General features: G+C 41.2%; 3 protein-coding genes across 4 annotated transcripts; 2 read left to right on the forward strand and 1 right to left on the reverse strand.

Moving 5' to 3' along the window:
• The first annotated feature begins 250 nt into the window (after nucleotides 1-250).
• Nucleotides 251-32,241, forward strand: LOC143298687 (ATP-binding cassette sub-family E member 1-like). The gene is made up of 16 exons (XM_076611578.1): nucleotides 251-346; nucleotides 2,805-2,957; nucleotides 3,873-3,958; nucleotides 11,125-11,222; nucleotides 13,177-13,294; nucleotides 13,934-14,071; nucleotides 14,291-14,360; nucleotides 14,990-15,086; nucleotides 15,747-15,958; nucleotides 16,455-16,604; nucleotides 16,887-17,018; nucleotides 22,580-22,749; nucleotides 24,127-24,269; nucleotides 26,508-26,630; nucleotides 28,259-28,370; nucleotides 29,524-32,241. The coding sequence occupies exons 2-16, from the start codon at nucleotides 2,825-2,827 to the stop codon at nucleotides 29,569-29,571; spliced, it is 1,830 nt and encodes a 609-aa protein (XP_076467693.1). The 5' UTR covers nucleotides 251-346; nucleotides 2,805-2,824; the 3' UTR covers nucleotides 29,572-32,241.
• Nucleotides 32,242-35,246: 3,005 nt separating this feature from the next.
• On the reverse strand, nucleotides 35,247-46,885 carry LOC143298688 (placenta-specific gene 8 protein-like). Of its 2 annotated transcripts, none has more exons than XM_076611579.1 (5): nucleotides 46,734-46,885; nucleotides 44,606-44,707; nucleotides 40,728-40,968; nucleotides 40,004-40,143; nucleotides 35,247-38,712 (listed from the first exon to the last, which is right to left on the reverse strand). In XM_076611579.1, the coding sequence occupies exons 2-5, from the start codon at nucleotides 44,678-44,680 to the stop codon at nucleotides 38,602-38,604; spliced, it is 567 nt and encodes a 188-aa protein (XP_076467694.1). In that variant the 5' UTR covers nucleotides 44,681-44,707; nucleotides 46,734-46,885; the 3' UTR covers nucleotides 35,247-38,601. The 2 variants fall into 2 exon arrangements, with proteins under 2 accessions (XP_076467694.1, XP_076467695.1); XM_076611580.1 differs by having other exon boundaries at nucleotides 46,830-46,849.
• A 10,890-nt stretch (nucleotides 46,886-57,775) lies between these two features.
• LOC143298619 (monocarboxylate transporter 3-like) lies at nucleotides 57,776-69,909 on the forward strand. Its single transcript, XM_076611500.1, has 5 exons — nucleotides 57,776-58,067; nucleotides 65,075-65,218; nucleotides 67,157-67,303; nucleotides 68,301-69,140; nucleotides 69,767-69,909. Exons 1-5 carry the CDS (start codon nucleotides 57,776-57,778, stop codon nucleotides 69,907-69,909), a joined length of 1,566 nt encoding a protein of 521 aa, XP_076467615.1.
• The last annotated feature ends 2,180 nt before the right edge of the window (nucleotides 69,910-72,089 follow it).

The following is a 72,089-nucleotide window of genomic DNA, read 5'->3' on the forward strand; positions in this document are numbered from 1 at the left end:
GCCGCGTTCAGTGGAAGGTGCCATAGATTTTCCTTCCTGTTGTATTATTATTTTATGATTATGGTGATGATGATGATTATCATCATCATTATCATCATCATTACTATTATTATCAGCAGTAATAGTAGTAGTAGTAGTAGTAGTAGTAGTAGTAGTAGTAGTAGTAGTAGTAAAAGTATTATTAGCATTGGTATTCATTTGCTTTATTTGGGCATAATTCGTATAAACAGACGTTGTTAAGCCTTCCAATGTCTAGAGGGCGCTATGTTCCTCACTCACGTTGGGTGACCCAGAAGACAGAAGCGGTGGGAGCGGTCGGCAGCGGTTTTTCTGTCTTGAGTATTCAGTGAGTGTTGATGAAAATGATGGCGCAGAAATTTTGTTATGAGTGGTAAAAGCTAACAACACGAAATGAAATTATTTAACCACTGTTCGTTCTGTTTTTGACAAGTTTCAGTTATCATTATGTTCTGCCGGATGGATTTCCACGTGCCCCCACCGCCATGATGATCTCTACAGATGGGGGGGAAAAAGAAGAAAAAAAGTCTGGCCTGTAGCTTGCTTCAAAAAAAAGCAAAAGACAGCTAGGGCTTTTGCTAGCTACGGAGGGCAGTCAGAAAAAAAATACACCTTAGTGAAAGCTGATACATTGTTAAACTTGTCTAAGTGCTGTACTTAATTATGGCCATATGCCGTATCATAGCATGAGTAAAGACATCACTCTGCTCTTAGTCAGGCCTTGAGTGCATGCTTATATATTTGTGTGCTTATCAGAGTGGATTTCTTCTACAAAAGAAAGGGCGAGAGCTGGATTCAAATCCACCCCCTCACTGTCTCTTTATTGGTAGATGCACGTCTTGACCATTCTGCCAGCTTCCTTCATCAGTTCATGACTTTAGCGATTGCACAATCAATCAATAATCAAATCAAAAACACTTTATTAATCCACATGGAAATTAAGTTGTGCAATCACAGGCTCATTGTAAACACTGGCATAAAATCATGCGCAACATAAGAAGAGATTAAAACTAGTCAAATAAGAATTCCCAATAGCTGACGATATACTACACCCCCCCCCCCCCACACACACACACACACATACTCATGTTAAGACAATAGGGTATTGCACAACAATATTAACAAATGAAAACATCCAACAAAAAAAAGGGTATAAGATTACTAAAAATGACATGCGCGCACGCACGCACACACACCCACACAGCACACACATGCACACACACACACACACGTTAAGACCATAAGGTATTGTACAACAATACATAAATAAAAACATCAAGGGAATAAATCGTATATATAAGTAAAATGCACACACACACACACACACACACAAACAACGTATGCATGCACATAACATATGTCACGCCAATAAGATTAGAACATTAACATTAAGATACATGAAATCCAAGTAAAATAAGAAAATATTTAAAAATCACTTCCGATCACACACACACACAAATGCTTGCTTGCCCGTGCTCACCCGCTCACATGCACGCATAATGTCTGCTCCCATACACTCGTCTGCTGGTGAAGTTCAGGTGTTGCTGTGGCGAGGGGGCTTGGGGGGTGGGAGCGTTCACTTAGTGTATAGGATGTTTTGATTGTGTGCGCGAATGGCTGTAGGAATAAATGAATTAATGTATCGAGATGTTCTTGCGCGTGGAGCTCTAAACCTACCACTTATGTCTGACCTTCTGCTATTAATGTCATCATGTAGTGGGTGTCTTACGTCGGTCAAAATTGTTATTAGTCTGTCAGTCAGTTTTCTATTGTGCATGTCGCTAAAGGTGTCTTGTCTTATACCCACCACCCCACCCGCTTTCCTAATGACTTTTTCCAACCTGTCTTTGTCATGTTTGGTCAGGTTTCCACCAATCTAAAAAGAATATCTTTGTGGGTAGCAGATTTCAGCCATATCAGGAAGTATGGCAGTTGAAATCGGGCAGTGTGGTTTACAAGATATACATCTCGGGGTACATTTAGAAGGGTATGAGGTGATTTGATGCAAGCATGTAAGTTATAATGTTGATGACAATGACAAATCATGTTTCTTTAATCATTCACAAATTAACATTCTCACCTGTAATGGCTGCGACATGACAGGTACAAAACTGCTTAGAAATAAACAAAAGCAGTTTGGTGAATGAACCAAGTCTTTTGATGCTTGCTTTCAAGCCCTCCCCATTTCTCTGTAATACTTTTGTTGCCAATCCCTTTTTCTTCTTTTCCAGTCTGTATTTCATAGGAATTTTAAAAGTAAGACATGAGAAGTTACTTAGTTTTATTGAGCTGCTTTGTTACTCATAGACAATGTGATACAAGTTCTTTTTTGCAGTTGACAGCCTGGGATCACCAGTTGATCAACCCTGACAATTCAGAAAGTCAGTCTAAGAATGGAAAATGCTTACTTCAAGTTCTGGTCCTAGCTTTGAATAATTTGGTCTTGGTCCTTTAGCAATGAAGGGTTCCATTTCGTCCCAGTTTGGTTACAATCCAGTTTTAACAGCCCTTTGTTGGGATGCAGTGGTAATATGATGTCTCATGTAATGGAATAACTTGGGGAAAAAAAAGTTGATTCCATTAATTTCCAGTTGTACTGAGTACCAAACTTGGCCTTTATGGTACTGGGCCTAGCAGCATTATCCTGTTGGAACGTAATATCAGATTTCAACATGCTTAGGTATACACAGAATACAAGTTGCACATTGCATGTCTGTAGGAGAGAACTGATGTATTTTCACATTATTGATGAATCAGAATTGAAGTTTATGTTCTGTTCATTTCAGGAGAGTGAAGCAGACTCAACATGTCGAAGAGAAAAGACAAGAAGGATGATGCCAATGATGCCTTGACTCGTATCGCCATTGTCAGCAATGACAAGTGCAAACCAAAGCGATGTCGTCAAGAATGCAAGAAGTTTTGTCCTGTTGTTAGAATGGGTAATGATTAGTTTTTCACTTGTCTAAATATCATTTCAATCTGTTTTGCTCCCTCTCTATCTCCTCTGTAAAGCCTATGAGAGTGGAAATAGAAGAGAAGAAAAAAAGTTGAGCAACTTTGAGATAGTACCTAGATGAATCTATAAATCTAAATTTAGATCTTTTTGAATTTAAGAATATACTTTCTTGCTTTAGAAAGTGTCAGTTTCTATCCCTAAAATTGTCCTTGGGTATTAATTTTTAGTCTAAAGTTTTAGTAGAGTAATGGCCTAGAGGTAATGCGTCCACCTAGGAAGCGAGAGAATCTGAGCGCGCTGGTTCGAATCACGGCTCAGCCGCCGATATTTTCTCCCCCTCCACTTGACCTTGAGTGGTGGTCTGGACGCTAGTCATTCAGATAAGACGATAAACTGAGGTCCCGTGTGCAGCATGCACTTAGTGCATGTTAAGGAACCCACAGCAACAAAAGGGTTGTTTCTGGCAAAATTCTGTTGAAAAAAATCCACTTCCATAGAAAAACAAACAAAACTGCCCGCAGGAAAAAATACAAAAAAAAAAAAGAAAAAAAAAAAGGTTGTGTTGTAGTGTATCAACGCACTCTCCCTGGGGAGAGCAGCCTGAATTTCACACAGAGAAATCTGTTGTGATAAAAAGAAATAAAAATAATTATCTGGCCAAAAAAACAACAAAAAACAAAAAAAAAACATGATCCTTTTGGCTGAACACAGTGTCTTCGTTCTGAGCTTCTCAATAGTTTAACCAGTATGTATGGTACTGGTATATGAATATGTACTTAAGTTTATGTTGAGGTGGTTTTTTCCTTTGCTTTTTGATGTATATTGTGCGTTGTTTCAAGAATTTTGAAGTAGAATTTTGATAACTTTAGCTGTGTTCTCTGTGATTTTTTTTTTTCAGGAAAACTGTGCATTGAGGTTTCTCCTACTGACAAAATTGCCTTCATATCTGAGGAATTGTGCATTGGATGTGGTATATGTGCCAAGGTACTGTAAATGTTAATTTTATTTTTTCAGTTTTTGCTTAGGATTTTACATTGCTTTATAGCTCCATTGATATTGATCAGGATATGTAATTTACATGTTATGTTTTTTAGTTGGTGTTTAATTCACAAGCATGTTTTACATGGCAAACCTGTGTAAACAAGGTATATTGTGGAGTGGGAGATTGGGGAGACAACTTGTCATGTTTGGAAATACTCTGTTAACACTAGAGTTAAATTAAAAGTAAAAAAAAAAAAAAAAGTTCTTTTGATACAGTTCTACTGACTGTGGGAAGGACATGAAATGGTAGAACTTTCAACAATTTTAATTTTGCGATTTATGACTTTTTTGTGATCAAGGATTAGGAAGAGGGTCCATGTCAGCTGCAGACTAGCTGGTGGTGAGGGAAAGTGTCTTGGGCTGCCTTCTGTGATGTAATGGGTTTTCCTTCTCTTTGCCTTCAGGCAGGATCCGTTTGTCCTCGTAAGGGGTGACAGCTTGGCAGATGGTGTATTGCCAGGTGGTATGATCTATGGATAGAGTGGACCATTGTCACTGGTCATTGTGACAACAGGTGCTGAGGGATTTCTTTAACCCTTTCGCTGCCAGGAAAATAAGATTTAAGTGAAATCTATTTGCCAGGGTTTTTTCACAAAAAACGGGTATAAATTTTCAAAAAATTCTGTGCTCTTTGTTATTGGAGAAAGACCCATAAAAGTATATATTTTCTGAAAGGGAAATGAATAAAGAATACAAAACACATGATGTTTTCCCATTTTATGCATTTTAAGTGACATGCTGTTGTTTTGAAATCAGTGTTTTGTTTTTTGTCACATTTTCAACTTGTTCATTACAAACATTAGTCTGGTAATTTGCACAAAAATATCATTTTCTGGACAAATGGATATCTGCACACACAATATCATACTAGAACAACCACAATATAAAAAAAACTGAAAAAGAAATAGATGTATTGTGACTTCTGCAAGTGATAATATGGATGTGAGGCCACGCCCCCTCAGTCTCCATCCCCCTCCTCTTCACCCCTCTCACACCGTCACTTCATCAGACCGCGTTGGCTGAGTGCCAAGAAAATAGCTCATACGGTGCCCTGCTAAAAATTCGGTGACCTGTCGTCTGCTAGAGTTGAACAGCCTGCATCACTCACTGATAGTTGTATCTTGGCCACTCTCTTGATTGCTCCCTTTATTTTCTATCAAATCGTCCTATAAATGTTCACCACTGTCTTCTCCTTCGAATTTATGCTCCAATTCTTTCTGAGCATGAGCTAAAGAAAGTAATCTTGGTTGATTTAGTTCGCCACGAGCGCATGTCTTGAGCACGGAGTCAGTCCGACATTTTGTTGAGCGAGCGAGGAGAGGAGCCAGGCAAAGACTGCGGCCAGTAACCCAACCAAAATGTTCAAATAAAGGACTGCCTTATGACGCAGATGGTGTTTCTAGCTATGAATAGAATCCAGAAAGATTCCCCAAGCTAAAGCTACCAGCATTTTTGTCAACGAACTGAATGCAAAGCAGGGAAAAGTCAGAATATTTCGATGACGAGTTATCTCGTCATTGTGGCAGCGAAGCATACATGCTTGCCATGACGAGTTATCTCGTCATGCAGGCAGCCTAGGGGTTAAGGAGTCCTTAAATGTCTTTTTGGGTGACCCTCTGTCATGATGGCCAGTGGAGAGTTACCTTTGCAGATCAATCTTGGGCAGGCGGTGATCCTCCACCCTGGAGATATGCCCAGTCCAGTTCAGTTGTATCTTCAACAGCATTGCCTTATGCTGGTGACCTTGCTTGTTCATGGAATTTAGTGTTGGTGACAGAGTTGCTCCACCTGATTTTGAGGAAAGTGTGGAGGCAGTGTGGTGGAAATATTCAAGTTTGAAATATTTCCAGCTAACACATTCCTTGAAGACGGACCTATGGTCTGAAATGTTGAATACATCTTATCAGAAGTGAGTTTTATATTATAACCAACATTTTTTCATTTTTTTATAAACTTTCTCCATTTGTACTTTATGAAGCAGTCATCTTTCATTTTATCGTCCTGCCTTGAACAGTCTGCCAAAAGTGCTGTTTTTCTTTCAAATCTGTTGGTATGGCATCTGATGTTGTAGTGCATCCCAGATAGCTGAACTGGTCGACTGCTGTCTTTCTGTCTCACAAATGGCGATGTGAGGAAGATAGTATTTTGAGGTGTGGGCTGATGGAAAACTTGCATCTTTTCAGGCTGACTTCCAGTCCAAAGAGCGAGATGGCCTCTGTAAAGCAGGATGTTATGTGCTGTTGGGTTGTCTCTGTGTGTGAAAATTATAGCACTTTTATCTTGCATATTGATAAATGATGTCATTTTTACTTGAAATAGTAACATTCTGCTGGTTATAAAAGTTACATTGATGTTGCATTTAAATTGAAAATACATCTGTCAAGAGCAGCAAAATTCTAAAATTTAATGAGACATGAATCTTAATATACGATGGGATGTATCATTTTTCAACCAAATCTTCTACAACTCTTCTCCAAAATAATGAAGAAAAGGTCTTCATATAGAAAAACTGTTTTGTTTTCTTTAGTGTAAAAGCCTATACATCAGCTTGAGAGGTGACATTGTCAGTTGAAGCAGCATCCTATTGTAGGTTGGCTTTTTCCTCTCCCATTATGTCATTTTTATCGATCCGTGAACGCATTCGACGCGATCCGCGTTTTCTCAGCCCTGCCAGTCGGCAGTGTACGAGTCGACCTCCTCTATCTCATTACCCATACCCACAGTTGCACCAATGGAATGTGCCACAATCCCTTTGGGGAAACAACACCACAAAAAAAAAAAGAAAGCAGCTTGTTTTGGATCAGCATGTTAGACTGGGCCCTATGTGTGATGCGTCCATGGTGGCGGCCATGACATCGGATCACGCGACCCCCCACGCTGCATGCCTTGACCGTCTCGGATCCATTGGTGACCGAGGTGCGTAGGGATGCCCTCCCCTGGTGTAGGGAGGAAGGTGGACCACTAGGGGGACACGCTCGCCCATACATGTGCACGCCCCTCCTCCGATAGCCTGATCTAAGGGAGGCAACCCCTGCTTCGACACCCTTGCCGGTGACCACCGCAGTTTTTTTCCCTTGCACCGGCGCTGCTCCTCGCCTACAGTGCGGGTGCGTGCACAGTCCCACCAGGCTATGCAGTGATGACCCCATCTGCCACACTGCCGATTGCTGCTGCTTCCCATCCATGTTGGAGTGCCTCTTAATAACTTGATCCTGCCTCTCGGCAGTGCTTGGGCCAATCTGGTCTATCCCTTTATCCGTCAACACACAACAGCTGAATGTCGATCCTCTCGCAGTAGCTATTCGCGAGGTTGGACCGCCGTTCAGCTACAGGGGGATGCACATCCCATGGCAAGCCGATGGACTTGTCACCCCTCGTCCATGACACCTAACACTGGATTACGGCGCCGTCATGCCACATGCCCTGACCGTCTCGCGTCCGATGGCGACCGATTCGGGTTTGGATGCCCACGGCACTAAGGGACATTATAATGATTCCCCTTGCGGCCGTTTTCACCTGTGTCGGTTACGGTGGCATCGCACCACGGTCTCTCACACGCAGCATGACGCTCCTCCCTCTACAGCGAGGACACGTCACACCAGGGGATATGTGCTCTAAAGACACCATCCTTTTTGACGATTATCGGCGCCAAGGGAGGCAACTCTACATTTGTAACCTAGGCGGTTGAAGCTGTAGTTACTTTCGCGGACACAGCACATCACTCCTGCCCCCCGTGCTGCCCACCAACGATGTTTTCTTTTGGTTTCTCATTGGGTCCTGATGCCCATTCATGGACTTTACTCAACTTTGCATAGCAACTGCACCTTTCTTGCTGTTTCTCAGGCTATTGGCCACTGAACTTTGGGGTTCTTCATCCCCCCCACACTTGCACACAGTCAACCATCCCTATTACCATTCTCTTCTGGTTATACACAATAACAGGAAATAAATCACAATATTTTGAAACCCTTCTATTCTTTTTGATTTCTTAAAAAAAGAAGATGATAAAATAAAAATAAAAATATTGTGTGTGTGTATATATATATATATAGATAGATAGATAGATAGATAGATAGATAGATAGATATATACATATATATACCACATCTTGCTACATTTATACAGATTTCTATTTACATTTATAGATGTATACTTATCCCTCGGTATACACGCGTGTGCGCTTACGGGATAGGTTCATATGACTTTCATATTAACATGTACAATTTTATTTCTATCTCTATTCATTGACATCTATTCATTGAGATTCTCTGCATAGCAATATAGACACACTTGCAATTGTGTCATTCTATTCACATGCCCAGATCTCTGTGTCTACATTCTGGCACTTTATTCATATGCGTATGTACATCTCTTATATATAGGTGCATACACAGATTCCTTCCCATTACGGATTATGCACACTTACCCATTTACTTGGGTATATCTGTGCACGCTACACATTTGCTTATACAGCCGCTTATTTCTCGTGACTAGATCTCTTGTCATGTCATTAGCATATTCCTGACACCATCACTTGAGTTGATGGAAGTTTATAATCCCTTTGCACATATATGTATTCATTTTCATAAATTCATCCCAATCTTGCTTTTGGAGGACGACTGCACTCGCAGACAAAACTGCCTCATTCACACCTGAATGTATGCTCCTTCACATATCAGTAGTGGCTGGTCCCTAGGGACCCACACACACTCCCTTCTCACCCACAGGGCTAAGGATGCCCTCTCTTGGTGCATGGAGGGACAAGGCAACCCAACTCATTTGCCTACAACAATCACCCACAGGGCTAGAGATGCCCTGACCTGGTACAAGGAGGGATGAGGCAGTCCAAATTAGAGGTGCCACTCCGGACACACATGCCCTTCATTCTTTCCAAGTTTTAGTGGGCCCAAAAACTGCCCACTGGGCAGGAGACAATCACCCTAAGTCCATCTCTTCCACTCCTCACTAGTAGCAGAAGGCCTGGTTAATAATTGTTTTCCTCTACACTCGGGAGAATGGCATATTGACGAGGACGGATTCGTCTCACAAAGCACAACAAACCGTTCATTACCCACAGGGACCTTTCTGCCCACTCATACCGACAAGGCAGATGCTGCATTCAAGCACATTAGTTCGCCCCATCACCTTGCTTGAACAGAGATCCAGCATCGATGTCTCCAACAATTGGCGTTCGAAAGCACTTTCTGCACTTGGTCTTCCCTGCCCGATCCTTTCAGCCTCAACACACACCCACTGTTGTGGTTACAGATGGGCATTCCTTCTCAAGCACTGTCTTTCCAATGAGACACTTCCAGGGGTTTCTAGCCTAGGCAGGCTATCCCATCATGGAGCCCCAGCCTTCAGTCAAGGGCCTGTCAGAGGATGACTTTGTTGTCACTTCGGAAGCAAGCACCATGTCTTTCAGACACATGGTTGCACTACAAGAGCCTGTCAACTCCTTCCGGCTTCCTTACATTTCAGCATAACCTGCATGGTGGACACCTTCATCCCTCAAGCACACAGCAGCTGTTTCCTGATTTACCCATGCTGACTGGTGTCCTCCTGGGACCAGTATACGATAATCAGTCGTGTACGACAATGACCATCAGATCAGCAGAGCAGGCAACTGCTGTCCTGACTATTCGGGCTGGAATCTGATTATACAATTTATAGTAGTGTTTTGCCCAAGTTGCATCCCCAGTCCTTTGATCAAGAGGGCCTTTGGACTCGCCATTGGGACAGATCCCAAAGGCTAGTTAGCCCTCAAGGCTTAACACTAAGTCCCAGTGCAATTTGACTTCTTGTCTGAGAGACATAGTCCTTCATGAAAGACTAAGCTGCTAATAATTTCACTTTGCAATTCAGAAACCGCTGATAATACAGCTCTCACTTTTACTGTTGGCCATACTGAAAACGCATGTCAGATCAGTGATTTGATGTAAATGGCTAGTACAACACATCTACTGCTACTTTCCTCCATGCCCTCTCATGGAGGAGCTCTACAGATCTGGCTGTCACGCCTAAGGCAAGCCCAGCATGGTGGCCTACCTCGTCTCGTGCCACAGTTTCCTCTAAACACATATACCACTTCCACTATCAGCCCACAACTGATATGGAATCATCAGATCAAACCACATGTGCACCTCCTTGCATTGACGCTCATCCACGTTCAAGTGAGACAACCCTATAGGGTATGTGTTTCCTTCCCTTTGATTCGAAGGGCTGTCAGTAAAGTGTGGATTCAACACACCAACCCGATTTTCTTTGCGCTACATTTATCAGCACAGCTGTGGTCCACAGACCTTTCCCACAGTACAGCTGCGGACCTCGTCTTCTTTGCCCGTACCAATATCCTTAGGTGACACAGTACACTCTACCTTCATCGAATTCTACTTGAGGGACATCTATCACTTTAGGGATGATGGCTCAAGAGGCGTTGCCTCTGCAGTGGTCATACAACAGGCCATCGCAGTGCACTGGCGATAGAACAGAAGGATTGAGACTTGATGCCTCCTCAGCCAGAGTACATGAAGTCAGAGCATGGTCCTTTTCACTTCTGTGGTAGTTGCACAACAGGCCATTGCAGCACACAGACAGTAGAACAGGCGAGCCCTCCACCTTGTCGCGCTATTCTGCACTAGTTGGGTCGCGGTTAAGTATGTGTAATTAAAAGGAAATTTTCTATCTGAAATTACGTTTAAATAACATACTTACCGTGACCCAAATTTAAGACCCTGCCGTCCTCCCCGCTTCCTGTTCTCCCTGCTCGCTGCGCTGGTGATGGCATATTGCCGTCAAAAAAGAGGGCGCTAGCTAGCGGGACAAAGGGGAGGTTACCTACTTCCGGGAGGTTATCGGCCGTATTGCTTTCGTTTTCTCTGCATAGGCGGATAGTAGTTTGCACAGGACAGGAATGTCAGACCCCTGTCGGAGTCTGCACTAGTTGGGTCACGGTAAGTATGTTATTTAAACGTAATTTTAGATCGAAAATTTCCTTTTCATGCCTGAAGGACAGAACATATAACTACCACATTTTTTCAGCACCACTGCAGGTATTATCAGTATAGTATTTTCAAGTGTGTATAGAAAAATATGATTCTTGCTTGCAGAAATGTCCATTTGAGGCAATTTCCATCATTAACCTCCCTAGCAACTTGGAGAGGGAGACTACTCATCGCTACAGTGCCAACTCTTTCAAGCTGCACAGGTATTTGGCAAAAGACTTTTATCCTGCTTATGTATGCTGTGTTAAGAAGCCAGTGTTTGTTTCATTGACAGGTTTTCACCTTTCACAGTACATTGCCTATTGAAAACCATTTCCATGCTGAATTTCTTCTTCCCACAGTACAGTGCTTTGCCTTTAGAACTTCTTGGCAAAAAGCTGTACAGTGAAATCTGTTCAGAGAATCAGAAGTCTGCAGTTTCCTGAGTTAGCCCTGTCATGCTAATACAGCTGTTGTATGTGCACACACAGCTATAGGGTAGACTATACTATACAGATGTTATAGTACACAACATTTTGTTTTGGTGCTTTTCTTTAAATGATGAGATTTGTGGCCAGTGATAGTTTGAGATGACTGACTGTATTTTTTGCACAGACTGGCAGTGTCTTGTCCTGGAGGTCTTAGGGTCTCGGTAGTACTAATTCAGTGATGTCACAGTGCTATGTGATGTCACAGTATTGAGTAAGTTCACAGTGCTAAATGATGTCACAGTCATAAGTGATGTTTGTCATTGTTAGTGTGATGCAGTGTTCAGTTAGGTCTCTGTCTTAATTTTTCACAGTGCTAAGTGATGTCAGTGTTGAGTGATGTTACAGTGCTAAGTGATGTCAGTGTTGCGTCACAGCACCAAGTGGTGTCACAGTACTAAGTGATATAGTCTTGAGGGAGGTCAGTGTTATGGGATATCACTATGTTAATTGAGATGATTTTGTTAATAAAAAGTCTTAACCCTCAAAGTGCTGGATATAATAAAACATACAGAAATCATGCTTAAAACAAAGGGATAGTTTGCCTCCGCTACCTGTGCTCTGATTTGGGGCATTTGTATGCTTATCAGTAAGAATAAATAGGTAAACCTATACATTTTTGGAAAGTAGAGTGAATGAAGAATCAGATAAAAGTAAGAAAAAGACTGTACCTTGTAAGTAGTTGGAGATATTCCACAGGATATAAACAACAAATTTTGCACACTTGTTTTCCAAAAACGTCAACCACAATGTTTATAGGTATTTTCACATCTTTTACAGAGTCAAAATCTCAAAATTGGCATTAAACTGTGCAGAAAATGTTCTGGCTGCAGAATCATGATATGAATATAACTGAAACAATGGAATTATAAGCATTGTATTATTTGTTTGAGACATGCCCACCGACGCCATGCACGCGCACATCTACAATACTTTATGCAATCACAGGCAAAAACAGAAATAAATGTTTTCTTTTAGCTCATGTTGCTTTCAAAAGCAGCAAGAATGCTTTAAATCAAAATAATTTCCAGTTTTCTAGCTTGATTTGGTCAAGAAATCGCAATAGACCCATGCCTAACCCACTTTACCACCCCTCCCCACCCCCATCACCCACCCCCCCAGTTTTTGTGGCTGGACACACAAAACTGAATGAACAACAAGCAAGCCAGCATGCCCAAGTGTCAAAATAACAAAGCCGTTTTAGCCAGAATCCCTGTCAGCAAATGAATCATCACTAGTGACAAGGTCACTCATTTCCTGAGCTTTGTCAACTTCAGTGTCACTCATTGTTTACAAAAAATACGAAGATCTGGACTTATAAACTTGGTCGAAGTTTGTGCAAACACAAGCAGGGAGGCAGTAACACCAGAACGAGGCAGTTTTACGAAGGCTGCCGAGTATAGTCGGACCTTATGTAAACAGAGCCACGATCGTGGCCCATCACACTTTACCGGGAAAGCCACGATCGTGGCTCATCGCGCTCTCCGGGTTAAGGTAGGTACCATAGCCACATAATATGTAGTGTCATAAAGAGAGGTACCAAAAGGACATGGTGTGTGCAGTGTCATAAAGCAAGGTACCAAAGTGTCATACTGTGTACAGTGTTACAGTGTTGTAAAGTGAAGGTACTTAAGTGACATAGTATGTACAGTCTTAAAACGAGACACTAAAGCAGTTTACTGTTTGCCAGGCTGCCTACCCCTCGTCCTGGAGAAGTGCTGGGTCTTGTGGGCACCAATGGCATTGGGAAATCCACAGCCCTCAAAATCCTTGCCGGCAAACAAAAACCCAATCTTGGCAGATTTGCTGTGAGTGGTTTTGGCTTTTCAAGATTTGTGTGTGTGTAATTTGTTGTATTTGTAATGGTGGTGGTTGTCTGATTATGGATAATCTTTAGATGTTTGGAAATAATTAATGTAGAAGAGCAGAGAAAGTGTGAAGTGTGTGGATAGAAGATCCTTTCAGATTGGTGGGAATCCTGATACAGGGAGGTGCTTTAGTTGTCAAGGAATTCGTAACAACAGAGTGTGTTATGTACACTGATATATTGTGGCATAGTGTTCTGAACATAGCTTCAGGTGTTTCGATATGAGAAGTTATAACTGGGTGTGTGTATGTACACTGAGTATTGGTGTTGTGGACGTTGCTCAGGGTGTGATGAAATAATGATGCTGTGACAACAATGCATGAATGTGTATGCTGATAGAGGTGTTATGGACATTGCTTCAGGTGTTACTAAACAAGGAGCTATAACAACAGGGTATATGGTGTATATGTACAATGATAAAAGGAGGTTTTGTGGACATTGCTTCACGTGTTATGAAATAAAGATGCTTTGACAAGAATGCGTGTGTATGTACGTTGATAAATGAAAGTGATTTGTTGATGACATTGCTTGAGGTGTTAAAAAATGAGAAGCTGTAACAGCAGGGTGTGTATATGTTCAGGATCCCCCAGACTGGACAGAAATCCTGGCATACTTCAGGGGCTCTGAGCTGCAGAATTTCTTCACCAAGATTCTGGAAGACGACCTGAAAGCTCTGATCAAGCCACAATATGTGGACCAGATTCCAAAGGCTGTCAAGGTTTGTCTTGTCAGACAATTTTGTTGTGGTTATCATAATGTTAGATTTCTTGTCTGGTCCTCAAAGTGACATAGAGCTGTGAACAGTGTGTTGTGACAGTGACATGGGATGTGTAAACAATGTGTTAGTGACATGCAGTCATGAAGACTGTTTTTACAGTGATGTGGGATGTGTGTTACAGTGACATGGGAAGTATGAATAATGTGCTTTGTGTTTCAGGGCTCAGTGCAGGTATTGCTGGACAAGAAGGACGAGCTGAAGAACCAGCATGCTGTCTGTGAGCAGCTGGGTATGTGGCCTGATTACACTATATCAGGATATGAACAGGGATTGATTACAACAACACACAGTGATTTTGACACACTGGCACTGACTGATTGCGCTGAATGTACAATCAAATACACTGACTGCAGACTGTTGCATCCCACACAGAACAATTGGCAGGTCTGGTGAATGAGCATAGGTGTATGGTGTGACTGTCTTTCTTATATTAGACATGATGAGTGTATAACATTGATAATATAGTGTGTAACTCCATGTCATCCTTACAGACCTGATGAATCTATGAACATAGAGTATGTGTGGTGTGACTCCGTGTCTTCTTTACATATCAGACATAATGAGTATGTGAATGTAGAAGATGTGTGGTTTGACTTCATGTTTTAATTACCTTACAGACATGATGTATGTGTGAATATGAGAGAATGTGTGGCATGACTCCATGTCTTCATTACATTATACACTTTATAAATGTGAACATGGAGAATGTGGTGTGACTCCCATGTCATCATTCCATTGGACTTCCTAGATGTGTGAATGTCAAGGGTTTGTGTGGCTCCATGTCTTCATTACATTACAGACATGGGCATGTGGATATTGAGGACGTGTGGAGTGAGACATTTGTGCTTTCTATTACAGACTTGATGAATGTGAAGGGCACAAATGTGGAAGACCTGTCTGGAGGAGAGCTGCAGAGATTTGCCATCGCTATTGTCTGTATTCAGAAGGCTGACATGTAAGTTTTTATTTTATACTTCCACTTTGAAATATTGCCTGTATTTCTTTCATTTATTATTTTTTAAAGTATTTGTGTTATTAAAAAAAAAAAAGAGAGAGAAAGATACTACATTGCACAAGGCAAGCTCTGAAATGCAATGACTTTGAAAGAAGCCTTTTGCCCTCGTGCCAAATTATACTTAGGGGCATGTGTACCTGACCCGTTCTGGATAGTTGTGTCTTCTGTTCTGTGTCCAGGATGGTTGTATATTAAAAGAAGCGCTCTATCCCTACCCTCTTTTCAGATTCATGTTTGATTAGCTGTTTTATTCAGATTGATATTAGATGAGCTGTTGTTGTATTGTCCAGCTTGTTTGGTGACCATTGTATTTTCCAGAATTGTGTATGATTAGCTGTAGTCATATTGTCCAGATTTATGTTTGATGAGCTGATGTATTGTCCATATTCATGTTTGATGAGCTGATGTATTGTCCAGATTCATGTTTTAATGCAGTTTTATTGTTAGATTCATATTTGAGATATATTGTCCAGGCTCATGTTGGATGAGCTGTTGTATTGTCCAGGTTCATGTTTGATAAGGCATGGTTGTATTGTCCAGATTGTTTGAGGTGTCGAATTGTCCAGATTAAAAATGATGAGCTGTCATTGTATTGTCCAGATTCATGTTTGATGAGCCGTCCTCTTACCTGGACGTGAAGCAACGTCTGCGTGCTGCCCAGATGATCCGCAGTCTGATCCGTCCTGACAACTACATCATTGTGGTGGAGCATGATCTGTCAGTGTTGGACTATCTGTCTGACTTCATCTGCTGTCTGTATGGGGTGCCTGGGGCCTACGGTGTCGTCACCATGCCCTTCAGCGTCAGGGAAGGTCTGTATTCACTATACATTGACTTCACACCACTACACTGATCACTGGGCACACCAGCCCCATCTCCACACTGAACTGTGCACAGTGGGCAGATAATCACTGACTACCACAGCACCACACTGAAGTTATCAATGGGCAGATAATATATTGCACCCTAAAATGCATATTCTGTACAACTGTTAGCCATGCGAAATTTGGCCAAGCAGAGCAAACCGATAAGCCTAGTTTGCATCTGTTTGACATGTTAAGTATATGTATCACCAAACATGGAGTATAATGCAAACTCATCCTTTCTATACAATCCAGATTTTATGAACAACAGTCAAAACTGTTCGAACTATACCCCCCCCCCAAAAAAAAATGGAATGAAAATTGCTGTTGATTAGATTTTGATGTAATGGTCATGCTACAGTTTACACCTGAAGAGTTGACCGTTGTTAGCATGATCCAAGGATTTGTTTTCACTGATGTGTGTTGTGTTTGTTGTCTGTTTCAGGAATCAACATCTTCTTGGATGGCTTTGTGCCCACCGAGAATCTGCGATTCCGCGAGACAGCCTTGACCTTCAAGGTGGCTGAAACAGCCCTGGAGGAGGAAGTGAAGAGAATGTGTCGCTATGAGTACCCTCGGATGATGAAACAAATGGGTGAGTCAGCACATTGTCAGTACCCCAAGATCATGAAAAAAGTGAAAGTGAAAATTATATATTATGTTGAGCTAAAGTACAAGTGAATTATTGAATATGGAGTGAAAGTGAGATGTTTAGACATATGTATATATAATTTGTATGTTGAGTTAAAGTCAAATACTGTATAAAGTATACACTGTTTATTCTTCTTTGTTTTGATGATTCTAGAATCTGTAATGGTCTGTATATGTGCGTGCAGTGAAGTGATTGGGGTTAGTGATGGTTTGCGTGTGTGTGCAGGCAAGTTCAGGTTGACTGTGAATCCCGGTGAATTCACGGATTCTGAAATCATCGTGATGCTGGGGGAGAATGGCACTGGTAAAACCACATTCATCAAAATGCTGGCTGGGAAACTGGAGCCTGACGAAGGAGGTAGGTTCACATCGTGTACCACTGTGTTACATTGTCAATGATGTCAAATTATATGCAGACTGGATACATGGACTGTGAATATAGTGGTTGATGTGTGTAGGTCGTACTAGCTGGCTTCATGGATTGTGTCTGAAGGCCCAAGAAAAGGCGAGAAGAAATTTGTGAAACCTCACTGTTGAGATTGTTAGTTTGCTTAAAAAAAAAAAAAATATATATATATAAATCTGCAGGGATGCAGATACTGGAAATCTGGTCATGCAGGGATGCAGATACTGGAAATCTGGTCTTCAGATGTTTGTTAGATAAGGGATTAGTGAGTTTTCTGATTTTCAGATTTGATTTAAATGATCAACCTTATAACTTGTAAGATGTATTATTAGTCATTTGTGAACATCTTTACCTGTGACATTGGTCCTTAAGTTGTGATGATCACTTTTCTTTGTGATAAGACTCCACGTATGGTGAGGATGATTATTAATTGAATTTGCGGGAAAGTCGGTGATTAAACATTTTGCTGTTCACATTCTTGAACAGACTTTGAAGAAAACACATGTATGAGATTTTCCTGCATCGTCATTTGAAGACACAATACTCAGTAGAAGTTGACACTTAGCTGACACTGTGTTCCTAAACTTGTAACATGGTGTCCACATCTGGATTTAGTGTTTGTCCCCATATATGTAATATGATGCACAAGAGGGTGGGCAGGGCCTGGATTGTTCCCCCACACACACCCCTCCCCTCCCACCAGGCACATTTCTGCTGTCAGTGATTAAATCTGTTGTCTGCCCTAAACAGCTGCCGTTCTGGCCATATTATTTAGTGGCAGTAAGGGATGGTAGGAACTGTAGGAAGTATGGGTGCTCAGAAACTGTTGGGGATTGTTGTCACTGGGAGGTATTTAGTCAGTGTCTTTGTCACTGGGTGCAGTCCGTGCTGATCAGTTGTGAGCACATCATTGGATGGAGTGAAGTGTTAGTGCCACACAGGTTGAGATATTTTAGATTTATCTCCTCTCTTCCTAAAGAAGTTTTACATTATGAACTTGGAACACCTATAAGTAGATTTCTGAGTGGCTCCTGTTGCTCCAAATGGGATTACTCCAAACTTTTTTCTTTCTTTCTTGGAAAAGAAAACATGGTTTGGGCATTGTGGGAAAGTCAGTGATTAAACATTATTGCTGTTCACATTCTTGAACAGACTTTGAAGATGACTGATGTATGAGATTTTCCTGCATAACCATTTGAAGATACACATTTCAGTAGAAGCTGACGCTTAGCTGAGATTTTGTTTGTTTCCACATGTTAGGTAGTGTATACATGCAGACACATTGTTTATTTCCACACATGTAACATGATGTACAGCATGGTGGGCAGGACATGATGTAGTTCCACCTTTCAGCACAGTCCTACTGTAATTGAATCTGTTGTCCATGCTAAACAATCCGTTGCTGTTCTGACTAAATTGTTTGAGTGATGTTTGGGGAGATGAGAAGGGATGATAGGAACTTGAAGTATGGATATTCTGAAACTGTTGGGGAATGGTGTCAATTGTCAGTGGAAGGTTGTCAGTGGGAGGTATTTGGTCAGTGTCTTTGTCACTGGGTGCAGTCCTTGCTGACTGATTGTGAGCACATCAAATTCTATGTGCCGCTGATGACTGAGATAAATGAGATTTGAACCTTTTTGTTTGTTAAAGAAAAGAAATGAAAACGAACATGGTTTGGGCATTGTGGGAAAGTCAATGATTAAACATTATTGCTGTTCACATTCTGGAACAGACTTTGAAGATCATACATGTATGAGCTTTCCCTGCATTGCACAATCCATTGCTGTTCTGACTAAATTGTTTGAGTGATGTTTGGGGAGATGAGAAGGGATGATAGGAACTTGAAGTATGGATGCTCTGAAACTGTTGGGGAATGGTGTCAATTGTCAGTGGAAGGTTGTCAGTGGGAGGTATTTGGTCAGTGTCTTTGTCACTGGGTGCAGTCCTTGCTGACTGATTGTGAGCACATCATTTCTATGTGCCGCTGATGACTGAGATAAATGAGATTTGAACCTTTTTGTTTGTTAAAGAAAAGAAATGAAAACGAACATGGTTTGGGCATTGTGGGAAAGTCAATGATTAAACATTATTGCTGTTCACATTCTGGAACAGACTTTGAAGATCATACATGTATGAGCTTTCCCTGCATTGCCATTTGAAGAAACAAAATTATATCCAATCACTTTGTGGGGATATAAGAAAAAACCCAAAAAACTTGAGGGGGGCTGCACACGAAAACGGGTTTGGTGTAGATCAGTCAAGCTTCTTTCTGACACAGGGCTGTATTTAGGGACAGGATAATAGGAGATATATTCCCTTTTTACAGACATGGGACTTTTGTTACAACATGGTAAGTGGAGGTATATTCCCGTTTTACTGATGTAGTTATGACAGGGTAATAGGTATATTTACGTTTTTGTTTTGTTTTTTTACTGACATGGGGCTTTTATGACAGGGAAATGGGAAGTATTTTCCTTTTTTTTTTACTGACATGTCTGTTATAGCAAGGTAATAGGTATGTTCTCTTTTCACTGATATGGGGCTGTAGTTATGTCAGGGTAATAGGACATATTCCTTTTTTTACTGACATGTCTTGACAGGGAAATAGGATATATTCTCTTTTTTTTCTCTTTTTTTTAATATGTTTTTGTTATAGCAAGGTCATAGGTATTTTCTCTTTTTACTGACATTAGGTAAGACCACTCATTTTTTTCATTTGAAATATAATTGGCTATTGCTTATCTCATATTGAAGGCAATAAGGAAAGAACACATGCAAAATTTCTTATCAGTATCTCCAATAGTTTTCTGAGATACCCCAGTTTGAATATTTTGTATATGTGCGTGTTGCATCATTTTGCGATACAAATGGATTTTTAGACATGCCATGTGTCCACGCTATGTATCTGACAATGCTTGGACTGATTTTACATCATTTTCATATTACTGTCAAACAGAAAAGACAAAAACATTGAGTGTATAACAATCCAAATCATTTTTATTCATCAGCAATATCACCTAAAATGTGTCAAAATCACACGCAAAATGAGACAAAAAGCCAATTTTACACCCCTGCCAAAGTCTAGGAAATTTCCAAATGTGCCTGAAAATTCTTTCAGACGCATAACTCACTACTTAGAGTTTCTTGATTTTTTTTTTTTTTTTTTGCAAGAACTACAATCTTCACAAACAAAAAGTGTAGACTTATAACTGCAATTTGTGAAGTGAAAGTCAGTGCTCGAGTGTTACACAAAATCACACCACAGGCATATCATTGCATCTCCACTTCTAATTGGCCAACAGAGATGTATCTGACTTAACCAACTATCATGCATACAAAGTAATGTCATGCATTGTTTCTGACAAATTGAATTATTCTCACTACCCTACCCAACCCTGCCACCAGACTCTCTCTCCAGCTCTTGCCTTTCTTTCCCAAATACACCAACTTGATGTAAAATTTCACTATTTCATGAACCTTCTCACCTGTTATGAGTAACAGTTGCATATATGTCTGAAATATACCTAAATATATTAAAAAGAAACTTATGCTGACTTCCACTTCCTGGATTTCTCGACAACTACATCAAACTCCTTCACACACCTTGTTCTCCCATTGGTGCTGAACATGTCCCAAGTTCCAGGCCAAGACAAATTTTTAATAATTTGGATCACAATCAACTGTATCTGGCCATTTGAATGCATTCTTGTCTCCCCAGCTGGTCATGAATGCTATTGTGGCTATTCAAGGACTTCCCCAACGTAAAATTTGTCATTATAAAAAAACAGCCACTTTTTCTCCTTGCTGTGTGAAGTGTCCAGGCTGTATGTCCTTTGCGCTGGTGTCAGTGGAATCTTGAGCAAAGTCCCTGCAGCAACACTCTGTTGGTGGGCTAAAGGTCTGGCAGCTTCATAGGATGTCCTCTTCCTGATGGGACCAGATTTGATTCCATCCTCTCCAGAATGTCATCATCATCTAAGTAAAAAAAAAAAAAAAAAAGAAAGAAAGAAAGAAAGAAAAAAAAGAAAAGGAAAAAAGTGGGATGTCCATGTGCTTTACCAATGACTTTTTATGACTGACTTTATAATCATGACTTAAAAATTTTAATTCAAAATGCCTTTTATATTTGTGTGTGTGCACATGGATTTTTACAACACAAGCATTTGAGCAAATGTGTGTGTGTGTGTGTGTGAAGTTCTCTTTTATATATTCATTTATGTATTTGTTTAATATCATTTTTTATCATGATCATTATTAATTTCTTTTTACCTTTTTCAGGTCTCCTTATTTTCTTTGTCATTTAATTTTCATTTCAGTGGTCAGGTTTTCTGTGTGCAGTGTGTGTGTGTGTTTGTGTTTTTTTCATTGTTTTCTCAATGAATACAAACCAAAAGAAGTCTAACGTAGTCCAGAAAAGTAATCCAGCAATCATATAAATATCTAATGAGTGGAACTACCAGGATGTTTAAGTATTAGGAATGAATATTGTCAAGCAATCTTTGAAAATCGGATGTACCGCACTGACCCAATTTCATGGCGCCTTCGTTTGGAAATGAGGCCAAGCAAGTGACTGAAAACCCCCCTTTCCTAAGCCGCATACAATCGTAATGATATATATTATCATCAAACATCATCACTAAATGAGAAATCTGTTGATCTTACCGAGATATGCGTTGATCTTGCTGTAAATATCATAAATCTCCCCCATTGTTTGTGCCTACATGTGCTTCGTCGTATGCTCAACTGTGTCCGCCTTCGTGAGTGAAGACAGTGGAAGTGACCTGATGGGGTTGTTGTATGCAAATTAGAATCTTGCATCATAGGCAAAACTCGGCGATAAACGGAATGTAGGTTTGAGTTCATGAAAAAATGAGCTTTCCAGTGATGTTTAGTAGTTTTTTGTACGATGTCGGGGAGATTTTTTATGGTGTTCTGAAAATTTGGACATTTTTCTAACTCAAATTACACCGAATGATTGAAACATCAAAATTTTCCTTGCACCATTGGTTAGCGCGTGGTTTCGTCTTTCCAGTGGTATGCATTATTGATAGGTTGACCGAGTTACCTGACTGGCGAATGGAGAGTGAACAGAACATGTGCAGACTTCGACCTGCTGGCCTTAGGCGGTGTGAGGCGCCGGGAGCGTTGCGATTCGACTTTTTGCTATCATGTTTAACGCTCCATAACTTTTCATATATCATTCTTTCAAGCAAATCAACACAAGAAATGGGAAGCTGAAGAGTCAAACTTTTGATTGACATTATTTTTTTAATTATTAAATGTTTTTCATTGTAAAATTACGATGGAAAAATCAGCAATTTTGTCAGTTTTGGTCACACTTTCTCGGCCAGCTAGGCCTGTGGTCCTACCTACTGACATGGGGCTGGAGTAATACTAACAGGAGGTGTGTTCCTTTTTTTTTTTTTTTTTTTTTTTAACTGACAAGGGGCTGTAGGGTAATGTGTGACCATACAGTTTTATATAACATAGTTAACCACAGGATGTATGTGCAGGCCCCACACCAGTGCTGAACGTCAGCTACAAGCCCCAGAAGATCAGCCCCAAACACCAGGGCACAGTGCGCCAGTTACTGCACGAGAGGATCCGTGACGCTTACATACATCCCCAGTTTGTCACTGATGTGGTCAAGCCTCTGCAGATTGAAAACATCATGGACCAAGAAGTCAGTGGCTTTGTGATTTCCTCTCCTTATGATGGAAATATGTATGTTTTTTTCCGAGCTATTTTGTGTCAGAGACTGTCACTACATGTGTTTGTGGGGAAAACTTGTAATATATATATCCCGAGCTGCTTTGTGTCAGAATGTTACTACATGTGTTTTTATAGGGGAAACTTGCTGCATATTTCCTTTTTGTTTCTAAGGAAAACTCTAGCTTTCATGAGCTACTTTGTGTCAGCAAATGTCACTGCATGTGTGTTTTGGGGGAAAATCTGATAGGTATTTCCTTAGATATTTTGCATCGGAGAACGTCACCAAATGTGTTTGTGGGAAAAATCTGCTGTGTATTTCTTGAGCTATTTTGCATCAGAGAATGTCACTACATGTTTTTGTGGGGGAAACTGGCATTGTATTTCCTGAGCTATTTTGCGTCAGAGAATATTACTAGATGTGCGTTTGAGTGAGAGGAAGACTTGGTGTGTATTATTTCCTGTCTGTAGTGGGAGTGATGGCCCAGAGGTATCGTGACTGCCTAGGAAGCGAGAGAAACTTAGCGCGCTGGTTTGAATCGCGGCTCAGTCGCCGATATTTTCTCCCCATACATAAGACCTTCAGTGGTGGTCTGGGTGCTAGTCATTCGGTTGAGATGCACTTAGCACACGTTAAAGAACCCACGGCAACCAAAGGGTTGTTCCTGGCAAAATTCTGTAGAAAAATCAGCTTTAATTACACATACTTAACTGTGACTCACTAGTGCTGCCTTTATGCCATTTTTATCGATCCGCAAATGCCCTCGACGTGATCCGCGTTTTCTCGGCCCTGCCAGTCAGCAGTGCACAAGTCGACCTCCTGTCTCTTTACCCATACCCACAGTTGCACCAATGGAATGTGCCACAATCCCTTGGGGGAAATAACACCATTTCCTTTCGATAGGAAAAACATATAAAACTGCATGCAGGAAAAAAAGAAAAAATATGGGTGGCGCTGTAGTGTAGCAACGTGCTCTCCTTTGGGTGAGCATCCCGAATTTAACACAGAGAAATCAGTTGTGATAAAAAGAAAAACATATACAAAACTGGCAGTGTATTTTTTTGTGTTGGTTGGGAAAGCTTGCTGTGTATTTCCTGTGTTTGTTGGGAAAGCTTGCTGTGTATTTCCTGTGTTTGTTGGGAATGCTTGCTGTGTATTTCTTGTGTTTGTTGGGGAAAGCTTGCTGTGTATTTCCTGTGTTTGTCGGGAATGCTTGCTGTGTATTTCTTCTGTTTGATGGGAAAGCTTGCTGTGTATTTCTTGTGTTTGATGGGGAAAGCTTGCTGCGTATTACCTGTGTGTTTGTAGGGAAAAATTGTGTCTATACCAAGCTGTGTCTGTGCACGCCAGGTTCAGAACCTGTCTGGAGGAGAACTGCAGCGTGTGGCTTTGACCCTGTGTCTTGGGAAGCCAGCAGATGTCTACCTCATTGATGAACCCTCTGCTTACCTGGACTCTGAGCAGCGTCTGCACGCTGCCAAGGTCATCAAAAGGTCAGTGTTTTATAAAGGGAAAGAGATGGTGATGATGGTGAAGGGTTTTGTTTTAGGAGGGAGGGAGTTTATCTGTTATCTTTATTTATATATATTTTTGAGGGAGTGTCTGGGTTTGTTCCAGTGTACCTTTTAGTTTTATAAAGGGAAAGAGATGGTGATGATGGTGAAGGGTTTTGTTTTAGGAGGGAGGGAGTTTATCTGTTATCTTTATTTATATATATTTTTGAGGGAGTGTCTGGGTTTGTTCCAGTGTACCTTTTATTTACCTGTGTGCTAGCTGAATCGGTAGCGTAAGCATCACTGACTTGAAGTTGTGTACCTTGTGTAATGGAGAGAGTTACCACTCTTTACTATTTGTTAATTATATATATATATATATATATTTTTTTTTTTTATACTGGAGGGGTGGTGGGTTGTTGAGCAGTGTAGTTTTTCAGAGGAAAGATATAGGTCCACAATGGCTTGTCTTGTCCTGTGATGAGACTCTGTCATGCACCACTCTGATTCCTTTATGAGGAGGGACCGACATCACCACACTTTGTTTCTGAGGACAGCCATGGACTGTTATTTTGATTTGAAAGAATTTCTGTCGTGCTTCATTCATGGTTTAATGCATGGTGATACTTGATGTAGGACTGTTGAAAGATGGCAGCACTGAGTAAAGATGATAGTGTTTTTTTGTTAACTTCATACTAGACAGTTCATGTCTTGTGTATTCTTGGTTTGATACACCATAATGATGCAGACTGTTGAAAGGTGGCAGCACTGAGTAAAGATGCACTGTATCTTTTGTAACAGTTAACACTGGGCAGTTTCTTGGTGAATGATTTTGTTTTGGGAGGGAGATTTTTTTGTAGATTTACATATCTTTTTTTATGAAAGAGGTGGGGAGTGTGTGGAAGCACTGGGGCGTGGGGGGGGGGGGGGGTAGTAGTTCAGCAGTGTAGTTTTTCAGAGGAAGGATATATGTCCACAGTGGCTTGGCCTGTCCTGTGATGAGACTCTGTCATGCACCACTCTGATTCTTTCATGAGGAGAGACAGACATCACCACACTTTGTTTCTGAGGACAGCCAAGGACTGCACATTTTGACTTTAAAAGAATTTCTATGGAATATTGGGAAAGATTGGCACCCCATCCCTGAATGTGTGTGTGTGAACCTCCAGAATACAGTCAGCCAGACATGTAGAAGGGAAAGGTTGTTTGGGCGATCACCACATGGCAATGCGTGGCTGATGGACCATTCTAGGAAACTGTGAAGACAGAATGTCTGCCTCATTCCCCAATAGTCTTGTCTGTTTTTAGCTGGCAATGCTTCAGCTTCTGGCATCCTTGTACGTGATAGGGAGTTGTTTTGCATCATTCATGGTTTTGATACATCATGATTATTATTGTTGGACCATTGAATGATGGCAGCACTGGTTAAAGGTATTCAGTATCTTTTGTTACAGTAAACACTTGGTAGTTCATATCTTGCTTCATTCATGGTTCAGTGCATGTTGGTTCTTGATGTAGGACTTTTGAAAGATGGCAGCACTGAGTGAAGATGCTGTGTTTTTTGTTACAGTTAATACTGGACAGTTCATGTCTTGTGTATTCTTGGTTTCATACACCATAATACTTGATGTAGACTGTTGAAAGGTGGCAGCATTGAGTGAAGATGCTCTTTATCTTTTGTAACAGATAACAATGAGCAGTTTCTTTGTGAATGATTTTGTTATGGGAGGGAGGTTTTTGTGGATTAAAAAAATTATGAAGGAGGGAGGGGAGTGTGTGGAAGCACTGGAGGGGTGTGAGTAGTTGTTGAGCAGTGTTGTTTTTCAGAATGATATAGGTCTACAATGGCTTGTCCTGTCCTGTGATGAGACTCTGTCATGCACCACTCTGATTCCTTCATGGGGAGAGACAGACATCACCACACTTTGTTTCTGAGGACAGCCAAGGACTGCACATTTTGACTATAAAAGAATTTCTGTGCAGTATTAGGAGGAAAGATTAGCAACACTTCTTTTTCTGGAGGGATGTAGAGTGGGGGAGACATTGTGCCCCTTTAGACATTACTTTTGGTGTCTGGTGAAAAGCACAGTGATCAGACTGGCATTGTTATTGTGAAAAATAAAATCATTTGAAATAAAAACTGTGGAAAAGCAAGAGTTCTGACCTGGTCACATCCTCCTCTGCCCTGTGGTGAACTGATTGGTAGACTAGTGCTAAATATTGTATGTGCATGTGCAGGTTTGTTCTGCATGCCAAGAAGACTGCCTTCATTGTGGAGCACGACTTCATCATGGCCACCTACCTGGCTGACCGTGTGGTGGTCTTTGAGGGGGAGCCATCTATCAACACCAAGGCCAACTCGTGAGTCGTCACAGACCTTTCCACCTGCACAGTGCAGCACTCATCATGCACACAACTTTGACCTTCACAGTGCAACACTCGTCATGCACACACCTTTCACCTTGACACACGACACCAGTCATGCACACAGCTTTCAACTTGACAGTGCAATGCTCATGAAAGCACTATATTCAAGTAACTAAAATCAGATTGTGATTAAGAATGATCATCAATGATTAAAAACAAAACAAAAACCAATCGATCAGTGAGATTGAATTGGTGTAAAAGGAGGATACTTGGCCTGTGGCATAGTGTTAACATACGTATCGGCCAATGGGAGTTTGTTTTGGTGGTTCGTCAGTGCAAGCCAGTGATTAGACATTGCCACAGACACATGATGTTGAGAGAATTTTCCCGAACATGAGGCTTGCTTTGCTATACTTGGCATGGAAGGAGAGATTGTTTTGTACACCTGTGGAAATGGACTGTAATGATTCTGTTCATTTTTTTTTGTAGGGAGGGAGGGTTTATATACTTTGTTTGGCTATAGACTGTAATGATTCTGTTAACTTCTTTATGGGGAGTCGATATTTGTACACCTTGTATTGTAATAGACTGCAATGATTCTGTGAAGTCCTTTGTGGGAGAGGTGTGTTAAACACCTTCTTCTGTGGTAAAAGACTGTAATGACTGATCAGTTGTTTGTGGGGAAGGTGTGTTTATACACCTTGGGTAATAAAAGACAATGAATCTGTTCAGTTCTTTGTGGGGAGGGAGCTAAGTACATCTTGTGTTAAACAGATTGTAATGATTCTGTTCAGTTCTGGACAGGACTGAGACTCCAGTTTGGGGTTTACAGCAAGTGTTTTAATGGGTCATCAGTGCAAGCCAGTGATTAGACATGACCACAGACACATGATGTTGAGAGAATTTTCCCGAACATGAGGCTTGCACAGTTGTACTTGGCAGTGGTAGGAAGTGTATGACAGAAACTTGGGTTTTTGGATGTGAGAAAAAGGTTTGAATCAGTTGATGCAGTTTTACACATCTGTGTGCAATGAATCCTTTTTTTTTTCTTTTTAATTTTGATTTTTACAATTTCATCATTTATCAGTGCACCTTACAACTGAAAATATCCCCTCTCCGTTGACCGTTTGGAATGCCATCATGTTCCTTTGAGCAGTGTTCAAGAAGCATTCTAGGCTTTTGTTGTGAAGTATCCAAGGTGGAAAGTCACAACAGAGATCAGAAATGGCTGAAATGGTGATAGATATTACTGTAACATTTTTCTGGATATTATAAAGTTACATGTCTTTTGTGGAAATATCCCAGAACACAACTTTCAGTTTGACAAGTAAGTAATCTGGAATGGTTTTCATGCTTTGATAAAAAAGTATTTCTTGCTTCAGAATTGATGCAGAACACTCCACACCCCATGGCAATAGCATTTAGTATGTTCTGTTCAGACCCCTGATGCCCCTTTATCTTGTTCCTCTGGTAAACAGTTGGTGAATCAGGCTGTGGTTTGGGAACACTAGAACAATTTCAGCTGAAAGTGGGATGTGTGTGTGTCAGTGCTGAATGACATGAAATAAAGATGTATGTGTCGTTGCTGAATGGCATAATATGTCATGAATGTGTATGTTCAGGCCCAGGTCACTGCTGAATGGCATGAACCAGTTCCTGGAGTCCTTGGACATCACCTTCCGTCGTGACCCCAACAACTTCAGACCTCGCATTAACAAGCTGAACTCTGTCAAGGTGAGTCCTGGACAGCTGTCAGCAGACACTGTCATCACGTAAGGATGACTGACACTAGGACTGACCACAGACTGCAGGAAGACCAGGGCAGGACAGTTGTGGGCAGGCTATGAACAGCTGGATGGGTCATCAGTGCAAGCCAGTGATTAGACATGACCACAGACATATGATGCTGAGAGAATTTTCCCGAACATGAGGCTTGCACTGTTGTAATGATTCTGTCCAGTTCTTTGTGGGGAGGGAGTGTTTGCACACCTTTTGAGGTTATTTACTGTAATGATTCTGTCAAGTTCCTTGTGGGGAAGGACTATTTTTCCATCTTGAGTAGTTATAGACACTAATGATTCTGTTCAATTTGTGGGGAGGTTGAGTTTTTACAGACATGACAGAAATATATGAATCGACGGAAATAAAAATGTTTAGGGAATAGGTTGAACCAGTGGAATTTAAAATATGTTGGGAATAGGATGAACCAATGGAATTAGAAATGTTTTGGGAATAGGATTAGCCGAGATGGAATTGGAAGAACTGGGGAGGCATAGGTATTGAACTGACAGAGAAACAGACTTGGGAGGTTTTCAGGCAAACAGACAAGTGAACATGATTCCATTTACCTGACTTTCATTGTTTTATTGAAATTTCAGAAGTGGATTTGGTAGAGAAAAACATGTAAGTCAAATGCCTGATAATTACGTTATCAGCTTCTCCAAATTTCGAAGTAGTAATCATAAGCTGGAAATAAACAAGGAGACAAAAAGGAATACCATGCGAGTTGCGGCTTTGTAAGGCTTGTTACATGTCTGTGATTGGGGATGAGTTCCATTTTATAATGGAATGTCTCAATTATGATCAATTGCTAAATAGATATGTTTCTAAAAAAAATATTTGTCTCCAAAATCGGTTTTTAATTTTTGTAATATGATCAAAGGAGGAAAAAATGTCATTTTAGCTGTAAGAAAGATGATTAGATTTGCAAATGTTGCCTAGCTACACTTTTGGAGTTAAAAGACATTTGCGTTTTCCCAACTTTATGTGACATTGTTGTGCATTTAGAAATATCTTTGTTCTGGGCATGAAAACATTATTTTGTAGTAATCCTGCATACTCCAATAAGAGTGAAAGGATAATTAAAACTTGAAACGTGTGTGTGCAGGACACAGAGCAGAAGAAATCAGGGAACTTCTTCTTTTTAGAAGACTGAGGTTGTCCCAGTGGTGGTACAGAGAGCAGTGCTTGTGCTGGCCAGGGCTGGAGCAGGCACGGAAACGGACGCTGACACACACTCCCATCCTAGTGTGTCACACACCTCAGACACGCCATCCCACTCTGGTGTGTCAGGCCCCCTGCTGTGTGATGGAAGCAGACATCAGTATCCCCCGCTGGTCCTCTCACAGGAGACCTTCACATTGGACTTTGCTGGACCCCTGTCGGTTGGCTACTTCAGACAAATGCTGCCGACCCTTGTGAACCCCCATGTCAAACAGCTGCCGACCTCTGTGACCCCCCATGTTGAACATCTGTTGACCCTGGTGATGCCCCAGCAGGCTGTTGGTCACTCCAGTGCTGGTCCTGTCACTGTGCCCCTCAGGGCAGTTTGGATGAATGGCAACAGTTCACCTCCACAGGCAAATCTTTCTGGGTTTCTTAAGCAGTCAAGTGGTGTATCCCTGGTAGTTTTGACAGGTGTCACTGTGGCTATAATTAACCTCCCACTCCGTTTCCATCCTGGCAGTAATATCGCCCTCTGTTTCCATGATGGCAATAACATCGCCCCCTGTTTCCATGCCTTGCAATGTATGTGTGGCTGTGTCATCTGCTGCATTGTGTCTCTGTCCATCTTACAGTGTGAACCTGTCGCACATCCTGATTCCTGTAATGCCCTTCTCTCCAGCTGGATGTTGACTCTTATGTCACTGTACATACTCTACATCATTGTCCTCTTTTCTCATGGTTAGCTTTCATTCACTAATTAATGATTAGAAAATCTTCAGATATCCTGTATCCTGCTCGCATTTCACATAATATACAGTACACGTTTCTTCTTCTTCACCCTTCACTCTTTTAAAGAGTCACTGGGGAGCCGCACTGGAGAATTGTTCACTGTATTCAAGGTCAGTCTGTTGTATGTAAACACCAGGGTCTCTACAAATAGTGTACACATTGACCCCTTTCTTTTCTGTTTAAAAAAAAAAAAAAAAAAAATCCATACTTCAGTGAGTGATAACTTGATCATGTCAGGGTGTGGCCCTCACTTTGAAGAAAGATTTGCCTGAAGGTGACTTTGCCATCATCACTGACACAACCCTAACCCTGTTTGTGTTGGGGGGGGGGGGGGGGGGCAAACAGCAACAGCAGCCTGGAGTCATCAGTGGCAGGATGTGGGGAGGGGAGGCGGTCAGCAGCTTGCTCCATGAAGAGGCGTGCCGTTTTCTGTGGTCATTGTCACCTGACCACAACAGCGGCCTGAAACCCTTATGTGCCGGAGATAAGACTTCATTATTCATTGCTTTCTGCATGATATGGGCACTTGAGGTGTCAGGTGGTGTGGGTGGTCGAATGTCAGTTGGGTGGTCAAAGTTCAGATGGGTGGGCAGAGGTTAGGTGGTCAAGTGGTGTGGGTGATCGGTGGTCAGATTGTGTGGGTGGTGAGAGATCAGGTAGTGTGGTAAGAGGTGGCATGGGTGGTGAGAGGTCAGGTGGGTTGTCAGGCGTCAGGTGGGGTGGGAGGTTTCAGGACAGGTCAGGTGGGAGGTCAGGTCAGGTGGGTGGATTGGAGAACAGTGGTTCTGTCTTACAGCCAGCATCTTTCATCACCAGTGGGATGACTGCAGTTTGACAGCTTGAGTCCTCAGCGGAGTGAATGCTGTCAGATGTGCTGTGTGTGTTAATGGGTGTGGTTTGTGACCACAGCTACATGCCATGCCTGGTGATGCTGGCATGGAGTTGGGGACAGCTGCACACAACACAGGGCATGGCCCAAGATCACAGGTGATAAGCTGGTGTGATTCATGGAGGCAGGGAACATCAAAAGAAGTCATAATGGCAGAGGTTGTTCCTTTGTTCCGTAATGCTGTTGTTGGGCATTATTTATCATTATACCACACCTTTCCTTTCTTTGCTGCCATTTTTATTCAGCTTAAATAGTTTTGTTACTTCTGATGTAAAGGATCATGTTCTGTATTTGTTGTATTGATTGTAAGTTCATTTGTAGGGACATAACATTGTGTTCAGTATTTGTTGTATTCATTGTGAGTATATTTGTAGGGACATACAAGAGTGTGTTCTGTATCTGTAGATCATTTGTAGGGACAAAAATTACTGTTTATTTGTAGTTAATTTGTTGGGATTGGGACAAAAAGGGTGGTGTTCATTATTGGCAATAAGTTCAGTTGCAGATAGTGTTTGTCTCTGTGGTGCCTTAACTGTCCTGTGGCTGGTTCTGTCAGGGTCTGGAGGTTTACACACTGAGTTAACTGACCAGTGCACCGTGCAAGTAAAAATCTGGGTGAATAGTGTTGACATTCATTAGATTAGCTGCTTATTATTTAAGTAAAGAGGAATATTGAAACAAAATATAATATAGTTTCATCAAGTTGTTTCATTTTTGTTGGTACTTTATCTTATTCAATTATTTCATTTGGGGGGAAAAAAGCATTAATACTGAAGGGCCAAAGTAGTGGCAGGAAATCACCTTTGCTTTGAGCAGAGAAAGGCCTTACTGAGTGCTCACTGCAGATTTTCCACATTTTCATTTCTGCTGAAAAAGTAGGGTTTTTGAATTTTTCATTGGCATTTGGTGGTTCTGTGGATATATTAATTATTTGCCATTGATCTTGCTGGTGAGAAGGGCATTAAAAGCACAGGTTCCGAATATATGAGTGTTGTTCAGAATGAGTGATGTCTGAAAGTGGGTGTGGCCTTTGCCAGGCCTTCTGCTGAGGACTGCTTGCACATGATGTCATTACCTTAACCTGAACTGCAGCAGTTGTCACAACAGACTGAACAGGCTCTGTATGGTGCTTGGGGAAGCTGGTGTGCATGAAAATTGACGTGTGGGTACACATGCACCCTTGTGTCAGTTTCCTTCAAGGGAATATTGGTAATGCTGCACGATGGATGTACTGGATATGGAAGATTGTTATTTTAATCATTAAATTAAGTGAAATAAAACATAACAGTGAATGATTTTCAGTGACAGTGGGTAGCAGGATATATAAAGGGGAATGGTCAATTGTGGAGAGATGTGACCAAAGGAACTGAATGCAGCCAAGTACCTGGATATCTTTATTAGATCCAAACAATTGCATCAAGAAAAATTCCATAACAAACCTGGAAAATAAAACAAAAGAAGGCATGTTGTGGCAAGATCTGTAGACATTTTTGGCAAGGGCTGGAAATATCTGCCCTATAGACTTGATTTCTGTGTTCACTATTGCATCATGACCTTAGGTCAGTGGTCAACCATACAGAACATACAACATAACCTAATTTGTTGAATTCCTGGTCCCAGATGTATCCAAGGTTCAAAACATTCATGGACCAGTAATTAGTAACTTACTGAAGATAAGCCATGCCACACATATCTGAGCCTTACTCAAACTGATCAATCCCCAATGCTTACACCAAATTTCAGGTATTAATCCTGACCATTGTGCAGTTTAACATGGTTAAGTAAACAAACATGGTCCAGTAAGTATTTAAACCAAAATGAGGCACCCTACCCACATTCTTGTCCTTTTTTTGGACAAACATCATACAGGAGCAAAAAGCACCGGTTTATTTTCAGAATTTTAAGAACTATACACTGCAAACGAGAAAATTAAGTAGAAACCACCAGTTGTACCAACACCATATTTGTAGCCAAAAACTGGAAGGCATCAAGTCAAACAACACTCCAGTGTCTTGTGGGGCTAACACCAAACTGTCCAGTTTGCATGAATGACATTCAGTTCACATCAAACGCACTGCTGTCCAGTTTAACATGGACACACCTGAATGTCATGGTGTGACACTTCACACAAAACTTCGCTGAAGTGAACATGGACACACCTCATTGACCTGGAGTAAACACTGTTCACACCAAACACCAGTGTTCAATTTAACATGGACACACTGTTGTGTGCAGTTGGACACCAACCCTGACAGATATGACTTAATTACCATTCCAGGGAAGGGAGGGGGTGAGAGACCTTAAAACAAGTCAACAACTCCAATACCAGAAGACTGGTTTCAGTCCGACTGAAAAACATGCTCCTCACAGCTGGGTACAAGTGGCCCCAGGTAACAAGGGATGAGTGAGCTAATCATGACAATGATGTGGGTATTACTATCAGCACCAGGTAATGGAGATGACCCAAGACAATAATGTGGGTATTAATATCAACCCCAGATAATGGGGTTGAGGGAGATAACCCATAGGAATGATGTGCGTTTTACTAACAGCCCCAGGTGATGGGAATGAATGAGATGACCCATGACAATGATGTGGGTACTGATATCGGCCCCAGGTAATTGGAATGAGGGAGATGACCCATGATAACAATGGGTATAACTATCAGCCCCCGGTAATGGGAGTGAGGGAGACGACCCATGACAATGATGTGGGTACTGATGTTAGCCCCAGGTAATGGGGAATGAGGGAGATGGCCCATGATAACAATGTGGGTTTTACTATCAGCCCCAGGTAATGGGGAGATAATGACCCATGACAATGATGTGGGTTTTACTATAAGCTCCAGGTAATGAAGATGACCCATGACAATGATGAGGGTCTTACTATCAGCCCCAGGTAATGGAGATGACCCAAGACAATGTGGGTATTTCTGTCAGCCCCAGGTAATGGTGATGAGAGATGACCCATGACAATGATGAGGGTCTTACTATCAGCCCCAGGTAATGGAGATGACCCAAGACAATGTGGGTATTTCTGTCAGCCCCAGGTAATGGGGATGAAGGAGATGAATCATGACAATGATGAGGGTCTTACTATCAGCCCCAGGTTATGGAGATGACATGACAATGATGTGAATACTAATATCAACCCCACAACAATGTGGGTAACAGCCCCAGGTAATGGGAATGTGGGAGATGACTCATGATAACGATGAGGGTTTTACTATCAGCCCCAGGTACAGGGGATGAGGGATAATGACAATGATGAGGGTTTTACTATCAGCCCCAGGTAATCGAGACGACCCAAGACAATGTTGTGGGTATTTTTGTCAGCCCCATGTAATGGGGATGAAGGAGGACTCGTGACAATGATGTGGGTATTACTATCAGCCTCAGGTAATGGAGATGACCCATGATAATGATATGAATACTAATATCAACCCCAAAACAATGTGGGTAACAGCTCCAGGTAATGGGGATGAGGGAGATGACCCATAACGATGTGGGTTTTACTATCAGCACCAGGTAAAGGGAATGAGATGACCCATGACAATGATGAGGGTCTTACTATCAGGCCCAGGTAATGGAGATGACCCAAGACAATGTGGGTATTTCTGTCAGCCCCAGGTAATGGGGATGAAGGAGATGAATCATGACAATGATGAGGGTCTTACTATCAGCCCCAGGTTATGGAGATGACATGACAATGATGTGAATACTAATATCAACCCCACAACAATGTGGGTAACAGCCCCAGGTAATGGGAATGTGGGAGATGACTCATGATAACGATGAGGGTTTTACTATCAGCCCCAGGTACAGTGGATGAGGGATAATGACAATGATGAGGGTTTTACTATCAGCCCCAGGTAATCGAGACGACCCAAGACAATGTTGTGGGTATTTTTGTCAGCCCCATGTAATGGGGATGAAGGAGGACTCGTGACAATGATGTGGGTATTACTATCAGCCTCAGGTAATGGAGATGACCCATGATAATGATATGAATACTAATATCAACCCCAAAACAATGTGGGTAACAGCTCCAGGTAATGGGGATGAGGGAGATGACCCATAACGATGTGGGTTTTACTATCAGCACCAGGTAAAGGGAATGAGAGATAATAACCCATGACAATGATGTGTGGGTTTTACTACCAGCCCCAGGTAATGAGGATGAGGGAGATGACCCATGACAATGATGAGGGTTTTACTATCAGCCCTATGTAATGGGGATGAAGGCGATGAATCATGACAATGATGTGGGTATTAATATCAGCCCCATATAATGGGGATGAAGGAGATGAATCATGACAATGATGTGGGTATTACTATCAGCCCCAGGTAATGGGGATGAGGGAGGTGACCCATGACAATGTGGTACCAATTTTGTTCACCACAGCTGTATCTGCCAATTCATTGTCTCTGACATGGCACTATTCCAATGGAAAAGTTCTTCAACAATCCAACAGACAATTAAACCAATTACAAAGAAATAAGTATTTTCACAATACCATAAGTATATAATTAAAAAAACACCAAAAAAACCACACAAAACCACCCCAAATTAATAAAAGAAGAAAACAAGCACAAGCAAATGTAGAGACGAGAAAAGTGGTCAAATTGAAACTGGTCATCATCTTAGCATTATTATCTCAGATATAGTATTATCTTGGATATTCTTGTAAAAGTTGTATTCACCGGCATTTACATATGAATGAAAACGATTTGTTGTGTACATGGTCAGAACATCAACATGTTGTGAAGAAACACTGTATTGTTAAAACAAGGAAGCAGCTTAAGCATGGTCAGTGGAATGTAAACAAAACAAAAACACTTTACATTTATCTGCACTGCTGATGTTTGTGTGGTGTTTGGGGGGAGAGGGTGTGCCTGTGGGGGAAAGAGAGATGGTGCACAGGCATTGGGCAGGTTATGTGTGTAGATGAATGTCTGTAGATATTGTAATGCACATCACAAACTTGCTGAATTTGTGCTGGGCGCCGGAATCACCAGAGTTATGTGATGTAAAAAGCAACACTGACCAAAATCACAAGATATGTGTCCACAGGGAAGTATTCTTTCACACACCACACTACACATTCCCAATCTTTTTCTGTTTTTTTGAGAACAGGACATTTATCATTTTTATGACTGAGGACGGAAGGCTGCAGTTTTGACAGATCATTATGATTAATTCAGATAATTATTGTAATGCAGATCAGTATTGTTATATAATCAGGATCTTTTTTGACTGCCACATGATCAAATGATCCACATCCAGAACAAAGGACATGGTCACGGCTGCTCAGCCGAGCACAAAATCCGGCTCTTTAGTTAGCCGAGCAGCGTCTAGCGTCTTAGGTCAAAAATTTTTTAATGCCAGACTTTCCCACCGCACTCTGTACTGACCGGCACATTCGCCGCGGTATTTCTGGCCCCGCGCGCCAAACTGGGACACTGCCTTCTTTGTTTCACTCGGCCCCGCGGCCCCTGCCCCGCTTTTCCCACCTTTTCACAGCATCCACACATTTCCTGCAGCGATTACAGAAAGTTGAATTATTGCTATTCCTGCTTGTATTATTGGAGTGCAGTTTGATTTGATTTACACAATTTCATTATTTTATCAACATCATCATTTCATTTTTTTTTTTTTTTTTTACCTTAAAAATCTTCGTCTTTCTCGTGGAATGAAGGGTAAGGCAGTGCCATAAGCCGACAGACACTCACCCCGCTCTCCATCCCCCTGCTGCTCGCACTCACCATTATACAGTGTGTTCATTTAAACGTTTGTTGTGCTGCCAAGAAAAATCGCACAACTCAAAAGGTAAGCTGATCTGCATGCAGGCATGCTATATATTCTGTGTGTATTTACGATGTTACTGTTCTAAACGCCTGTTTTCTTAGAGAGGGATTTAAACTTAACGATTTTTGCGATCATGTTTCTGCTTATCCTTCTCTTCTCTTTCTTCATTTATGTTTCAGCCGTTGCCGCAACAACCGCTATGTAAGAAAACATATTGTGTTTGGAGTCAATGGAAAGCTTATTTTGTGTTCTTTTTAGAAAACCACTTCTTTAGTCGTTATTTCCGATCCATCCGAGGAGATGATGCGCGAAAAAACAAAGCAGATTTACCGCCGAACAAGCGTACAGCGAGTGCCGCTGGCGCGGCCTGTTTGTCAGCCACGTTTATTTATATCCATGCCCTACTTCCTGGGTTCACGAACTTTCGCAGGGCCAACTAAAGTGCCAGCACTGAACACCCGTGTGGTGAAATGAAGATCTGATGACATTACTTCAAGGTGAACACATCTATATCACTACTTTCACTGTGAATACAGCTATGACGCTAATTCAACTGTGAATACAGCTATGACACTAATTTAACTGTGAATACAACTATGACACTAATTCCACTGAGAATATATCTGTGCCACTCCTTTCACTGTGCATACATGTTACTACTTTCACTGTGAATTCTGCTTTGTCACTCCTTTTAGTGTAAATACATCTTTGTCACTACTTTCACTGAGAATACATCTGTCACTACTTTCACGGTTTATATATGATATCACTTCCACTGTGAACAAATCTTTCATCATGAATACATATATGTCACTCTTTTAACTGTGTACACACTAATTTTACTGAATAAAGCTGTGATACTGATTTCATTCTGAATACAATTATGACACTGATTTCATTGTGAATACACACTATGACTCTAATTTTCTTGTGAATATTACTGGTACATGGAAACAACATCAAACACTGAAATACAGAACAATAGTTTCAGTTTCAAGGAGGTGTCCTAGCACTTGGACTGACTGATCCATATACACTACATACCACCGGAAAAAATAACAATATCAATAAATCTGGTTTCCATTTTGTCAGCACATCTTTCAACAAAGTCATCATGTGTATCCTGGTTACAACAGATGAATGTTTTGGTTACTGATAACAATCATGCACCAGACACTTCCAATGGAGACGCTTCTACGAGGACATTTTCTATTAGGGCATTTCTGTAAAAACATTTCTGTGATTTTCTATGTGGAAATTTCTATAAGGACACTTCCATCAGGCCATTTCTATGACATTCCATTGAGAAATGAGAACATTTCTGAATGAACATTTCTATGAAGATTTTCATAAGAGACATTCCTGTAAGGATATTTCAATCAGGCCATTTCTCTAAGGACAGTACTAAAAGGACATTTCTATGAGGACATTTTATGTCAGGATATTTCTGTACAACTTTTCTTAAGGACATTACTGTGAGTTTTTTTTCATGATGGTGACGGCCGTGTCAGAGAAGTGCAGTGACGCTGTAATTTACTGGACAGGGTGGAAGGACTGTCGGATGAACTTGAGTTCCCGTGACATCTGACACATGACGCAGTGTCCACACCAACACGACATGCAGCAATCGTCCATCACTGAGCCCTGTACACACACACACATCATGATATGAAAAGTGCCTTGCATATTCACACACACACACACACACACACAGACATAAACAGTGGCCTGTACAAACAAAAATGCACACACACACATCATGATGTGGATGTCACAGATAACACATCTATTTATTCATACTGTCATCAGCGAACAAGTGATGGAGTGTGCATGGGATAACTGTCAGTTGTTCTTGGTTTATTACCAGAGAGGGTTTGCAGGCCCAATTTCATGGTGGACCTTTTGTAGCATGTCAAGAGCAGCCCACCATCGTAACTAACTTTTCTGTGTGTGCACTGCCATTGTTCGGACAACTTTTCAACAGAGTATATTGATGGCACAGATGTGACAAGAAACACGCTCAAAATAAACATAGAAGACTTAAGAAAATAATGCGTGAAATCATAAAACCAACCATACTTGTAAACTAGCAAAAATAGTCACAGAAAATGTTCAAAATCTTTTCATCAGAAGAGCGATTTCCACGACAAAATGTTAGCCTTTCCGTGACCTGGAAAAAATAGGAAATGGAGACAAGCATGCACACACACTTCTCGCTAAAAATAAACGGGGAATCTCAACGAAAATCAGACGAAAGTAGGTCTGCAAGCCCTCCTTTTCACCAAATCCTGTAACCTCACCCAAGAACCAAATGGGTATCTATTTAAGAGCTGAGTTTCTGTGGATCTTCTGTCCATCTAGAAGAGTACACGATTGAGTATTTCTGATTCCCATTCTTTCTCATTGACCAGCGAATCATCATTTTTAGAGTAGGTGGGAGATGTACTGCTTTACTATTTGTTAGTGGGTTAGGAGGGGAAAAGGGTGACGGAGGGGCTAACCCACTTTCCTTTTTCCCTTGACTGAGAGTGTGTGATAGTTGTATTTTCAAAGAAAGGTGCTGCTTTTAATTTGTTCCCCAGTTACCAAGTTCTTCCATGGCACAAGAGCAATGTGAGGCTGTCCTGCCTCTGCTTCCCATTGACTGTCCATGGTTCTGGAGGCAGCATTAGAGTTTTATGCACATCAAGGTGTGTATGTGTGTGTATGTGTATGTTCATATGTGTGTGTGTGTGTGTGTGTGTGTGTGTGTGTGTGTGTATTCATGTGTGTGTGTGTGCATGTTCATGTGTGTGTGTGTGTGTGTGTGTGTGTGCATGTTCATGTTTGTGTGTGTGTGTGTACATGTTCACATGTGTGTGTGTGTGTGTGTGTGTGTGTGTGTGTGTGTGTGTGTGTGTGTGTGTGTGTGTGTATGCATATGTGTGTGACTGACCTGAATGTTATTTTCAGCTCTCAGCTTGGTGCGCAGAACGTTGAGCCATCCTGGCACACAGCATGGCACACACGCCGACTCCCCCATATCAATGGAGATCTGACAAGCCAGGATCATAGGGCAGAACATGCCCAGCAGGCCTGTCAACACAACATGGGTCTGAATACTATTGACATGTGAACACAGCGTGTGTTTGATTACTGTGAACACAGCATGTGTTTGATTACTGTGAACACAGCATGAGTCTGATTACTGTGAACACAGCATGGGTCTGATTACTGTGAACACAGCATGGGTCTGATTACTGTGAACACAGCATGGGTCTGATTATTGTGAACACAGCATGGGTCTGATTACTGTGAACACAGCATGGGTCTGATTACTGTGAACACAGCATGGGTCTGAATGCTGTAAACACATAACTGGTCTGATTATCTGTCAACACATCTGGGGTCTGATTACCTATCAACACATGTTTGGTCTGATTACCTGTCAACACATCAAGGGTCTGATTACCTGTCAACATATTAACACAGGATGGGGGTCTGCTTACCTGTCAATACAACATTGATCTAACTACCTGTCAACATAACATGGCTCTGATTAATGTAAACATGTCAAAACACCATGGGTCTGATTAACTGTCAACAAAACACTGGTCTGATTAACTGTCAACACTCCATGGACAACACAACCCAACTCAAAGCCATCCACACACACTCACAGGAGCCCATGTCATCACAGCAGGAGCAGACAGAGGAGGCCCAGTCGCGTGGCCCAGTCACTATGGGGGCGGGTTGGTTGACGATGACAGTGGTGGTGTTTTGGGTAACGGCAGGGGTCCCCACCTGACCCATGGGCAATGTGGAGCCCGGGTAATATGGGTGGGGGGTCATGGCGTAACTGGGGGGAGCAGAGGCAGCCCCGGCATAGGGCTGCTGGGTCATGGGGTGGCCTGGAAATGGCTGGGGACACAGACACATGTGTACACACATGCACAGACAGACACACACATGTCTGTGAAAGGTGGGGACACACAAACATCTGTGAAAGGTGTGGGACACACAAACATCTGTGAAAGGTGGGGACAAAGGTGGGGACAAACACACACACACACGTCTGTGAAAGGTGGGGACATTCAGAGAAATGGCTGTGGAAGGTGGACCCACCCACCCACACATAGCTGAGAAAGGTGGACACACACACACACACACACACGTGTACACACACACACACACAGAGAAATGGCTGTGAAAGGTAGGGATGCACACACACAGGATCAGGACACACACACACACACACATGTGCACGCACACACATGTGCAATGAAGGGACATACACAGACAAAGGCCTGAGAACGATGGACTGGGAGGATTATGTGTTTACAAACTAATAGATATCAGTACTGGGAGGAGAGTGTCTTAACTAATTTATAGTTATCTGTACCGGGAAGGGGGAGAGGGTGTAATCCAAACTGCTGTTATCTGTACTGAAAGGAGGATGTTTTAACCAAACTGTAGTTATCTGTACTGGGAAGAGGGTGTGTTAACCAAATTGTAGTTATCTGTACTGGGAGGAGGGTGTGTTAACTAAATTATAGTTATCTGTACTCCTCAATTGTAGTTATATGTAATGGGAGGAGGGTGTGTTAACCAAACTGTAGTTATCTGTACTGGGCGGAGGGTGTGTTAACCAAATTATAGTTACCTGTACTGGGAGGAGGGTGTGTTAACCAAATTGTAGTTATCTGTACTGGGCGGAGGGTGTGTTAACCAAATTATAGTTACCTGTACTGGGAGGAGGGTGTGTTAACCAAATTGTAGTTATCTGTACTGGGAGGATGGTGTGTTAACCAAATTGTAGTAATCTGTACTGGGAGGAGGGTTTGTTAACCCATTTAGTAATATGAACTGAGAGGAGGATGTATTATCCAATTTATAGTTATCTGTAATGGGAGGATATATTAGTAAATTTACAGTTATCTATACTTGGAGAAGGGTGTGTTAATAAATCTATTGTTGAGGGTGTGTTAATCAATATATTGTTATCTGTAATGGGAGGAGTGTGTGTTTATAACTTCATAGTTATCTAAACTGTAAGGAAGGTGTGTTAACAATTTTCTAAATATCTGCTCTGGGCGGAGGGTGTGTTAACAAATCTGTAGTTATCTGCACTAGGAGAAGTTTATGTTAATAAATGTACAGTCATCTGTATTGGAAGGAGGGTATGTTAATAAATATATATTTATCTGTACTGTGTGTTAATAAATGTACTATCAACTGTACTGGAAGCAGGCTGTGTTAATAAATGTATTGTCATCTGTAGTGGGAGGAGGGTGGGTTAACCAATTTATAGTTCTCTGTACTGGGAATAGGGTGTGTTAACCACTCAGGATGCATGGACCTGACAAAACTGAGACATCTGTGACTAGATGGGAGGTAAGGTGGGGAATCATACAGTATATCATACATCAAACAAACAATCAAACATCCAGCAACACATCATACAATTCAACATACAACATATCACATAATAAATCAAATAAACCATCATACAATAATAAAACAACACAACATACAATATCTACAATAGATTATGCAATACATCATATAATAAATCATTTATACAGTATACACTACATCAAACAACACATCATCCAATACATCACACAATACATCAAACTGTGCATCACACACCTGAAAATACATCAAACGATTCATCTTTATTGTATGAAACAATACTCTGTACATTAAGTAATCCATGAAAGAATGCACCATATAATGCATCAGATGCTCAATACTTCATCCGGGTCACCATACAGTACATGATACACCAAACAATACAAATATAACAAACAACACAAAATACAACAAGAGAGGCAAGGCCTTCAATACTCACTTGTTATACACACATTAAAAAAAAAGAAAAAAAAGAAGAAAAACAAAACAAAAAAAGAAATCTGATTTTATAAAAATGAAAAAAATCCTTGAAATGTTTTCTGTATTTGATATCACAGAGCTTCAGTCTAAAAAACAACAACCCCCCCAAAAAAAAACAACAACAACAACAACAACAACAAAAAACAAAACAAAACAAAACAAAAAAAACCCCACACAACAACAAAAAACAACAACACATAAAGCAGATTCAAACAAAGCATGTTTGGGTCAGAGGAAACAGTCTTAAACACAGTGCTAACCTGCGTCTACAAATGACATTAAACAATAATATTACATCATGTTGTTTTTTTATGGAGTGATAAATTGGTTACTGTATTCAAGGTGTTAACACCATTTAACCATGTTATTTTGGTATATCTCACTTGCAGGCATTTAACAAATTCTTAAAAGTCTGTGAAAAAGGAGAAATTGCCATTGCCTCAAGCGCAGGACAACATGAAGCCATTTTCTCTAGATCTGCAGAGATCCCTGTTCGACAGGCTTTGTTACACTTGGAAACCACAACACGGTCCATTCAATTCCTCTTTTATGTACATTCTAGTTAAATCAGTATCCACTTTCAAACATTCATATGCAGTAAACATGTTGATGATATAGTAAGTGTCATCATATGTGTTCTGTCCAGAACTTGTATTTCTTTTCTTTTAATTGCGAACAAGAAAAAAAGAGATCTGCACAGATCAGCCTACAAGGCTGACCAAAACTCAGTGAAACAGTCAATTCAATTTTTCTTTTATGTTCATTCTAGTTAATTCAGTACCCACATTACAATATTCACATTCAGTAAACACTTCTATGGTGTAGTTAGTGTAACTGCATGTGTTTTGCCCAAAATTTGAATTTCTTTGCTTTTAATTGCAAACAAGAAAAATGAGGTCGTGCCTTCTTCTTATCAAGCATAGCCTACATTCCGGAAATTGGGAAGCATATATATGGTATATAATATGGTGTTTTCAAATTCCAGAACAAACCTCAATGAAATAAATCATTAATAATCCGGAAATAAGGCTTAATTCGGGAGACTTACAAACTTTTATTGGTGTAACTCTGAAGATTTTTTTCCTACTATGTTTAAGTTAAATTTGGTATTGACAGACAAAGTATTTCCAGAGAAAATGGCAATTTTGAAGTTTACCACAGACAGACAGACACAGACAACCGAATACCAAGTTATAACATAGACTCACTTTGTTAACACAAGCGAGTCAAAAATCAAAACATTATACAATACAACAATATAATAATATACAACAAGCAAAATATCATTCAATACAAAAATCAATACATCTTACATTATTTCAAACAGAACATCATAAAACAAAATACTTCATACAATACACCATACAATAATTTAAACATAATATAATACATCAAACAATATATCATTCATCAAACAGTAAACCACATTAAACAATATACCATAAAATACATAAAACACATAATTATATCAAACAATACATAATTCATCAAACAATACACCATACATTTAAGAATACACCAGTCACCACAGAAGACATTATACTTTAAACAATACAGCCTACAATAATCAAACAATACATTGGCTCAGTGTCTGTTAAAGGGGGAGGGAGACATAGAAGGGAAGGGGGGAAAAGGGTTGGAAGAGAAGAGGAGAATCACACACCTGTTGCACAGTGGAGCTGTCTGTTTCTGGCACCAGCATTTCCTCATCACTATCCATTCTTTTGTTGGCTGCCATGGTTTTTGCTTTCACACGGGTTTGCTCCTGACAAACATAGTGCATATATATATATATATATATATATATATATATATACATATCTTAAGATACATGTGTATGTGTGTGTGTGTGTGTGTGCAGGTGCACTGAACAAGCCCCCACCCTTTTTCTTTAATCACTCATTTATATATTAATTTACTATTTTGTTACGTATTTATATCTACATGTATTTTCCTTTCTCTGGGTTCTTTCGTTCCTGTAACATGTGGCTGGCTCTCAAAATTTGGTTTCATTTCGCTTCCCCAAGGATCATCACTGGAACTGGACATATCCACATATACACTACACATTATCTGCTAAACAGATGCCTGACCAGCAGCATAATCCAATGCGCTTTGTCAGGCCTTGAGTGCATGCATATATCTGTGTACTTGTCAGAGTGGATTGCTTCCACAGAATTTGCCAGAGTACAACACCTTTGTTGCCATGGGTTCTTTTTTAGCGCACAAAGTGTGTGCTGCACATGGGACCTTCCTCTCATTCGAATGACTAGACGCTCAGTTTGATTTTCCAGTCAAACTTGGGAGAAAGGGCGTGTGCGGGATTCGAACCCAGACCCTCACTGACTGTATCGGCAGATAAGTGTCAACCATTCTGCCATCTTCCTGGCTCTCAATGCTTGACCCAAACGTGGGTCAGCCATCTAACTTTGACCTTGAACCTTGAACTTTTGGGCGTTGAAGCCTTCTTCAGGCCAGTTCGCCTCTCCTTGGTGGCTACAGCACTGGTTTGTGGCATGCGTGGCAAGCAGCACTGTAGCTGAGTTACTGCAGGCAGGTTGGTTCGTAAACACTAGGCAACTGTTGCCAGTGCGCGTCCAGCCTGGATTTGAAGCAGTTTAGGGTAGGAGCGGTCACAACACTGTCCGGCAGGTTATTCCATGAGTTCACGACTCTTTGTGAAAAGGAGCTGCTGCGGACATTCAACCTACAGTGTTTTTTCTTTATCCTGAGGCTGTGCCCCCAGGTGTTGTGGCTGGTGGCTGGTTCTAACCTTGGCCTATCCACGCCATAGAGCCCGTGCATGTACTTATAAGTGTCAATCATGTCTCCTCTGTTGCGACGGTGCTCTAGGCTTGGTGACGCAGACATTCAGGGTAGGGCAGGTCTCGGACGGCTGGCAGCAGCTTGGTGGCGCAACGCTGGACATCCTCTATGTCGCTGCAGAGGGTCTTGTGATATGGTTGATATACGGAGTGACCGTATTCCAGAATCAGGCAAACAAGGCTTTTGTACAGGTTCATGAAGAGGTTATCATCGAGAAAATCAAAAGTTCGGCGTATTACTCCGACAACTGTATTGGCTTTGGCTGTTGTTTTTGCCACATGTTCTTTGAAAGTCAGTTTACTGTCGACAAATACGCCCAAATCTTTATCCACTTCATGTTCCTCTAATTTAGTGATGCAGTCTTCACCGTTTCTCTTTCCTCTCATGGAGTACCTTGCAGTGGATTTCTTGTTTCCCAGTTTGAGAACGCTGCACTTATCAGGGTGGAAGCGGAGCATCCAGTCGTCTGACCGCTGTTGGAGCTGGTTCAAGTCTTCCTGCAGGATAAAAGTTGCATTTGGTTGGTCACTGCGGTTAAAGATCTTCGTGTCATCTGCGAAGAGGCGAACCTCTTCTAACAGCCCCTACCAACCTCCACCCCTTTCGTTTAATGCTAATGGTGGTTGCGCCTCCTTGAAAGTTGAAACCAAAACTGAAACTGCATCCTTTTCCCCGTACAGCGGGAAAACACAGCGGCGTGAAGCTAATTTCTTTTCTTTTTTCCCACTCGGAACATGCAGTTTAAACGATGTGATTTATCGGCTTGTCATTTCCCCGATGCCACCGTTTTTAGGAAAAGAGAGGAAGGTGATAACGATTAAAGCAGTGGCCTACACTCTTTAAATAATACACATTAAGTCAACCAGGAAGTTTTATTTTTCACTTTCACACACTGAGGCCTTCAACATCAACTCTTGTAAGCTTGAAATAGGAGAATGCACTGTCTTCTTTAGCTCTGCCTTTACCTTTATTGGAAAACAATTGTTGTGGTGGCTCTTCGGTCTATATGCTGATGAACTTTTCAAGGTATTGGACTGCAAACGTCGAGTCGAATGACATACCTGTGGAATGTTGCCCTGGTTGTTGGCACAACTTCCGGCACTGACAAGAACAGTGACGTCACAGACACGACGTACACATCAAAATTAATATCCATACCACGGTCTTCTATTGACGCCACGCAGCCGCCATGCCAGTGCTCCCGGGCCGAGACAGTGCAGTAAACTTGTGTGTGTGTGTGTGTGTGTGTGGGGGGGGGGGGGGCGGATTTATTCCTGGGTTTACGGAGTACGTGTTGGGCTGTATGATTCTGAATGCGTAGAAGCTGAGTTTATCAGTTTGTTTTCAGGGACACCAGCGAGAACGGAGAGTTGAAATAGTCTAATCCAGAGAGTATGAAAGAAACACTAAGTTTGTGGGCAGCAGCAGTGGAAAGGAAAGAGCGAATTTGCCAAACCAATGTAGTTGACAGAATAGAGCGCAGCAAAAGGGTTTGCATGTGCCGCATCTATAGACAGAGTTTCATTCATGTAGATAGTACCAAGGTTTCTCATAGACTTTGAGAAAGCCAGAGATGGACATACAGGTAGACATGATGTGACCTGATTTATCTTTGATTTGGTGCTAATGACAGTTTGCTCAGTTTTTTCCTCATTCATCTTCAGCATGTTCTCACTCATCCACTCGGCCACATCCTCAATGCACACTACAGCCCAGAGTCAATGAGAAATCTGGGGGACGGCGCAACAGTAGGGTTGTGGAGCGGCTGGGAATCATCTGCAAATAAATGGTATGACCTGACTGATGAATGACAGTTCTGAGAGGCTGTGTGTAAATAAAACTGGACCCAAGACTAGACCTTGTGGCACCCATTACTTCAACACAGATGGAGTGGATTCATAACCAACAAGGACAGACTAGGTACGGTAAGTTAAGTATATATTAACCAGTCCAGGACCGTTTCACAGGAGCCAAAAGTGGCACGCAACCGTGTGGTAAGGATACCATGGTCTATGGTGCCAAACGCTGCTGACAGGTCAAGCAGTGACAAAATAGACACACGACCAGTATCAGAGGCCTGAAGGAGGTCATTAACCACTCGCAGCAAGGTGTTTTAGGTGCTATGGCACTTTAAGCAACGGTAGGCTGACTGAAACGGCTGTAAAAGGTTATGTGATTCCAAATGTTGCAGCAGCTGTTTCAACACAATATGCTCTAACACCTTTGACAAGAAAGGTAGATTAGAAACTGGATGGTAGTGCTTCAAACAGATGGGATCAAGGTCTTCAAAGACATGCTTAAAACTATGAGGCACAATGTCGGATGACAAAGTCTCGTTTATAACGACATTAACTAAAGGTGTAATCTCATTAATTTTAAACAATCATGTAGAACAGGTGTGGGGATAGCTGAGGGTCAAGGTCACAGGATTTCTTGAGGGCTGACACAAAAGCAACTGCTAACTAAACCCAAGAGCAATAGTATTACAGAAAAAAGAAGAAGAAATAATGATAATAATAATGATACTACTACTACTACTACTACTGATGACAATGACGATGATGATAGTAGTAGAAGTATTGAGAAACAGAAGAAGAAGAAGAAAACTTTTTATTTTTTTTTATTTTTTTATTTTTATTTTTATTATTATTATTTTTTTTTTTTACTACACAGTGACATTGTAAAAACAAATAAACAATCCAACGGAATAGCGATGAAATGTGGTTCCTTTCTCTCCTTCTGCCTTTGAAGGTTTTCTGGAGCAATTAATGGCAGCACAACACGGCATTATTTTCTCTTTCGCTTTCTCGCTCACTGAAGTTGTGACAGTAATACGGCTGCCGCACGCGCGACACGGTCGCCTCAAGTTGTCATGCAGTGAGCTACAGGATGGTTTTGCCAATCTTTGTGTAAGTGCGTGTTCTACGTCACTGCATGTACCTAGGACCAAGCACACGGCAACCACGCCTGTATCGCCAGTTCAGTTCACAACGTTCGGACAAATCCAGATACGCTACACCACATCTACTGAGCAGGTGCCTAGCCAGCAGCACAACCCAACGCGCGCTTTGTCAGGCCTTGATGGAGAAAGAAAAGACACATAAACAAATAAATGTATCAGTCATGAAATTAATGAATAAGCAGATTTTAAAAAAAAGTACATAAATATATCTATAAACAAATGAATATATAAATGGAACCAAAAATGAAATAAAATGAAAATAAGCAAGCTAACAGATAAATAAATGAAATGTAGATAAAAAGGAGAAGAATAACAATGAGAATTAAAAAAAGAAATTGAATGTAAACACACACACACACACACACACACACACACACACACACACACACACTGCAACTCAGTGAAATAATATACGCAAATAAGCATTAGATAGACAATAAAACATACATAATATTCGTTTTACGAAGAAACAGTTGAGAGAGAGACACAGAGAGACAGAGAGAGACACAGAGATAACTCAGAACTCAGAACCCTTTCAAAGTCAATAGCTTAAAAGCCCTAATGACAACGGGGTACAATCACAACAACAACAATATAGTTTAAACAAGAGAGGCAAGGCCTTCAAGACTCACTTGTGATACACTTAAAACAAGAGAGGGAAGGCCTTCAAGACTCACTTGTGATAAATTAAGTCCCCTAGCATTAATTACAGAGTAATTTCCCTTTTTTACTATCTGCACCAAAACGTTTGCAAAATAAATAAAAATTCCATGCTTAGCAAAAGAAGTTCCTGTTTGAACAAAAAATGATAATAATGACTCCTCTTGTTGTTGTGTCAGAATAAGAGGTCAAAGTGCCAAGTTTAGAGAATACAAAAATTATAAATATAACAGTAAATGCAGTTTGCATATAATTAGGCTTCTTTTTAAATTTTTTTTTGGTGCCCATCCCAGAGGTTCAATATTGTTTTAAACAAGATGACTGGAAAGAACTAAATTTGTCCTATTTTTATGCCAAATTTGGTATCAACTGACAAAGTATTTGCAGAGAAAATGTCAATGTTAAAGTTTACCACGGACACAGAGACACACAGACACACGGACACACACACACACAGACAACCGAACACTGGGTTAATACATAGACTCACTTTGTTTACACAAGTGAGTCAAAAAACCACAACTAATCGTTAAAATGTGTTCTGTATTTGTTATTATAAAGCTTCGGGTTAAAAGAAAAAGAAGAAGAAGAAAAAAAAAGTCCTAACGGCAGATTCGAACTCTGCGTGTTCGGTCTTAACCATTACACTATCGTGGCGCCTTGACAGACGTTCAAAAATATAAAATTTAAACATGCTTTTCTAAAGGGCGATAAATCGATTGCGGTATTCGCGGTGAGAACGCTGTTTAAATCATTATTATTCTGGTGTATCTTGGGCATTCAAAAAATCTTTAAGGGCAATTAAAAATTCTTTTCAAGTCCGCGGTAAAGGAGACGTGGCTATCGCCGCAACCACACTGCAACATTTAGCCGTTTTCTCTGGATCTAGATAGATGTACAAGTTTCAGTTAGTTACACCCGGTTGACACGGTCGATTCAATTTCTCTTTTATGTTAATTCTAGTTTTATAGTTTTAAAGTTGATATGAAAATTGAGTATTTTGTTAAACTAATAACACGCAGAGCCAAGTACAAGTACTTCTAAACGTTGTATGAAGTGAAAAGGACTTCATTTTGAGAAGTCAAGACTGGAAATTTTTTACGTTTCATCAATTTAAGGGTATTAACTCACATGGTTTATTATTTTTAACTGTGAATCCTGACTGATTCTGTGGATATTTTTATGGCAGTTTGGGGCAAAATCATTAAGTGATGAGGCGTTCACAAATCTTTCTCTGAATAAATATTTAACAGTCTCCTTCTCCAACTTTCCATCACATGTTATCGTGTATTGTCGATTGAATATAGGATTGAACGGCAGGTCAACAGCTTGAAACAAAATGGCGTCGTTCACGTTCGCAAAGAATATGAGCACGTGCTTTGAATGTGTATAAATATGTGTACGCAATTGATTTTTGCCCATGACCTTCAGGGCTCAGCCAATAGATCTATAAAGTCCACTCATCGTATTGATTTGAGTATTTTCCGAAAAAGACCACTTGGGCGAATGAACATGGTGAAAGCCCTGTACACTGAGAGTAAAACACACAAGCTTTTTATGTATTGAGTATAATTTCAAAATGTAATGTTTAAGATGAGAAAGATCAGTTTAAAGCAAATTAAGTCCCCTAGCATTAATTACAGATTAATTTCCCTTTTTTACTATCTGCACCAAACCGTTTGCAAAATAAATATAACTTCCATGCTTAGCAAAAGAAACTCCTGTTTGAACAAAAAATGATAATAATGACTGACTGCTCTTGTTGTTGTGTTGAATATCAGATCAAAGTGCCAAGTTTAGAGAATTAAAAAAACTATAAATATAACAGTTAATGCAGTTTGTATATAATTTGGCTTCTTTTTTTATTTTTTTGTGCCCATCCCAGAGGTGCAATATTGTTTTAAACAAGATGACCGGAAGGAACTGAATTTTTCCTATTTTTATGCCTAATTTGGTGTCAACTGACAAAGTATTTGCAGAGAAAATGTCAATGTTAAAGTTTACCACGGACAGACACACACACACACACACACAGACAACTGAACACTGGGTTAAAACACAGACTCACTTTGTTTACACAAGTAAGTCAAAGAGATGAAAACGACAAATCAAAACATATGATATGTGAAAATCAATTGCTACATAATTTCGACTATCCAATTCACACTTGTGATGAGTGGAAATCAAAATATATAATTATATCTGTAGAAGAGGACAAAAAGTTTTCATACGCAGCAGTCAACACAAATTCAATTTCTTTATGAACAACAGTGACTGATATCTATGATTTAACCTCGAAGGTTGTATGCTTCGGCAATATATTTTGCAAGTGACTGGACTGAATTTTCCTGGTGTACGTTAGGTACATTAAACAGATCTTTATTCTTTGCGGAACCTGTTTTAACGACAGAACACTTTTCACGAATATCAGCGTATGCTTTACAATGAAACAAGAAATGTAACTCATCCTCCCTTATAAAACCACACTTCGGACAAGGGGAGAGTATGGATGGGACAGTTTGAAACCAGTACTTAGAAGTATAATTATAATCCGAGAGATCTCGATCTAAACCTGACTAGACTTGTTCTATGCCACTTATTGGTTACAGCTAGAGAGAGAGAGTTTGAAACTTGAAACTTTTTATTGTCATTGCCTTCAAAAAGGTCTTTTGCGATGCTGACTGATCATTTTCCCCATAATGATCAAACAGATTATAAACACTGAAGATAGACAAAGATTTACATCACTGTTACAATATGCAAAGAAATGAAATAAACAAACAATCAAACAAGAAACAATAAACAATGACAACAAACATAAAAAACCTTCGAGTTTCGACCATCCATTCACACGTATTTCTTGTAGTCTCTACTTTCCTTTAATTTAAGAACAATTCAGCCTCAACATCAACCATGGTTAACTACCTTCAAATTCATTTTTTAAAATTGTCATAAAAAAAACCCACACCTTGTCTTTTTTTTTTTTTTTGTGCCTCTGCGATGAACTTAGCAACTGATCTAATTATAATATCATCCTCAGATAATAGAACAGAAACAACATAGTGCATTCTAGCTACATTTGGATGAAAAAGTTTACATTTTTCTCGCACAACTCATAAGCTTTTCACTGAAAGAGAAAATGTTCTCATTGTCAATTTGGAATCCACTTGCAGGGCAAGGTAGTTCTGTGGATGTTCCAATTACAAACTATTTCTTATTTGCGTTAAAACGAAGTGTCCTAAATGTAAACCTTGCATAACTAGTTCTGTGCCATTTGTCTGTAATAACACTTAGAAGATTTTGTGGTTGAAATACATTCTTAAATGAAAAGAACCAACTATAAATTTCTTTGGTTTCCATATCCGATTGCAAGTGTTGTTTAAAATAACAAATGAGTTTGTTTTTAAATTCTGAGATAAACTTCTGTTAATTTCCTACTCCCTGGGACAACCACACAATTCCAAAACCATGTTCTGATAAAACCTTCTTTACTCTATAAGCCAGTTTTCTTTCCCTAACTCTAATTGTATAAACGTCATATCATATGCCTGCCTACAAAGATGTGTTTGTGGGAAACTTCAACAGTTTCAACCAGTACTTCATGCACCTGACATAAGTTTTTACATACAAAGGATATCTTCTCGTTTCTCCATATTAAACTGTATTAGATGAATTTATTGGAAAATTAAAAAAAACAAAAACAACCCCCCCACCCCCCCACCCCCCAAAAAGAAGAAGAAACAAACAACAACAAAAAACAAAACAAAACAAAACAACCCCAAAACAACCCAACGTTTAATAGCATAGGCGTGTACTTTCTCAATCTGCAAATCCACATCTAATCCCCAAATTTCATATGCATATGCAAGTGAAGGTTCTATCTGTGTATTGAATAGTTTCCAATTAAACAACAATCAAAAACATTGTACTTTCTTAATATTTTCAAAATTTCGATGACGAACTTTTTCCTTTTACTAGCTACACGAATCTTCTCATACATAGTTCAAATTTAATTTTGTTGAAAATATCATTCCCAAGTATCTATATGAATTTACCACTCTAACTTCTGAACTTCCATGGTACCACTTTTCATGTACTGATAAGTGTCCATCCATTCTAAAAACCATAATGTTAGTTTTATCCAAATTGACTGTCAACCCTAAACAGTCTACTTCTTCTAGGGCATATGATTGATTCTGTAAACCTTTGACTGTTCCAGATAAAAGAATAACATCGTCAGCAAATAGAAGTAAAAATATCTCCACAGCTCCAGGTATCAACTGAATACCATGTCTGTCTCTATTGGACAGTTCCACAGCCAGTTCATTAATAACGATAATATATATATATATATATATATAAAAATAAAAAAAAAGAAGAAGAAAAATTAAAAAAAGAAAAAAGAAAAAAGAAAAGGAAAATAACTGAGGGCTCAGAAGGCAGCCTTGTTTCACTCCAGCTGGACATTCAAAGTAATCTGAGTTTTCGCCCTTCACGCGCACACATGCACAAACTGAGTTGCAAACACCTTCAAGAGCAATGTATAATTTACCTCCCACACCATTTCTTTGAAGAACATTCCATTATAACATGCATGAACTATTGCATACAATGTAAATATGTGGTCGACGGTACTATAATTAGCTCTAAAACCTGCTTGTCCTTCCATTATCTTTTATTCCTTTTCAGCCCACTTAGTAAGTCTCCCTAAAATACTTGTGAGTGATACTCCGCGATAATGATCGGGGTTATTGTTATCTACGTTTTTTGTGAATAAGAATAATAATAGATTTTGCCCATTCAAGAGGGAAGTTCCGATTAAAAAAAAAAAAAAAAAAAAAGATTAAATAACTGCACAAGGAAACCAATCACAGCATAATTTGCACACTTCAGCAGTTCTCCGACAATTTTGTCTGGACCTGCGCTTTTTCCTTTCCTAGAATCATCAACTAAGTCTTTTAGCCTTTTTAGTCTGTTAAATTATCGCTCTTTTGTTTTTCTCAATGTAACATAATCTTTTCGTGATTCAGCATGCGCTTGTCTTTTCTCTTTATTATCCTTTTATGTTTTACACCTCTGAAATGTTTTTAACAACCTTTTAAATCTTGTCTCTTTTGTGCACATTCAACATCAAACCAGTCATTAATTTGTTTTCCTTCCATGCTCCACTTTTCGCATCACACATGCAGCAGCCTCACACAAAGCAGTAACAAACTGGTATAAAATTTCATTCAAATTAGCATCTCATAACCGAAAAGCTTTCTGCAAACTGTCATAAAATGCTGCGCTATTAAGTTCATTCTTGTAAAGATTAGCATTCTCATTCTACACAATTTTTACTTTATACTCTCGCTTTTGGTTTGTAACCTCTGAGTTATTACGGACCCTTTTCTAAGTTACCTCAACTGGCAGATGACAGGAATCCACACAATCACCAACACGTAAATCAAAGCAAAATAACAAATCACTGGGAATGAGAAAATAATCAATCTCGCTACATCCGTGAGTTGACACAAAACTATATTCTCCATATCTGTCACCATTACAAAAACCATTCAAAATAATCAAATCAAATATGAAACACAAGTTCAATAACGTTTACCCAAGAGTATAATTGTTTCTTCTGTAGAACAGCGTGCATAAATGTCTTAATCCATACGATCACACATTACCTCATCAATATAGTTTGTCATTACTTCAGGTTCAGCTTGTTTACTACCTGGTCTGGCATTCAGATCCCCTATTATTATAAGATATCTTTAATCATTTTATCATTGTGTGCAGGACTTCGTTATGGAACAACACTGCAAGCAACAACAACATCTTTATCTGGGCCTATACACTCTTGTCCACTTTAATAGCTATATTATCACATTCTAACTTTATTTCTTTCACATTCTGTCGGACTTTTTAACAACACTCCTCCTGAGCGTCTCGCCTGAAAAGATGACTTTTTTGCTGGCACATAAAACTTAATGTATTTGGTAAAGATATGACTGAAATCAAATGAACAATCGAGAAAGCATTCAGTGAGGCGAACAAAATCGAATTTATTTACATAGTTCAAGAAAGAAACATAATTTAATTTACTATGTAAGTTTTCTACATTATAGTTTAAAAACTTCCACTGATTTGGATGGTCGGGCCTGTCCTATGGCTTCCTCGTCACGCTCGAGCGCAGGTGCATGTCACTTCCACTGCCACTGCCACCTCTTCCCCTGCCACGAGCCGATCCAACGGGAGACTTGCGTGGCTGGTTCCCAAGGTAAGCCGTTGAACTGATTCTGACATGAGGAAAGTCCCCGTGTCCACCCTCACTGCTGCCGTCACGCTGCCACTGGTCCTGGGTTGCACGTGCGCTAGTAGGTGAAGAGGAGGGAGGGGAAGAGCTCACACTGCCCGTTCCGTTCTGCGCAGAGGTGTCAGCTGATGACGTCATCACCTTACTGACAAGGCGAGGGGAACCCTCCCGTTGACTGGCCGATTTTGACACGCCCACTTCGTTCCGGGCTGGGACAGACTGTACTGGAGTACTGACACCGTGATCGCCATTACCACCACCCTCTACAACCTGTGCACACGAACGATGATTGATCCAAGGTTCGAATACCAGCTGACCTTTGTAGAAGCAGACCCTCTTCCCTTCACTCCTTGCTTTGCCTATAACATGTGCCTGTGCTTTTGTCATATCATTGGCCACCCTCACCTCTTTTTCTTGCAGTCTTTGTCTCAAGTCTTTATTTGAAAGGACTGTCATTTTGTCTCTCCACCTTGATGAATCTCACAATTATGGGTCGTGGCTGTCCTCGTCATGCTTGTTCTGTTCTGTAGGCCCGTATAATGTCGCCAGGAGTCCAAAGTTTCGGTCCTTCAATGCCGGCTGTTAAGTACGTCCACTACATTACTGGAGAGAGAGAGAGAGAGAGAGAGAGAGAGAGAGAGAGAGAGAGAGAGAGAGAAGGAGAGAGAGAGAGAGGGGGGGGGGGGGGGGGGGGGGGGGGGGGGGAGGGGGGAGGAAGGGAGGGAGGGAGAGAGGGTGGACGACCATCTTTTATGGGATGATTGTTTTTATAATGAAAAGTAAGTTTTTAACTCAAGTAAATACTGATGTGACTAACTTATTCGTTTAAAAAAAAAAAAAAAAAAAAAAAAATCACTTTCTACGGAACCTTGGACTTCGGATTGTATGGCATGCAGGAATGACAGCAAGAAACCAGACACATTCATGAATGATTTGTTCCCGTCTTTCTGAAAACAGCCGCACAACACCTAAACTCACTCAACCCTGCACCTGAATGCTGTTCAGATACCGCAGACTGTCATTCTCCGCCTGTGCTCGACCAGCATTCAGTCGAAGAAACATGTTCCCTTTTACCGATTCGTAAGCTCGCAAGTATGCATTAAACTGCTAGGGAATAGAATTCACAGGAAAAGAACTTCCCCATAGACACGCTAAGTTTCGTTGACTAATTCGAACGGTTAGTGCGGTTTTTTTTAACCGGTTTACTACATCGCCATCGCAAAACGTCAAAGGCATACTGCACAGCATGTGCTCGATGAAATTATGATGGACTCTGGCAGCGAGTTCGACCCAGATAAAGACAAATTATTGACATATTATTCAAATGATAATTGTTAGGAAAATGACGGATATGAAATTTCATTTAAGCAACAGTTTCAAATATTTTCAACGAATAACTAGTCGGTAAGTGAGATTTATGAAATAAACTTCGTATAAAAGCCTTTAAAAAAATGTTATTTCTGCTTTTAATTTGAAGATACAAATAAGATACTATATCTTGTTTCTTGAAACTTTAGCAATTTATGTCATAAGTATATATTTCGATGATCGTGTGACGTTTGGTAGCTATTGTTTGAGTGGTTGTTATAAAATTGTGACTGAAGTGAAGCACTCATCCCCGTTGATGCAGCAGGGCCAAAACATGTCAGGCTGAGAAGGCTGCATAGGCACGAGACTTAAAGAGGCTAAAGGGTTAATCAAGCAGATGTCGGCCAGGAAATTAGACTGCTCGAAACAACGTGGAAGTGTTGACATATTTGAATGTGGACCTTTTCCTGATCATATCTGATCCAAGCAGGACATTTGCACTGTGCACGCTGTCAGCACACAATGATAGTTGGAGATTTGTGCTGGAGCAATGCAGATTGTTTTTAGTCATTTAGCCTGTAAGTGTATGGAGTGACACAGTTATCTTGTAGGTTGCCTATAGAACAGCGACTGGAAGAAAACAGAGAAAAAGTAAAAGAGAGGGGTGGTGCACAGACGTGCTGAATCATCTCTCCAAGGACATGGGCATCGCGCTGTGTGCGCGCGTGTAAGCGTGTGCATGTCCACTGTGAAGGACGGTTGGTGCTCACATGACCATGAGGGCGGATGTTCAGTGTGTACCGAGGACCCCGAGCCGGTATGAGGGGCAGGCATCAGTATACGTCAGCAGGGCACATGCTGACCACAACACTTCACACCTGACCCAGCGGGGGTTGGAGGAAAGGGAGGAGGGGTGGACAGAAACCGCGAAAGACCAGGAAACTGACCAGCAATTTTCACCGCTGGTGGTGCAGGGAGTGGAAGGGGAGGCTGAGGGGACAGAGGAAGTGAAATTGGAATCGGATGGCGTTCCTTATGACAGAGGCTGGGCATGGGCTGTCTTTTTTGGTGAGTTGCCTCTCTCTCTCTCTTTTTCGTTTTATTTCTCTTTATATATATATATATATATATATATATATATATATATATATATATATATATATATATATATATGTGTGTGTGTGTGTGTGTGTGTGTGTGTGTGTGTGACAACAAGTTCCAAGTGTTCTCTGCAATTGTATAAGAGTGCATAAATTCATATGACTTAGATAAAGTTGTGTAGCTGCAAAATTGTTTTTGGTGCAGTGATCCATCTCATGTGAAATGTATTAAATAGGTGCCAGTTTTAGTATTATCACCGTCGATGTCTTCGCAAACGTCACCATCATTATCATGGTTGTCGTTGTAATCTCCCTCTTTCTCTCTTATTTTTTTCTCTCATTTTGCTTTGAAAATTGTTTTGGGAAAAGACAAGAAACCAACCCTGATGACAAAGGAAATGTTTTTGATAAAAATAAGGGGGACTTTCCACTTTATCACACATTGCGAGAAAGGGCGGGGGCAGCTCAATGCTTTCTCACAATGGAAAGAAAGTGTGGCAATCCCACGGTTTCTCGTAAAGTGAGAGGTTAATTTCAAACAGATAAACGTTTTCGATGAATATGATACTAAATACATTTGATGGAAATACGCCTGATGGTTGATATACCTGGAAGCAATTCAGCTGACGAAGTACAGTTGTCTGTACCTATTTTTTGTCTTTGGTACTGTTTTCCAGTATGCCAAACCTGATCTTTAAAAAGTGCCAGTACTCATAGATGCAGTCGTAAGTGTATCTTTCCGTAACAAAAGACAGCATTTGCTATTGATGAGTTTATGGAAGATTCATGTTTGGGATTTTTTAAAGATGTTTACCAGCAGTGAACCTGGCAAAGCTCTTGATCTCTCTCTCTCACTCTCTTCACCTTCCTTCATCTCTCTTTCTCCTTCTTTCAACTTCTTTCCCTTTTGTACAAGACCTTCATTTCTTCATGTTTATTCCCCCTTTCAAGGGGCAATGGCCTTTATGAATAAGAGCATGTAAGTTTGAGTCTCTCACCGTCTTTTTCTCTCAAGCGTGCGCACGCACGCAAGTGTTTGTGGTTGTACGTGCGTGTGCAAGCGGAAGCGTGTGCGTGCTGCGTGACCCGAACGCCTTCAAGCCCACCTACAGGTTAAAGTTGGAGTGGTAGTCAGCCCTGCTACTGTTCTCTTACTATCTCATCACAGACCGGATCCCTCGTGCATAGTTGCTGGCCACTGTCAACACAACGCTCCACGGGAATCGGTGTACCAGGCTATTCTTACCCCCACGGGTTTTTACCCCGGGGTCAAATATTGGTTGGCCCAGCATAACCTCGAGGTCTGTGTAGACAAGCCTGGAATGTTCTTCGGCGGTTAATCAATTTCGATAATTCAGGATTGACCCGACATCCTAGTTGGTGGTGATTCGAGGCTACTGGAAATTAGCCTGTTCCTGGGGGTAAATTTGGCCAAGGTGGAAAATAGTAGTTGAGGCCTACCCATCTTCTATGGGGTAGAGGGGTGTACCATGCCAAGCCAGCTAGAATCAGACCCATCCATTACATATTTTTTCCCATCTAAAAAACAACAACATATATTTTATATAATTTCTTGTCTTTGATCTTTGCTGTTCGGACAGTTTTTATTTCCTATCCCGTTTTTGATTCCAGCTTCGGGATCTTTACAGACTTCACTGGAAGAACGCTCGAGATAAATTTGGTCCAGTCAGTTGAGATCTAAACCCAGTGGAGAGGAGGGCCGGAAAAAAAATGTGGCAGGATCATGTGCATCATTTCAAATTGTAGTTTCACTTTTACTAGCCCACGGTTGTATGTATCCTTTGGGTAAAGTCCTATTTTAACATCCTAAAATCAGGGACCTATTTTACAGGCAAATTTGGTGCATATATAGAAAAACGACATTAACATTTGTAGATTCTGTAATCCATTTTCAGTGGATTTCGACGTTTATTTTGTACGTTATTTTCCTCAATTTTGATCCAGATTTAATCACTAAACTAAGGTGCCACCATGTTGCTTTTTCCGTTTTGGTCCCACAAGCCATGAAAATGTAACCAATAGGTGCAATAATAAAGGACGCTAAAACAGGACATTACCCATCCTTTGTGTTTAGGCATATTTGACTTAAACCATTCTTTTCTTTTCAGTCTTATTTTTAAGGCAAGCTATGACGCAAAAATTGCGGGCTACGACCTTCACATTAACTTGACTTCATCCGTGAATTACGTCACGCTTTTGGCTGTCTCCAACTGTTGAACGGCCAGCTTAACTTGTTACGGTCATGAGATTGTTGTATTAGCAGAGATATGGGTACACTATCAACGGCTTGACTCGTCATCCAACCGGATTATTGTATCAGCAGAAGTGTGAGTACGATACCAACTGTTTGAATTGTTAAAGTGGAAGATAATAACTGAATTATTACGGGATCTTGTTCGGCAAGTACAATGTTCCAGTTCAGTGGTACCTGTTCAACCTTCACTAATACTCCTCGCCCTACCTTTTGTTCCCCCTTTCCCCTACCCTCCTTTCCTTACATCATCTTTCGCTCCACTACCCTACCAGTCATTTTGCAAGAATATACCAGTTGAACAATATTGCTCTGTTCATTAATTTATTTATTATATTTTTTTGTCCATCCTTCGTCCTCACGAAGACAAAACCCACGTACTCAACGAGATTCCCCCCTCTCCCCCCGAACTACCCCGTTACTAAAAAAAACAAAAACAATTATAAATATAAAAAAGAGAAGAAAAAAGGCTGAAGCCTGTATAGAAGGCTGCCCTCGGGGAAAAAAAAAAATTGAGGTAGGAAGGGATGAAAGTGGTGGCGAGAGTCCAGGCAGCCAAAGCCATGATAGCGAAAGTCCTCAGTCATGCTGTGCCCATGTCAACATAACGCTCCACGAGGACCGGCTCACACGTGTCAACAATCAACACAGCGTCGACATGGTCGCTGGACAGCTTGCTCCGCACAAACGGAAAAAGCAAAGAGTGCCTTAACCTTTGACCAGACCTTCCGTTACACGCACACAGATTATCAAAAAACAACAACAAAAAACAAAAACAAAAACAAAACAAAATCAACCCCCCCACCCCCAAATAAAAACAACAACAACAACAACAAAACAAACAAACAAAAGAGGCAAGGCCTTCAAGACTCACTTGTGATACACTTAAAAAAAAAGAAAAAAAAGTCTAATCGTTAAAATGTGTTCTGTATTTGTTATTATAAAGGTTCTCGTTAAAAAAGAAAAGAAAAAAAAGCCCTAACCAGATTCGAACCCCGCGTGTTCGGGTGAGAAGAAACTGACTTATCCATTACACTGTCATGGCTCCTTAACTGACGTTCTAAAATTTAACATTTGAACATACTTTTTTAAAGGGCGATAAATCAATACTTTTTTAAAGGGCGATAAATCAGTTGCGGTATTCGCAGTGAGAACGCTGTTTAAATCATATTATTCTGGTGTATCTTGGGCATTCAAAAAAATCTTTAAGGGCAATAAAAAATTCTTTTTAATGGCTATCGCCGCAATCACACTGCAACATTCAGCCGTTTTCACTAGATCTAGATAGATGTACAAGTTTAGTTACACCCGCCGGGAATGTAGTACGACACGGTCGATTCAATTTCTCTTTTATGTTCATTCTAGTTTTATAGTTTTAAAGTTGATATGAAAATTTAGTATTTTGTTAAGCTAATAACATGTAGAGCCAAGTACAAGTACTTCTAAACGTCGTAAGAAGTGAAAAGGACTTCATTTTGAGAAAAGTCAAGAATGGAAATTTTTTCGTTTCATCGTGATCAGTTCAAGGGTATTAACTCGCATGGTTTACAATTTTTAACTGTGAATTCCGACTGATTCTGTGGATATTTTTATGGCAGTTTGGGGCATAATCCAGTAAATGATGAGGCTTTCACAAATCTTTCTCTGAATAAATATTTAACGGTCTCCTTCTCCAACTTTCCATCACATGTTATCATGTATTGTCGATTGAATATAGGATTGAACGGGCAGGTCAACAACTTGAAACAAAATGGCGTCGTTCGCGTTCGCGAAGAATATGAGCACGCGCTTTGAATGCAGAGATCAGGTTGGGTTCAATAGACAATAGGTCATATGACCGGAAGAACATAAAATCAATAGGTCATTTTGAAAATCAATAGGTCAAATATCACCCGTCCCGGGCTTTTTCAAACTTTAATAATGCACAAATGAAAGGAAAATGTAATACATTGGCCATTCTGGTCATTCAGAAGTCTACTTTCAGTTTTCCCGGAACTGCACTCGGTTAATGCAAAAGTGGGAACGCCAATTCTTCTCGCCGAAGCTCGCGAAAGGCAGCGATAAAGATTCGTTTCGGATTTCGTTTCGTCACGGATCCGTATTTTAATAAACCAGTTTATAGTCATTTCCTGTAGGAGCAGACGACAAAGCGATCGCGATCGTTAAAGAGAGAGAGAGAGACACAGAGAGAGAGAGAGATGGTTACTTTGGTTGACCGACTGGTCATAAAAACAATAAGTCATGTGACCTGGCAACTTGAAAAACAATAGGTCATTTCAAAATTAAATGCGTCAATGACCGATGACCGATGTCGAACCTGAGCCCTGTGAATGTGTATAAATATGTGTACGCAAAATGATTTTTGCCCATGACCTTCAGGGCTCAGCCAACAGATCGTAAAGTCCACTCGTCATACTGATTTTAGTATTTTCCGAAAAGGACCACTTGGGCGAATGAACATAGTGAAAGCCCTGTACACTGAGAGTAAAACACACAAGCTTTTTATGTATTGAGTATAATTTCAAAATGTAATATTTAAGATGAGAAAGATCAGTTTAAAGCAAATTAACTCCCCTAGCATTAATTACAGAGTAATTTCCCTTTTTTACTATCTGCACCAAAACGTTTGCAAAATAAATATAACTTCCATGCTTAGCAAAAGAAGTTCCTGTTTGAATAAAAAATGATAATAATGACTGCTCTTGTTGTTGGGTCAGAATATCAGATCAAAGTACCAAGTTTAGAGAATACAAAAAATATAAATATAACAGTAAATGCAGTTTGCATATAATTAGGCTTCATTTTTTTATTTTTTTGTGCCCATCCCAGAGGTGCAGTATTGTTTTAAACAAGATGACTGGAAAGAACTGAATTTTTCCTATTTTTATGCCTAATTTGGTGTCAACTGACAAAGTATTTGCAGAGAAAATGTCAATGTTAAAGTTTACCACGGACACACAGACACACAGACACACACACATACACACAGAGACAACCGAACACCGGATTAAAACATAGACTCACTTTGTTTACACAAGTGAGTAAAAAAAAAAAAAGCAAAAAAAACACAAACATACTGGCAGTGTGTGCGATCGATTGTTTAAGCATTACCTACGTTGAATATCATTTTCCGAAATGGAAATAAAAGAGGAAAGATAATGATGGGTAATTAGACCTCAGACCTTGTGTGAACCATCATCAATTGGATAATGCCTTGGATACGTTTTTCCTCATGTCATACCACTCATCCCGCCACCTCGCCCTGCTGTCATGCGTCTGGGTCAGACGGTCACAGACAGACACCACACACACACACACACACACACAGAGCACTGAATCCAAACACCACTTTTGTCATTTCAAGTCTTGAATGAGTGAGCTCACAGTTGCAAATCGCGGTGTTCATCGCTCAACAAATTATGTAGATGGCAGGAATACCATGTGATTTCGTTTTCATTGTTGAACCAGCAAACGCATAAAGCATGTCATGAGTCATGTATGCCACATGGAAAAGCACGATTCTGATTGGACGGCTGCAGGATATAATCATCATTATCTCTAGGGTCATGTAACGGGAAGAAACCGTTCACATTCTTTCAGATTAGCGTGATCAATATTGAGGAACCGTTTCGGAAAGCTATCAAGACTAGCTTTCCATCCCGGATATATAGTATCCAGCCTGGAAAGCTGGTACGTCTGAGGACCGTCGTATTTTCGGTCTGTTGCTTGACCTCTTCGTCAACATGAAACATATGTTATGTTTCTTTTTTGGATATCTAAATAAATACATATATAAAGAAATGAACGATTAAAAGTATGAATAGACAAATGAATACATAAATGAGTGAATGAATGAATTAATGAATGAATAAAATCAATCCCATGTTTTGTGTAGTTCTCACTGTTTATAAACGACAGCTCCCGCGGCAGGACCACAGGCATGTATATATCAGGACCTGGATGTCTGGCAAACATCCCTGCCTCTAAATGCAATAGAAAAAAAAAGTTTTGAGTCTCTTCATTAAAAGCAGAATTGTAATTTTATGCACTGGAGGAGCCGTAGCCAAATCGGCGAGGCGTTAGACTTCTGATTCAGTGTTCGAGACACCTTTTTCGGTGTTGTGTCCCCGGGAAAGGTGTTTAGCTTCTCTTTGATTTTCCTCTGCGAGGCAGTGAAGCGTAATGTAGGTCAGCAGAATACAACACGATACATGATACAACAGGAAACAGATACACTGAAAACTCGGGCGTTTCACGATGCTGATGTGTTGTTGTCGATTAAACTTTACGTGCGATCTAATGGCGTTTTGTGGTGTTGACCTATTGCTGACAGTTAAACTTAGCATATGATCAAATGGCGTTTCGTGGTGTTGAAGTATTGTTGAGACTTAAACTTAGCGTATGATCAAATGGCGTTTCGTGGTGTTGAAGTATTGATGACACTTAAACTTAGCGTTTGATCCAATGGCGTTTCGTGGTGTTGACGTATTGTTGATATTTAAACTTAGCGTATGATCAAATGGCGTTTCGTGGTGTTGAAGTATTGTTGACAATAAAACCTAATGTGCGATCTAATGGCGTTTTATGGTGTGAAGTATTGTTGATAATTAAACTAACGTGTGACCTAATGCGGTTTTGTGGTGTTGAAGAGTTGTTGACACTTAAACTTAATGTGTGATCTGTGTGGCTGTGTTGTGTTGCAGGTTGTTCCATCAACTATTTCATTTATGCTGGCTGCAAAACGTGCTACAGCTTGTTTTACGTGGAGCTGTTACATCGGTTCCAGGCTGACGCCACTTACACCACGCTCTACTTCTCCATCAGATCTGCCTTCCTCAGCGTGGGCAGTAAGTGTCGCTGTCATACTGGGTCTGCTTTTTTTTTCTCACTCATTTAACACTAAGGTGACAGGGATTGCAGGGTATTTAACGTGCGTATTCCATGTTCTGTAGGCGTATCTACCGCAAACATGACGCACGGTTAGGTCTACATACGTGCTAGTTAACCTTGGACACCTGAAAAAAGAATTTCTATCAGCCCATCAACCTGCGTGCAGAGCCACCATCCTCGCACTGAAAATGCAAGCTGTGACACACTGGTTTTCTGTAACTTTTCACACCTTTTACAATTTTTGTTTCAGTTTCAAGAAAGTGCCAAAGCATTTGGACTGATCCATATACACTACACTACATCTTTAAAGAAAAAAAGGAACATAGGTACCACCTTCATAGGCAACGGTTGTAGGATGTTTTAAATTATGGCAGGTACTCTAGGTGACTTTTGATTGATTTATATGGATACTTATGCAGCGCCTATCCTCGGTCGGAGACCAAGCTCGAAGCGCTTTTACAAACACGAGGTCATTTGCACAACAGGTTGCCTACCTGGGTAGAGCCGACTGACGGCTGTCACTGGGCGCTCATCATTCGTTTCCTGTGTCACTCAATCAGATTTCAGGCACACACACATACACACTCAGACAAACATGTAACATTTTACGTGTATGACTGCTTAAAAAATTACCCCGCCATGTAGGCAGCCATACTCCGTTTTCGGGGGTGTGCATGCTTGGTATGTTCTTGTTTGCATAACCCACCGAATGCTGACATGGATTACATGATCATTAACGTGCGTATTTGATCTTCTGCGTGCGTATACACACGAAGGGGGTTCACGCACTAGCAGGTCTGCACATATATTGTCCTGGGAGATCGGAAAAATTTCCATCCTTTACCCACCAGGCGCCGTCACCGAGATTCGAACCCGGGACCCTCAGATTGAAAGTCCAACGATTAAACCATTCGGCTATTGCGCCCTTTCCAAGATTCAGATCCATACAAGACTTACAGTCGTGAACAAGTGCCTGGTGATGTTGACGATCTTCTGGAATGCCACTGTGTCTCACAATGTTCTACACAGGGTATAATGATGAAGCACTAGCAGGTCTGCACATACAGTCGTGAACAAGTGCCTGGTGATGTTGACGATCTTCTGGAATGCCACTGTGTCTCACAATGTTCTACACAGGGTATAATGATGAAGCACTAGCAGGTCTGCACATACATTGACCTGAGAGATCTGAAAAATATCCACCTTAAACCCACCAAGTGTTCCGAGACTGAGGATCGAACTCAGGAAACTCAGGCGAGAATCCAGCACTCTATCTTTAACACAGAGTATGTTGTTTTCATACGCTTTTTTCAAACTCTCTGATCTTGTTCAGGTCACGTTTCTGCGTGGTCCCACAGTCAGTAATCCTTTTCTTTCTGAACCAAGGACTTTCTCTCTTATATCTATGAGGACCCTGACGGAAGCTGCCAAGACTTGAGTCAGATAGTCCTTCTTCAGGAACTCTAAAGCCATGTCAAAGGTCCAGCTGAGGGGTTTTCTTTTTCATCATCTTGTAATTTTGAAATGTCAGTTCTTCTGCCTCTGTCAAGGCACAGAAGACTCCCGCCAGCACAGCTATCTGAGTCACTGGGGCACACCTCTTCTCCTCAATAACATCAAGTGGGTGATCCGGTGGGATGCGGTGGGCGGGTGGGGTGTGTGCTGTGAACATCAACAGACAAATCCATTGTCACAATGATGCCTTAACTGCTGTATGACTTGCCAATGTTTAACATTATGCCTAGATATATTATAGCCGTAGAAAATAACAATTATAAACTCCTCATCGTAAACTGGACTCATAATGAAAAGGGGCAAGACCTTCGTCATTAAACAAACCCAATCGAACGTAGTACTATATCTAAGTGCTTATCCCGTCTTGATTCCATACCCAGGTCTGTTCGTGATGAACATCGTGGTGGGTCACGTGGGGGTGAGGAAGACTGTGATGATGGGGGGACTGCTTGTCTCCCTTAGCGGCATCCTCCCCTCCTTCTGCACTGACATGATGCCCATCATCTGGTTGCAGGGGACATGTCTGGGTGAGTTTCAGTTTCAGTTTTCAGTAGCTCAAGGAGGCGTCACTGCGTTCGGACAAATCCATATACGCTACACCACATCTGCCAAGCAGACGCCTGACCAGCAGCGTAACCCAACGCGCTCAGTCAGGCCTTGAGAAAAAAAGGTGAATAAATAATAGATAAATACATAACAAAAAAAAAAAAAAAAAAAAATCTGGGTGAGTGGATACAGGGATATGTCTGGGTGAGTAGATACAGGGATATGTCTGGGTGAGTGTATACAGGGGACATCTCTGGGTGAGTGAAATCAACTACAAGGGACATGTCTGGGTGAGTGGATACAGGGATATGTCTGGGTGAGTGGATACAGGGGACATGTCTGGGTGAGTGGACATAGGGATATGTCTGGGTGAGTGGATGCAGGGGACATGTCTGGGTGAGTGGTTACAGGGGACATGTCTGTGTGAGTGAAATCAGCTACAAGGGACATGTCTGGGTGAGTGGATACAGGGATATGTCTGGGTGAGTGGATACAGGGGACATGTCTGGGTGAGTGGACATAGGGATATGTCTGGGTGAGTGGATGCAGGGGACATGTCTGGGTGAGTGGTTACAGGGGACATGTCTGTGTGAGTGAAATCATCTACAAGGGACATGTCTGGGTGAGTGGATACAGGGATATGTCTGGGTGAGTGGATACAGGGGATATGTCTGAGTGAGTGGATACAGGGATACTGGTTGAGTGGATACAGGGGTTACCAGTCTGACGAGGTACAATTCATGACACCAAAGTGTTTATCTCTTGACTAGGCCATAAACATGAGATATCTTTTTTTTTTCCCAAAAGATCTGATGTGTAAGAACCAGTGGGTGACAAATGTAGTAAATTCTCGTTGCATCATCAAACTTTGCTATGTGCGTGCACGTGGGTGCGTGCATGCGCGCGCGCGCGTGCGTGGGTGTGTGTGTGTGACATCGGCAGGTTTAGGGCAGTCCATGCTACTATCGCCGGGGGAAGTTTTGATGGGGGCTTACTTCAGGAAGAGACGAACTCTGGTGCTGCTCCTGGCCCAGTGTGGAGCCAGCGTGGGCAGCATCGTGATGCCGCTTCTTGTCAGCTTCCTGCTGACCCACTACGGGCTTTCTGGAGCTCTGCTGCTGATGGGTGGAGTCTGTCTGCACACGATACCAGCAGGCCTGCTGCTCCGGCCCACATCCTTCTTCCGCAAGCAGCAGGCAGCGTCCTCAAGTACACCGCTCACCTCTCAAAGCACTGACGTCAGGGCGGAAGCGGCACAAGCCATACAGCAGTCTAGGGAGGATGAGGAAGGGAAGCTAGCACAAGATGGAGAGAAATGTCGCTGCAGACGCTGTCCCAAAGCGTCCAGCCTGATGCTAGACTTCTCGCTGCTCCGCCGGCCGCTCTTCTTGCTGTTGCTGTCCTACTTCCTGCTCTTCAACTCCGTCAGCATCATGACCGCATACCTGCCGGCCATGGCTAGCGAGAACGGCGTGACGGACACCCAGAACGGCTTGCTGGTCAGCGTGATGGGCGTGCTGGACCTGGTGTGTCGCGTGCTGTGTGCCGTGGTGGCCTGCACCGAGATGCTCACCGTGCCCTCCATGGTCATCCTCTCCCACGTCATCCTGGGCGTGACGTCACAGTTCGTCCGCTTCCTGACTTCCTTCCCGCACTTCGTGGCGCTGTCCGTGGTGCTGGGACTGCTGGGGGGCGTGGCCAGCACCATGCTGCCCATGCTGGTGCTGCACTACGTGGGGCTGAACAGCATGGCCAAGGCGCTGGGATTCGTCCTGCTCGTCATTGGGGCCTCGTCCGCCGCTTCCTACCCCCTGCTGGGTCAGTGTGTGAGGGTTGGGCTTTGGTAGTGGGAGTCGGGGGGTCTGTGCTGGGCGAATGAAGAGGCAGTGTTTGGGTTTGGTGTAGGAGAGCGGAGTTGACCTCTGATGCTGGGTGAGTGAGGAAGAGCTGGGAGCGTTCTGTGCTGGGTGAATGAAGATCTTGGTAATGGTTGGGTCTGGAGTGAGGGAGAGGGGAGGGGGCACCTCGTGCTGGTGAGTGAGGAGAAACTGGGGAAGTGCGTTCTGTGCTGGGTAAATTGAAGAGGGGTAGGGGTGGGAGGGATGTCTGCTGCTTGGTGAGGGAGGAGGAATAGGAAAGTTGTTGAGATGTGTTAGTCTTAGGTGAATGGGGGTGGGGCGTGGGCGGTCTACGATGGGTATTTGATGGATGAAGTGGCGGGGCTGGAATGATGGGTGCAAGGTGTGTGTGTGTGTGTGTGTGTGTGTGTGTGTGTGTGTGTGTGTGTGTGTGTGTGTGTGTGTACACAGTGTGTGTGTGTGTGTGTGTGTGTGTGTGTGTGTGTGTGTGTGACGATGAATGATAAATCCTATTCGTCCATTTGAGGATCATAAAGGTCGTGTGATTTGTCTGAAGCACACCTCACTGGTGTATTTGATGTGCAGGCTACATCCGGGACCTGACAGGGTCCTACATAGCAGTGTACCACGTGATCGGCATCGGCGCCATCTTGGGGGCAGGTTTTCTGTGCCTTGAAAATTGTGTCAGACGTTTAGAAAACACTTCCAAAAATGATCTGGATGTTTAGAACACAATGTTAAGAACGAAAGCTATAGATTATTAACTTTGAAAAGTCGTGACTGTCAGAATGGAGTGTGTTTAATGCATTGTTAATCAGGGAGCCCATGGAAGGTCGAAATTAGGTTTAGTTGGTGCAATAAGTTGGTAAAACCCTTACAAGACAAAAATTTCAAAAGTTAGTTTGTCGCTTTTATCAAAGTATGGACATTGTTCAGAGACTTGCATCAGAATGGGTAAAATATGTCAGACAATGGAAATGTAATAAACAAAAGCAGATTAGAGGGATGTGAATTTGTGATGAAGTAAGAAGAGATTTGTAAGACAGTGAGACATGGGTCAGACGGTCAGATAGATAGAGAGACAGATAGCTAGTTAGACAAATAGATAATCAGACAGACAGATAGATAGATACTGGCAGATATATGACAGAATGAGAGGGTGAAAGCCAAACAAAAATACAGACAGACACAGAGAAACAGACACACCGATGGACAGACAGCGGAGAAAACTACTCAACCACACTCACAAACTCACTCGCATTGCACACGAAGAATGAGGCCAACATGCAATGTGTACGTAATTCATTTTGGAAGAAGTATTTTACTTTATTGTGGCTGGGATATATACATATACACACAAAAAATCATAATTGCACACAATTTCACAATACACTTTCTTCCCCCAAATATAAAGAAATTTAAAAATCTTAAAATAAATAAATAGATAAATAAATGAATAAATAAATAAGCTTCTATAGCAAAACAGTGTCACGAAAAAAAGTTATACAAACATTTTTTTGGGAAGGAAAAAATGTGAGCTTCGCCTTTCACTGTGAATTGTTTGCTTCAAGACAAAAGCTGCATAATTTGAGACACAATAGCCTCGCTTGATTAAAAGCCGTGTCGGCTTCCTTTTTGTGTCGGAAGCGTCTGACCGGGCGCCCAGAAACACAAGTAGCAGCAGCATTCAAGTGCCACTGCTTTGGTCATTGTGTGAGGAGTCACCAAAAAATCCCACACAAGAACGCGTGCGCGCACACACACACATACACCCGCACGCACGCACACGTGGGCACGCGCATGCACACACAGACAAAGACACAGACATAGGACGTCAGAAAGGGAATCAGACAATGTATGATCTGAGCAGTTTCTTGAGGTCTGTTAATGCCTTATGTATTTTTTTCTTTTCTTTTTATTTATTTGTTTATATATTTATCAGCCAGTTAGTTCTATGCATGCACTGATGTATACACATATACGAACGGTATATATCCTCTTCCTACATCTTCCCTTCTCAGCTTCCCCACCATAAAAATGTTGCTCTTATTTTGATGATCAGCTGTCATGTTGTGCAAAATTGATTTCTTCATCCAATGGTAGCCAGAGCCCGTTTTCAAGATATTGCTGGTGTTGCAGCTAAGCTAAATGCCGGACTCCCCACCCCCACCCCACCCCCCACCCCCCATAAAAAACAAGCAAAAAACAAACAAACAAACCCCCCAAAAAAGAACTCCACCAAAAAAACAAACCCAAAACAAAACAAAAAAACAACAACAAAAAACCAAAAAAACAAACAAAACAAAAACAACCCCCCCCAAAAAAACAACAACAAAACAAACAAACAACAACAACAAACAAACCACCAACAACCCCAAAACAGACACCACAACCACGAAATAAAAGTTTTACAATATGCACACAAGTTCTGTTATCATTGCTTGGGATGCTTTGGGTAAAGGACCACAATTCCATGAATCACACACACTCATACCATAGACGCCTTATGCACAGGATTTCACTGTCCTGATGTCCTGAATACGTACACACCTACACGCGGAAAGTCTTCGTGCCCAACACAAGGACTTGGAGACAAAGTCCAGTTCACACGGATGAGTCTCCTGTGTTTTATTATTATTATTATTATTATTATTATTTTTCTTCCTTTGAAAGGGAAATGATCCGAACACAGAGGGACTGAACACACAGACGCCCACACCCGATGTTCCGAATCCCTCCATAGTCCTCCTCCGACGTTCGAATCTGATGCACCCAAGCACATCTACCGGTGCAGATGATGATCACCAGTGTCTCTACATTGTTGCACAAGAGGATGCTCAAGAAGCATGACATCAGCATACAATAGGATGTCTGAACAATCATATCGAAGGTAACACCGATGGTGCGG

The sequence above is a fragment of the Babylonia areolata genome, chromosome 24 (genome assembly GCF_041734735.1).
Source record: "Babylonia areolata isolate BAREFJ2019XMU chromosome 24, ASM4173473v1, whole genome shotgun sequence".
In the NCBI taxonomy this organism is placed as follows: domain Eukaryota; kingdom Metazoa; phylum Mollusca; class Gastropoda; order Neogastropoda; family Buccinidae; genus Babylonia; species Babylonia areolata.

Coding starts and splice junctions, on each gene's coding strand:
- LOC143298687 (XM_076611578.1), top strand. CDS start 2,825: ATGTCGAAGAGAAAAGACAAGAAGGATGATGCCAATGATGCCTTGACT. Junction 22,750..24,126: donor AAAACATCATGGACCAAGAA/GTCAGTGGCTTT, acceptor TGTGCACGCCAG/GTTCAGAACCTGTCTGGAGG. Junction 28,371..29,523: donor ACAAGCTGAACTCTGTCAAG/GTGAGTCCTGGA, acceptor GTGTGTGTGCAG/GACACAGAGCAGAAGAAATC.
- LOC143298688 (XM_076611579.1), bottom strand. CDS start 44,680: ATGGCAGCCAACAAAAGAATGGATAGTGATGAGGAAATGCTGGTGCCA. Junction 40,969..44,605: donor ACAGCTCCACTGTGCAACAG/GTGTGTGATTCT, acceptor CTGTGTCCCCAG/CCATTTCCAGGCCACCCCAT. Junction 38,713..40,003: donor GAGCTGAAAATAACATTCAG/GTCAGTCACACA, acceptor GTGTGTGTACAG/GGCTCAGTGATGGACGATTG.
- LOC143298619 (XM_076611500.1), top strand. CDS start 57,776: ATGAGGGCGGATGTTCAGTGTGTACCGAGGACCCCGAGCCGGTATGAG. Junction 58,068..65,074: donor GGCATGGGCTGTCTTTTTTG/GTGAGTTGCCTC, acceptor GTTGTGTTGCAG/GTTGTTCCATCAACTATTTC. Junction 65,219..67,156: donor TGCCTTCCTCAGCGTGGGCA/GTAAGTGTCGCT, acceptor TTCCATACCCAG/GTCTGTTCGTGATGAACATC.